The sequence below is a fragment of the Diorhabda sublineata genome, chromosome 10 (genome assembly GCF_026230105.1).
Source record: "Diorhabda sublineata isolate icDioSubl1.1 chromosome 10, icDioSubl1.1, whole genome shotgun sequence".
Taxonomy (NCBI): domain Eukaryota; kingdom Metazoa; phylum Arthropoda; class Insecta; order Coleoptera; family Chrysomelidae; genus Diorhabda; species Diorhabda sublineata.
The window spans coordinates 24,922,523-24,994,611 of NC_079483.1; the positions used below are offsets into that span (position 1 = coordinate 24,922,523).

The window sequence follows — 72,089 nt, forward strand, 5'->3', positions numbered from 1 at the left end:
TCAATCTCCTTGAATTCTTCATTTTCGTAGGATGTCTTGTAGAAGAAGGAGTTTGCGTGCTATTTCTCTATACGAATAATTTTGATGTCATGCCAAGTAACCGTTGATCTTTCGGTGTTCACATTGAAATTGCTTCCGAAACTCTCAGTAAGGACTTTAAGATCGTAAAATGTTTCGTGCTTAAGAACGTGCACTTTGTAGGGAAGGCCTGTTTTCTTCGCCGATTGAATCAGGGTCACATATTGGTCTGGAATGTAGATCGGTGATGCACGTAAATGTCGGGAAATTTGTTTTTCGATTACGCTGTGCACGTTATCTCCTTCATTTTGGGAATGCCCACGAATTAGGAATTTGTGTGTGATGCTGCGGATATCCAATTCATGAGTAGCGTGTATGTACAAACTAACCAAGTACTTATTTTTTTGTTGGCCACAACAATTATCAGAATAGAATATAACATCCAGTTCAACATCAGAGCGTTGTTCCTTGAGGTCCTTGAGGTAGAGGTAGACGCAGCTTCCGATTTCGTTGGCTCCTCGTTTTGCCTCTGTCTCATTCCAAAAATAGCAATTTACGTTTCTAGTATGCAAATCACTGATGATGAAGTTAAAGCAATTGAGTTTGCTTTTATAATAAAAGGATGAGACGAGCCCCCTTGGTGATGGCATGACAGCTTGTAGATCGAAGACTGCGACTATAGCTCCGGATGGGTTATCCTTGTCCCTTCCTTTTTCTGCTCGTGACAGCTCTGTCTCCTTCTTGTGTTTTTCGAATGTAGCTCTCATACTCTCCTTTTCTTCATCATTGGCATTACTGTAAGATTCACAGACATCACATTGATCTTTTTTCGGTTTAAAAAAGGAAATGTTAAATTCTGAATGAAATATTCTATTGAACATGATAGAATTTGCTGAGGGCAACTCTTTTTGCTCCCGACCTACTTTATAGTCCCTGAATAGGTCTGCAAGGCTCTTGCCACCTTCGATCAACTCTCTGGAGGTCTGAGCCCTTAAATAGTGGGATTCGATTCGAGGAATCGAATTTATGAATTGGCGGACACTTTCCTTGATTTCTGGGTCAACTGTTGGATGATTATTGTGTTTCACACGTCGATCTTCGGCAACGAATCCTGTAGAGGATTTTTTTGAGAATGCAGTCTGTATTGTTCGAGCATTTATGTCAAGTGTGGCCATGAAAAATTGTTTGCAAACTCTCGTGCGGACGTTATGCACGTCAAAATAGAACGCTCTGTTCATGGCACGAAAGTTTTGAGTGCTGGAGTATCTGTATTTTGGTTTTATTTCGTCACTGTATGATACGATGAACTCCCTCTGCCGCTGGACATCGCCTAAACTCCAAAATCCAGAAAAAAGCTGTTGGCGAACTTCTTCCTTGATTTTTTCTGAGCATTTCAAACGGCATTTTGATTCACAAGATGGTCGGATTTTCCTGGCGCTGACTGAGCGTTTGGATTTGTAAGAAACGTATCCAAGATCGCTATTTCGAAGGGTTTTTGTTTTCTTCATAACCCAGTTGTCTGGGTTGCATGGCCGTTTTTTTCTTTTTCCTCTCTTCTGCCTCATTTCATCTTCTTCATGACTGAAATTTTCAAGGGGAGCTAAATTAGGCTTTCTGGAAAATTCCAGAGGTGAGGAATGTTTTGAGTCTGAACTTTCAGCACTATTTTCGGATTCATGCCAGTCACTGTCGTCACTGCTGTTCGGGTTTTCATCGTCAACCTGCTCGTCGTCATTGCTACGGGAAGCTGAAGGATCGTTTCCATCTTGATTGTGAATAATTTTAGTGAGGCGAATGATGGTTGGAGTTTCTTCGTCGACTACAACTGAATAAGAAGGTCCTTCTTTAGGGTCATAGTTTTTATAAGCATTATCATGAACAGTCGCACCTGTAGAGTACCCTTCAACTTCGACAAGTTCTGGATCGAATATTCCATCCGTGTTTGTAACGATTTCCGCTTGTGTTATGAGGTCTTCAAATGATGAGTTTACGTTTGAAGCAGTAGTGGTTGGCAGAGTCTGAATTGTTGGGAAGACGTCATCTTCGCTGGAAAAAACAGGAATCTTACCTGAAGGTAAAGACTCTAGAGGTGGTGGGGAAAAGTTGGCTGTATCCACTACATTTCGTTCCCGAACAAGAGGCGTTTTTAGTTCAAGAAGGCCTAATATTTTTGTTCCTCGTGTGTTAAGATTCATTCTGAAAAATCGTCAATAGTGCAACATTTAGACTTGGCTGGATGAAAAGCTGCTTTTTCAATCACCAATAGTGTAACATTTCGACTTACCTGTATGAAAGTCTGCCGTTCCAATCACCAATAGTTACAATAAGAAATAACACACCAAAAATTAATAACTTTACTCATCAAGAACGTTACAACTCAAAATAACACATCAACTGAGCAAATCGTGCACGTTATCTCATCGAAATCTATGTCACAACTGAGGATTTGACTCTATAGACGAGTGGAGGGGGTAGCAAGTGAATCGTCTACACCGATTCAACTGCTACCTGGCGACCACTGAACTCCCACAAGTTGGAACGGTTTTTTGAGATTGATAGAGCTTTTTTTTCTGAATCCAGTGATACCAATAACTCAAAATCGTCATATTTTGAGTTGTAACACTATTGAAGCAAGGGTGCGATTTGTTCCAAAACTTTTGCGGTACCTGCAAAACTGACGCGTCATTACAGAACACATTCAGGCGAAACGCCTTTTAGGTAAGAACATAGGGAAGTTTTTAAAGTGTTAACCAATTTGATAGTTTTTCCTTTGCACTTTTACGTGCTTATTGGTGTCTTTATAGAATAACCTTTTGAATTTTTTTATGATATTTCAAAAGTTTCGTAACTATTCAGCTGGTAAATAGAAGATTTTTTATTACGATCGTAACTAATAAATTTCGACTTTTGCTTTAGTATTTAATAAAATTCTGTTTGTTTCCAGATGCGAGTTCAGCAACAAACTATTCAGTGTAAAAGGAAATCTCACATTACATCGCAGATTCCATACTGGAGAACGACTTCACAAGTGCTCCGTATGTGACAAAACTTTCATACAATCCAGTCAACTTGTCATTCACATGCGCACGCACACTGGATAGAGACCTTAACGTTTGTACAGTTTGTCAAAAAGGCTTCACGTGTGGTAAACAATTGAAAGTATATTACAAAACACATACAGGCGAAAAGCCTTTTAGGTAAGAACATAGGGAAGTTTTTAAAGGGTTAACCAATTTGATAGTTTTTTCTTTGCACTTTGACATGCTTATTGTCGCCTTTATAGAATAACTTTTGAATTTTATTATGATATTTCAAAAGTTTCGTAACTATTCAGCTGGTAAATAGAGGATTTTTTTATCGCGATCGTAACTTATAAATTTCGACTTTTGCTTTAGTTTTTAATAAAATTCTGTTTGTTTCCAGATGTGAGTTCTGCAACAAACTATTCAGTGTAAAAGGAAATCTCACAGTGCATCGAAGAATCCATACGAAGTAACGTCCATATAAATTCAGAATTTGTTCTAGAGCCTTTTGCCTTATATTCATCATGATGCAAAGAAATATTCAGTTCGTTATGAGATTAAGCCCTGTAAACCGTTTTCAACATACATTAAATAATGATAATAATAAAAGAGATGCATACTATCGATTAAACAAAATACCCTAATCAAAATTCCTACAGGTTGTCAAATCAATATGGAAAATTCCACGTTTAGTAATACTCCAGAAACAACCGCTGTAAACCCTCTGATACTTCCAAAATTAGATTGGGAATTCGCTGGAACAGAAAAGTACACAAAACAACCCATTAAACTAGAAACAATCAATCAAGGATTTGAAACTCCAAGCTGAATTAACAGAACCAATACAAAATCAAACAGTACACCCTGCAATATGGAATATTCCCGGACTTCTAGCAATCATAATACCAGCCATAATAATCTGGATATTTTGGAGACGTTTCAAACTGAAGAAGATGAAGAAAGCCAGTCAACAACCCCAACAAAAGAACCCCTTTGACGGTGTCGTTTTAACTTAAGGAGGGAGGAGTTATGTGAAGTTATTTTGCTCACTTTATATAAAAATATCTGTGTCAGCTTTTAACGATAAAAGAACTTTATATTATCATGATCATTCATTTTTCATTTTCTTAATCATTCTGTTTTTAACTCTGAAACTGTAAACTTGTATTAAATGAAGTTTATTTTTAAAAAGATATTTTTCTTACGAAATATCATAACTGGCATTTGACAGGGTAGAGCATATTAAAGTTATTGAACAACTTAAGAATATATAACATTCAGCAGCAGTACGACTTATTTCCCGCGGTGTTATTCTACGCACAGAAAGAGTACGATTCTGCGGACCAGCGAAATTTTCTGGAGGACCACCACTTTGGGAATCGCTGGTCTAGAGGAGTAGCTGATATGGATGTATTTTCTTGTTGTGGGCGATCAGTTGTAGTGGCAGCATCATAAGCTTCCTCAGAGAAAATATAAGGATTGAAGGGGAGGACCCGTGCCTATGTTTATTACCTTTGTAAGTTGTCCGTCTATTCTGGCCTGTATTTTGTTGTCCTTATATATGTCTTCAATTTTTTTGATGATGTCTAACGGTATTTGTCTATTGTATAAAAGGTGAACCACGTCTTTTAATCTCACTGTCAAAAGCTTTTGTCAAGTCAATTAAGCAAATGAACGCCGGTCGACTATATTCTAGAGCTTTCTCTGTGATTTGTCTGCTCTTTAACAACAATTATACATTGAACGAATTTAAATGCATTTTTGAAATATTTTTGTACGATAACTATAAATTATTGTTCTGGTTTTAAAGGTTCCCTAAAATATAGTGCATATAGTTGTTTTGGATCAATATATTCTTTAACAAATTGAAGAATTATGTTATTTTCTAAACCTCTTTTTGATAGAATTACAAATAGACGAATATTGTCTAAATATTTTTCTCTCCTCGTTCTTATGCTATTTACTTCATCTCATGCTAGTAATATTTGATTCTTATAAGTATTTAGAGATCTGTTTGAAATTGGTATTTCTTATATTGTATTTTATAGAGAAGAATGTATGGTTTCTGAATCAGAGTCGTCTTTTGTTGGTGGTTGCACTTGGATATAATATTTATTTGATCATTTTTGTTATTTTCAATATTCCTTATTTCTTTGCCTCTCACAACTTCGTCAAAATTATCTAAATATGATGAGTCTGGTAATAAATTAACATCTATTGGTTCGTTATTATAAGGTACATTTTTGATTTCTCTTTGAATTATAAAATCAAGATCATCGATATTGACATCTAATGATTCTATTTCTAATGCATTCTTATCATTCTTATCATAATCATAATGGTATCTACTTTCTACGTTTTCCTTGTATGTTTTTATAGAAAATTTGTTGATATTTACCTTTATTGTCTGTATTATTTCTGGGATGTGCAAGTCATTTTCAGGTGTTTATTGACAAGTTCAGTGTTCCGGTCTCTCAATGTTCTGGTTTTTCGGTGAGGGTTAGCACACCATAAACATTCTGCTACTTTGTGTATTTTATTTGGACGTATTCCTCTCTACTTATACTTATTATCAAATCAGGATTTTATTCTCCTGTACAGACAAAAAGACAAATAGTCAAGAAACATAAGTGCTAATCCTCCTGACATACCTAGTGCATCGTCCGATCAACTGTCTATGGATAATGTACCTCACAAGCGCACTAATTCGTGATTGCCTCTATACCCTTTCGTTGTACAAGTTTAAGACCAGAGGCAAATTGGGAGACGTATAGCACGTTTGAGGTAACGCAGAGCACGTAATTTTGTAATCTACAAAATTGAATACATTGACAAGCTCACAAAATGGCAGAAGAAAAGTTACTAGAGGCGGTAAGGGAATACGGAGAGCTGTTTATTTCTTATATAAATGTTTTGTTCGATTGTCAAATGTCGCGACTGTCAATCAAATCCAAACCACCACCACTCAGCACGTGTAGCATGTACAAGTCTTTCGTGTCAAGCTACCTCACACGTCCTATACGTGTCTCCCAATTAGCGCCTTGCCTAAAAAGGCCCCCAAAAGAAACCGCAGTTTCTATACAAGAAAGACAAACTGTTCGAGGGAAATTTCTTGTTGACAATGGGAAGCAAATATCATGGTTTGACAGGACACGGATGATTACACGGTCTCAATCGCTGATAACCTCAAAAAACGCATCAACCGCTTCTTCAGGTGTACAAAAACGTTGACCTCTCAAATTATTTTTGATCTGCGAAAATGAGAAGAAATCATTGGGTTCCAACTTTTGTTGGATTTTGTTCGTCTTGAAAGACTCATACAATCAATTATTGTTTAGTTTCTGAATCATATGCATAGATCCTTGATTCGACGCTTTTCACGATCCTATAAACGTAACACGATTTTTCAGCTAATTTTCACTAGTTCTTTTTTGAGCGATTGCCAAATTATGCGGTATCAAACTCGAACGAAACCTTTTTCGACAACCAAATATTCATGCAGTATTGAATGTATACGAATGGAGTGATGCCATATCTCAAAACTTAAGTAGCAATCCTCGTAATGTTGTTGAGCTAATTTAAAAGAACAAATAAGTGAAATTGCTGTAAAGAGATTGAATAAAAAAATGCAAATCTCCAACTTGTAGGATGCTTTATAGTCAATTTAAAAACAACTTATAATTGTATGTCTTCAACTGAAATTTCAATAGGCAAGATACAAATATTCAAACTGTACAATCAATTTCCAAACTTTGTCGCAGTAAGGAGATCTAATAGAGGAAGAAAAGCACCTAACCTAACCTCAACTCTTTATAAAAGATCTAGAAAATTTGAAGAAGCCAGGGAAAACATCCAATTATATATATTATATATATTTTAATGACGTAAGCAATTTTTTAGCATCGACAGAACCTTGGGCACACTGCCAGCTCTGTGACGCCAACACAAGCGTTGGCACAGTAATTTCTTTAACGCATTTCTCAGGAACAAGTTAAGAATAAAACGATAAAAGTATGACACGTAAGAAAATTGTGAGAATTTGAAAGACACGCGAGCTGCATATCAAATATCATTAAGAAAGAGTTTTTAACTAAACGAAATGGAAATATCAGAAATAAAAGGAGAGAACATCTGATTTTGAAATTGAGACCTCCAAGAAAGTTTCAATCAGAAATATGGTCTCGAAACGTTTCCATATTTAGAACACACTCCTGAAAGACTTTCTGATCATTTAGAAATTGATTAATCTTTGCTTGTTGAATTAGCTTATGTAATTCCAGGTAAGTCAAATCATTAAACGAGCTTCTCGGACACTATTATTATTTGAGAGGAGATAGATCATTTATCGGCTGATTGTGGATCCTAACCTAGAACCATATTTTGATGACAGTATTTGAAAGGCGGGCGCGTCCAATATTTGATGGAAATTTCAAATTTAAAACATTTTTTACAAGAACTGTAAATTTTCATTTAGTAGGATCCTATCATATGATTACGACCGACATCATGATCGTATTAAACCGAATAGTTTCCAAAAAATCCTAAAGGGATACAAATTATGGAATTAGAGTTCGACAGTTTCAAAATAAAAACATTTCGATACTTTTTCTGGCATAGCATTGTGCTATTACCCAAAAAGACAAAACCATTTTGTTGAAACCTTCGTTTGAAAGAATTAGATATTCGTTTTCTGGTCAAATATGAGAAAAACTAAGACCACATAAATAGATTTATTTCAAAAATTATTAGCATTCGAATATGAAAAAAGTCCTTACGATCCGACACTACGATACTACACTGATTTCTAGAAGCTTGAAATATTAGAAGGATTTATTATACAAGGCAAGATACTTTAACTACATGTTTTATTGAAGTTGACGGAAAATCATCTATTAATTTTTAAATTTCAAATTAATGCGTAGAGCAGCGATGATTTTTCCATGGTAGATCATGTTAAAATTGAATCAGAAAAATAGATATTGTTCAGTAGATTGACAGAGGAATATTTTCATTTCTTTCTGACTTTGTTTTGTATTTCGTTACTATTAGAATACAATTTCTCACTGATGATTGTGATACTTGAATTCCGTAGACTCTTTTGCTACTTCTATTTTTTGTGATTTACTGACGAGCTAGAATTGTGAGAAAAATAATAGGTGTAATCAAGTGTGGCGAATCATCTATTAACTTATAAATTTCAAGTTAATGCATAGAGCAACGATAATTCTTCTAAAAAGATTACTTTGAAGTGAAACAAATAGTGTAACGTTCTCTCTCCGGGCGCTTCAGTCACTTCTGCGCATCTTTTGCGTGCATGAAGCATGCGCAGTATAGATAAAGTGTGTCGAACGAGAGAGAAAATGAATATTGTCGGCACCGTAACGTAGGGACGTTTTTTCCCATACCAACGGTCCATACAGGAGTATTACATATATAACTGATTCATCAATAACACATTTCAATTGTGGTTAGGTTCAATCGTTTCTCGTCTTTTCAGCTGCTATTTTTTAGTCTATCAACAAATTGGAAGTACTAGATCTATGACAAAGGCATCATATAATGTTTACACAATACTATAATTCAAAATTTTTGGTTTTGTTAGGTTGGGTTAGGTTAAGTTACAATTTATCACAAATGTGCTTGGTACTGCTGCTGCTTCTGTTATTTCTATTATTTATACTTCTGTTCCTTCATGTAGTCTTAACCTTAATAATTGACGAAATATACGCGAACGATTGGAACAAATAACGAAATCAACAATAGTTTTTCTATATTATGGAAGCTGACAACGTTTAGAAAACAAGAAATTTAGGTCAGCTGATTTTATATGTGTTGTCCTTCTTGCTCTTTCAGTTGGTGTTTGGGCTACCTGGCTGGTGATGGCGTTTATTAATACTCATCCTATCTGTTTAGATAATAATACTGAATTTTTAAATAATTTTTGAATGCGTAATTTTAAAATTTTTGTCTTTAGATAGGTCTCACATACACACATTTGCGTCATTAACGTTTCAAAATTTATATTTTTGTCCGCACGTTTTATTATTGAGTATTCCAGTAGATATTAGTAGAACTATTGCGAAAGACGTGAATGAGATCGCATGTAAGGTTGTTTCTTCGGGATTAAATAGTCAAACATCAGGAGATTCTGAACTGAGTTTAAATAGTGAAATAATACCAGAACATGTTGCTTAAAATTCAAATAATCAGTGCATGTCAGGACATCCTAATTATTGTTTCAACAGTGCGGTACTTTCAGAAGATGGTTGCTCCAAGTTTAGATAGTCAGTCAACATTAGATGTTGCTATTAGCTCGACTTGTGATTTAAGTATCAACGAAACTAATGTTTTTCATGATATTTCTGACATAACATTGAAGTTCCACGACTTAATAATGTTTGTTTTTACTGCAATAAAGATCGTAAACAAAATAAAGGTGAACAACAAATTCTTCATTCGTCTAATGATAAAAAACTTTTCCAAAAAATCATTGAGTGAATGGAGAAACTCAATCATGAAGAGTTGTTACAGAAAATTACTCATTTTGAACCCGCAAATTAAAAAATTATTCATCATTTGTTTGAATTAAATTATTCAAATTAGTAGTTTCAGACATTCCACATACTTGTTAACAAAAAAATCGTAATATCAAAAAAAAAATTGAAATAGGAAGGTTTTGAAAAAATTGTGTATTGTTGTTATCTCTATGTGATATATAGAACTATGGGCAGAAACTTCAGCCTCAGACTGAAATTAGTTTAATAACTAATAATTTTCTCGAGAAAAAAATTCAAAAATATTTTAATGAAATAATTTTAAGGTAATATCCAGGCAAAAGAAAAAAATATTATTCCCAAAGTTCAGGGCCGAGCCGTGCCGGTGCACTGTCACGGGGCGGCAAAAGGCAAAATGTGTCTAAAAAAAAATAACGGAACCCTATCATGCAATATTTAGTCGCAAAGCTTAAAGTGTCTTTCTTTGATAGCGGCATTTCTCCGAAATATTGTTTTCATATTATTACAATACCAAAATAGTGAGTTGAGCATTCGGGCGAATCGGGCGGCGTAAGAAAGATAATAAATAGTTGATAATAGGTAAGAATAAGCCGCTTGCCTCAAAAATGACAGAATATATTAGAAGATTACTTGGATAAAGGGATCGCGACTTTTCTTTTGGCTTTTGACACTTAGACTCTTTGCCGACTTTGAGAATGTGGGATTTTTTTATTTTTCTAATGCCGTGTTTTCGTGTTTATCTAAGTAAAGTAAAGATTGCGATATTACGAATTAGGGAAAGAGATCAGTGTCTATTTGATTTATTTTTATTCATTGATTGTGAACGGACAGAACGGTAGGTTTTAATTATTTTATATTAGACAATTTGCCAAAATTTTTAATCATAGTTCAATTATTTAGACGTCTGATGGTCGAAAGAAACTTTCTGATTCACAATACCGAAAAAGGAAGTTAGAAAAAGAGACAAAAAACGATTAGCTGCATTAACAAACGCAACTGCTACTGCTAGCCAGGTAGCCCAGACTCTAACCGAAAGAGTAAGAAGAACGACATAACAAAAAATCAACTGACCTGGAATTCTCTCTCAAAAACTAGCTCCTATACTAACTATTCAACTGAGTATAGGAAAATCATTTTCCTGTCAAATAATGAATACAATAATTTGAAGTGGCATCCTACAAATTTTCTTTCATTATTATTTGTATTTCCATCAATGAATTGTAGTTGACATTCAAAAGATGGAGGAGCATTTCAATATTGGGAAGACCTAAAAAAAAAACACTTTCTTTATTTATGCTCAGCTACTAAGCCTTTTGATGTGTTTAAAAAAATATTTATTTGTCCTGTTCATTAAACAAATACCTCAAAGTTTGTATGGGAAAAAATGTATATAGTAATCACATATTTTATTACCTTCACTTTCTACAATATGCAATAGTTAAATACAGAGTACACACGTAAATATGTTAACCTGTGAAATAGAGTAGCAGCATTTTGGTTATATAATATCGTCGACAGACCAGCAAATGCCAAATGTAGTTCCAAAGAATATAAAAAAATTGTATATTTTAAACGAGATATCCCCTACAATATTTGACAATTTTCAATTATTTTTTATTGCCAGATAAAGGCAAATATATATTGACAATCGATGTGAGGAAAGTAGGAAAATGTTTTTATTACAATCGTTGCGTTGGTATCAATATGCTGAGAAAATAAAATGAGTCACTTTGTTTATACTGGTTTTATAATGATATAATATTGGTTTTATTTCATTAAATTATTCTTTTCTATGATAGGCTAAGAACTCATAGACTACAATATGTAAATACTCATTTTGTTTAGATTTCTTTGTTTCTAACATAATGGAGCGCCTCCTCTTCATCTCAGAGGTGTTCTTTTTCACACATATGTTGTTTTGGAAAAGATCATTTTTTATATTATATTTTTTTCATATTCAAAATTTTGTATTACTCCTCGATATTTGTTACATGACAGTTTTAATAATTCATATGGAATGCAATAATGTATCAATATTTCTGCGCCCACAAGAATGAGGCTTGTGTGAATTAAATAAATCCAAAATATAGTATTAAATTATAGAAAAAATCAGCTTTTCCCCCACAAAAATTCACACAAATACGAATCTAGCATATTCCGATATGTTACTAATTCTTACTTGTACCTTCTCTTTGCTCTTTATGTATGTGCTCCAGTTTCCATATTAACAGTGAACTGATTAACAGTGAAGTGTATAAAATTCATCTTCTACTTTTGTAGTTGTTGGTATTGGAATTCCACACATCAGACATAATAGTAGTTCCGGGTTCTAAGTACTGGCCAATAATACAAAGCCAACACAAATTAAGAAAAAAATGTCTCCAGTTTGCAACAAATCCTTACCTTAAAGTTAAGAGATGCGGCCGCCACCTATGAATCAATTTTTAAAATAGGAATTGAAAGGAAGAGGTTCAAATGAAACAAAATCATTTTATTATATAGTCTTTAATCTCATTTATGTTGAAAACTTCATTTAAATTTCCTTGGATTGAAATGAAGGGAAATAGAATAATATAATTTTATTTATATTTCTTAGTTTCAACTGACAAACACACTAATAATAATATTTTGCTACAATCATTTAATAGGTTTTTCACAGAGCAAATGCAACTGAACTGAGAGATGGAAAATATCGAAATGTCAAAGATGGATTTTATTAGTTTGAAGATGAGATCGCACCGGATATAAAGAATAATTTAAAGGACACAAAACATGAATTTAATCAGAAAATTATGAATTGGTAAAAGTGAAGAGAAAAATTATTCAGCTGAATGTTTGATGGAGAGGAAAGATGTAGTGCAGGTGATGGATGAAAAGCAGGTATAATCGGTAAAACCCCAGGTATTAAGCCTCACAAAACTATCTCATCCATAGAGTTCTTCTGACCAGACTATAAAATGAGTTGTGGGGTGCGTGAAATTTCTATCAACAATCCCTTTCGCTCATATAAATTAACTGCTATTTTTTATTTTACGCTGAATTTCATTTTTAGCCTTTTCAAAAGGCTCTAAGATCAATGAAAGAGAAGTGTAAAGCATAATACCAAGTACCAATTACCCATATTGCTATTGTTACATCAATCTTACACGAATCACCAATCCTTATTCCCGATAGAAACGTTCAACGTAAATATAATGGAGAAAAGTTTGGGCTTTTCGCACTGGAAATTAATTTGACGAGGTGTCCGTAGAAGACTGGAATTTCGAAGTGTCAAAGATGATTTCAGGAGACCCACTAGCAATTGGTTTCAATATTATAGAGAAAAACTTCATTCATATTCAGATGGATTTTTCATATATTGAGCCGCTCTCAATTTTTTTCGAATCTTTCAACAAATTTATCGAAACTAATAACTTTCATAATGCCCTAATTGTTATTTCAAACATATCATCTTCTTTTCTCGTTTCCAAACGAGTGGACATTTAACTTTCAAATTTTAATTTACTCCATCAATGTTTACACAAAATTTCACCAGAATCTAATCAATTTTATCAAAGTTATTTGGATAATATTCTCAAAATAATCTTTGTATTTTAAATGGTTTCTAAAGACATTTTGGAAAATAATGTATTGTATAATTTCTTGATATTTAATATAAATTTTAATAAAATTTTTCGAATTAAGTCAAAAATAAAGTGGCTCTGTTTAATAATAAATAGGTAATTATGTAAACGAATTTGAAACGATATCTCCGTACGTAAACAATCAAAATGTTCCTGGAATCCTGTATGTGTCCTGTCTCCTGTATGACTCCTGAATGTAACCATCAACAAATTATCATGGAAATAATTTTCATAGCACACCCAATAAATAACAAAAAAAACATTCATTTGAAATTAATCTTGAAACTGTTATAAAAATGTTATTTAGACGTGTATGACAAATTTTAGTATTTTCTTTACTATAGGAAAATTGTTTTACATATAATTTGTAAAGAATTTATTACATAAAAAATTTATTTTTCAAACAGGTTAAGTTTTGGAAAGAAGCGTGACACAGAAAAACGATAATAGAAAATAGAATTCTACATGTATTTATATACTCCTGATGCAGCAGCATTTCCATTTTAGAAAAACATATATTTGTAGTTTGAAATACATATTTGTTATAAAAATTGAAGAAATATGTTTTTTCGTTATTTATTCAACAATCACCTACCTTTTGGCATACCGCTTTATCGATTCGCACACTATATATTTTTCGTTTCGTTAACGGGTTAAAATTTCGCGTCCAATCGCGCACAAACACCTGAAACAAAAAAAAATAAATTCAAATCTTCCATTTTTTAAAATTGTTTGAAAAATAACTTGAACCTTAATAAGAAATCAAATAATTATAATACATACATATTTTTTTTTTCAAAATTTCCGTTAAGCAATTTATTTAATCTATTTCGATGGACATTACTTTTTGTCATTAAAGTTTTTGTTGTAATGTCTAGTTGAATTAAGTACAGAGCGGTCTTTCATTTACCTACGATTATCATTTAAATTTACCCACACCTCTCAAAAAACTAAAAAAAAATCTCATCCACATTTTTTTAAAATTATGTTTCGCTTGTTCGAAATAATTTCAAATTATGGACCTCAAAGACATCTAATAAAAAATGTTTTTGATCGTTTTAAAATGAAATATTAAGAATATTCAACTTTTTAGCAGGATTGGCACACCCTGTATATCAATATAATTTTATATCGGATACAAAGAGAAGTAGGCACTTAAGAAAAATGTTTTCTACTGAAATTATTACTTAAAAGTAATGAAATACAACTTTTCAATAAGAGGTGGCACTATTGGGTATTCGACCATCATCGACAGTTCGAAGAGTGTGTTTTTCAATTTTTAGACTTTTCTATTCATATTTTCTTCATAATTAACTCATTAACTCAATAAAAAATATGTTTCTACACTTCGATACAACTTTAGTTTTAATGAAAAAATAAATTAGTGTGAAAATAGCGAACGCCATCTTCCTTTCAGTTTTGTAAATAAGTGACAAAAAGTCGAGAGCCGAGACATACGAAATAGTAGAAATTAATATTAAAATAAGCTCAGTATGAGCTTCTCTGTAAAGATGGCGTTGCTAGTGCTAAAAATCTAAACCAAAAATTATTTCTTTAAACTTCTCATAATAGGTAATTGATTTGTGGTTATTAAATTAAGAAAATCCAAAATTTTGAAAAATAAACCGTCAAAACTTAAAGCTGTGGAAGCTGGAAAGCAAACTTTGTATTCCAAAAGCATAATACGAATAACCTTCCTAGCCTTCAGATCTGGCATCTTTTGAAATTATAATATAATTTCATTTATCATCGTGTAGTTTAAAATAAGCGAAAAATTCGTCCCACTCTTGCTCGCTCGTCGAAAGAAAATTTCCATGATAAATAAAACAAGAAAAATTTCAATAGTTTCATTATTTCTTGACAAATCTCATAATAATTGGTTCTTGGTGATTACAATAAGAAAATTCTGGATACAATATAAACATCATAATCTTTAGAAAATAATAAGTATTCTCAATATACACCTAATAAGTAACACAAATGAAATCATTTCAATGAAAACTACGAAGCTAACTGAACTTTCATTTCCCAAAATTTAACTTTTGTCAAACTGTTAATGGGATGGTTATCTCAAATTTTTATATTGACTTTATAATATATAACAATTTAATTTGGTGAAGAGATTATATAAATATTTAAATCCTTTCTTGGTATTCTATTGCAAATGAATTTTTTTTTACTGTATTTTTCAAATGATAACGCTTTGCAGTAACATTGAAAATATGAAAGCTACTGCAGAAAGTTCGTATGAAAGTTTTACATAAAAGAATGTTGTTGCAATCTAAATAGAGTGATAGAATTAATTGATATTTGAAATTGTCCGAAGGAATCTTGAATATTTGAAATAATTTAACTTCACCATAAGAATTTCTTATAGAATAACCATTGTTTTTTTGAAAATATACCTATTGGCTGAAATTACTAATCAGTGAATAGGATTTCATATTATAATACATCTTGAGTGATTTTTTGAAAAAATTGAGAATATGGAGCACGAAAAGTAACATTGCCGTATATAAAGGATGATTAGCAATTATATTTCAAAACATAAGAGTAAAAGAATGACAGTATAATGTTTATGCTGTGATTTGAAAATTTTTCAAAAATATCATGTGGTCCTCGTCCCTATCTCAGTATCAGAAAAAAAGTTTTCGCATCATTTTTTTTTAATAACTTACAAAAATATGGTAAAATTGTTCGAAAGACATTTATTGGGTCGACACGTATATTGGAAACTATCTGTAACAATTTTCATAAACGGGAATTTTCCGTGAAGCTCGTTTTAGTTGATTACCACTAAGATTACACCAAATTTGTTTTTCTCGCTACTCCGTATGTGAAACATCATAATGTGTTTCAGTTTTTATAAGTGAATTTACATTCAAATTATAGAGAAGAAAATGGTTATTTTCCATATAAAGATACCCCTCCATAATAATTCGGGAAATTTGAGGAAACCTCGCTTTATATCAAACTTTATCGGTATTGTTTGTACTTTCATATATTAGTTTTTAAAGTCTTATTTTCAATTAATGGTTACAAGTAATTTCAAATAAATATATTATTTGCTTGGTGAACGATGAATTTAGACACATTACATATGAATTTATCGAAAAGTTCGAACAAATATAGCTGGGAATTTATGAAAAGAACTAAAAATGTTGTGAAAAACTGAATCAAGTGCCTAATTTTGGGCATTTTTAAAACATATATGACAAAGCAAAAATTTTTTGTCATCTTGTGCAAATTTCGAATGTTTATCGATAATATTAGAAAATAGAAAAAAGACAATGTAATGTTGATACTATGAATTTGAAATTTCCCAACGATCATAAAAGTATCGGGCGGTTATCGTTCTTAAATAACGATTGAGAGGATATAAAATTTTGTAAAATAATAAACATGAAAGGATCAAAAAAGGTTCCATTAAACGTGATGTTCCTCGAAAATAAATAAATTCACATTTCGGCACCAATAAAAGTATAAAAAAGCTGCAATCCCTCAAAATAAGAAAAAGGAAGTCCATCATAAAATATTAAATTCTTTTAACTATATACCGACATCGATAGAAAGAACGAAAATAATTTTGGGTATTTTTGTAAACTCTGAAATGCGTATTTTTAAAAAAAATGTACAAGACTTTTATTAAAGACTATTGAGAAATAGCATTACTTGATCGTAATAAGAATACTTTTATTATTGATTTATTGACAATTAATTTGATGTGATATGGACATTTTGGACAGCAGATCATGTGTATAGGGTGAGTTACATGTTATAATTCAGTTGTTTCTAGTAAACAAAGTGTGCACAAATTCAGAGTTTATTCATAATACGGTGTATACCAAAATTAGTTGAACACATTTTTGAATTTTACACGGAAACTAAAGTCAACTCTGAGAAAAGTTTCATTTACCATCAAGTTTAAAAACAAAGAATTAATAAACTTTTACCAATAGAACAAAAAAATCACGAGAGGACACAGTTAATTACAGAGTTACAGAGTACCTTATATCAGGGACAACGAGAGAAGAGTCCTTAATTGATTCACAAGAAAAATTAAAAGATGGGCTAAATACTTTGTAGGAGTTTTGAATGAAACAGGAAGAACATTGTGGATTTCGTGAAGGAAACAATAATAAAGACATACCAGTGTGTGCAGTAATACAGAAAAAAATAACATTCTAGCAGAAAAATAGCTAAGAGGTGATGGAATATGTCCAATATTAAAGAAGAAAGAAACGAGGTGTGATGAAACCGAATTTTCATTAATAGAAATATTCGAATAGTTGTTTAGCTGATATGCTCCACTCTTTGAATACAGAGTGTCCTTGTATGGACAATAATTAGAAGTTCAATGCTGAAATATACAAGAATTTTTGTTTCGAGATTACTTCTAGTACAAATAACATTCATTATTTTCAACCATTCCAAAGTTTCTCGTCACCCTGTAAATCTAAATAACCGACATCTAATTTATTCTAATATCGTATAACCAAGTTATCCTAGTTGTAAATAAGTCATATCTCTCAATCGATTCTCCCTGTATATCTATATTATCATTGTATGGAAAAAATCATTAATAAAACAATATGAAGCAAAAAATTTCTTAAATAATATTTCAAACGACGTTTTAAATAATTAATGATAATTAATACTTATACTATTAAATTGCTATATATATATATATATATATATATATATATATATATATATATATATATATATATATATATATATATATATTCGCGGTTTTCAAATTAAACAAAATATAACATGAAAATTTCTTACGGAAAATTACTTTTTCACTAAATTTGCGATTCTCAAATCAAAATCCCTACAAAATTATACAAAATCATTCTCACTAAAACGATATTCTGTTCGCTTTCGAATTCCAATTATACAAAAAATTCCTTTTTTGTTTCAAACTTGATTTTATTAGTTGTTTACAACTAAAAGTTTTAAGATTTTTTGATATTTAACAGAAGAGAGGCCCAGTTACATGAAGAAAATTCTTGAAGGACATTTTATGAAACGCAATTGTATTAAATATCGTAAACACTTCAGCAGCATTTATTTTATTATAAATATGATTTATTGTAAACAACTTAGTAATGTTTATAGTTAGTTCGCTTGTGAGATTAATTATATTCATTCAACTTATTGTAATTTTGTGTAAAATAAATTTTTAAAAATAATTTTCGAAAACCGAAAATTATAATTGGCGCAGTCATTCGGATTAGTGCGGTCGTGATTTTTCACGCAAAGTGCGATAAAAAATTCCGACTAGGTACTTCAGTACAGCAGCACTAGATCTACGTGTTCAACGAGGAACTTTAGGACTTCAGATAGCTGTAAGTGCCAAGTTTCCTTATTTTTATTCCTTTTTTTTATCTATCCTTATCAAACTTTGAACAAGGAAGAGATAATCTAATAATTTTGAATATATAATTTTTATAAACGATTTAGATAACTTATTGAATACATTTGGTAATTTAAACTTAAAAGATAGTTCAGATTATACCAAAATGGCAACAGCTAGTCCAAAAACCCTAAATTGGGAATTATTTAAATTAAAATTGGAAAATATAAAATCATACGACGGTAACAGAAATACTTTAAACAAATTTATTAACAGATGTGAGAATTTAATAGAGACGTATTCGGTATATAATGATCAGGATATTAATAATCATGTCTTGGAATGTATCCAAGAAAAATTAATAGATAAAGCAGAAATGATGGTAGGAAATAGGATTGAACTAAATTCCTGGTTTAAACTAAAGGAAGCTTTCATACAATGCTTTGCAGACAGACGTGATTTAGATTGCATATTACAGGAACTAACAAGAACACGACCATTTAAAAATGAGTGTCTGATAGCCTTTGGAAATAGACTTCAATTGCTGAAAAGTCAAACAATCCAAAGAATCAGTAATAATTTAATTTAGGTGAAATTGACAAAAAATGTCAAATAAACCATTGCGAAAAACCAGCCTTGAACACCTTTATAGCAGGATTTTCAGGCATCATACGCAATAACATGTATTTAAAAAAGCCTGTATCCTTAGAGGATGCTATGGCTTATGTTGATGAGTTCGAAAATTTTGAAAAACTCTATGGCCAATTTTATGAGTTCAGAGTCAAATATAATAATAATAACAATGTTCAAACGAACCAAATAAGAAATAATAAAAATAACCAATATAGTAATTACAATTCTTTTTACCGACAATATTATGATAATAATTATAACAGAAATAACTATGAAAACAATAATCAAAGATATAATAACAACAATAATTATAATAATGAAAGATATAATAATAATAATAATAACAATTATAATAATTTTCCTAGTCAACCGATAAATGTAAATCCTATGCCACAAAGAAGGCAAAATTATCCGACAAATGCACAAGTATTTGGCACCAGGAAAAATGATTTCCGTCCAAACCAAATACTTGTAAACCGGTTACCAAGACCAGAACCGATGTCTACGACATCGAGAAATTTTTCCGATAAACCTAATAGACGTGTAAACATTAATAACAATAATAATAATAATAATGCAAACAATACTAGATATTTCCAACCAAATAAATTTTACTCCTAATGATCCATTAAGATTCTTTGAAAATTTCATAGAATCTAACGAATCAGACCCCAGTGAACAAATAATAGAAATAAATTTCACATCTAATAATTCATCACCAAAAATTCAAAAATTCATAAAAATTAAAGAATCGAAATTAAATCATTGTAAAGAAATAAATGAACAAGTAGAACTAGATCTCAGTAAATTATTTGATGAAGAAGAAAAAGATAAATTAAATGTAACAGAAAAAAATTCAGAAGAAAATATTATAATGGTAGGAGAAATGAATAATGATACAAAAGGAAAATTAGAATTATTTGATAAAGTGGAATTAAATGTAAAATTACAATATACAGGATTAGATGAATTAAAAATGAATGAAAATTATAATGAAATTGAAGTAAAAGAAAATGTAATAGAATTAAACAGAGAAATAAATAATGATGAGACAATGGAAGAGAAAGACATAAATGATGTTATAAAAATAGATAATGATATATTAGAAAAAGAATGTTATGTTATAAAACCTGAATTAAATACAAATATACTGGATAAACAAAATCAAAGTAATATCATTGATAAAAGAGAAATAAATAATGAAAATGACGAAGTTGAGATTAATTATGAAACAATTAACAAAGAATTTGATAGAAATAATAATGAAATAAGTTCAAAATATTTCAATAGAAAATTAAATGCTATACTATATGAAAGTTTAATTGAAGAACTATTTTGGAAACGTAGATATTATCATTCATTAAAATGGTACGCAATTCAAGAAATTATAAAATGGATTTTTATACAAAGACCTTTCTTTCTTTTTTATTATTATGTTATAAGAATAGATAAGATTTAGAATGAATAGAAAATAAAATAAGTAAAATATAAAAAAATTAGTAAACTTGTAGAAACTATAATAATAAAAAGTTATTAATTGGAATATATATATATATATATATATATATATATATATATATATATATATATATATATAAGAAATTTAATAATATAATTCATAACTTTGTTTATTTAACTAATGGAAAAAGAAAATAATACAAAAATTTAAATTACAATCAATGTAACACAAATGAAACGTTTAAGACAATTTATAGAATTTTAAATAAGCCTCTTAGTGTTTATCCTTTAGAAACAAACCAATATGAAATGCATAATATTAATTATTTGAAAGTGAACGAAAAAATAATTAGCGAAAAATATTATTGGCCTAAAATGTTACAAGACGTAAAAAACTTTATTAATAATTGTGTTAAATGGATAAATATAATATAAACCCTTCGATTAAATGTTATTAAGATAGTAAATCTTTCATATTCAACAATAACGAGAAAATGTATCTTTCTCTCGTTACGGTCAAGCATATTCAATGTCAAGTGTGAATGGAACCTCAGTTGTTGATAATATATTAAATTATGTCACTCATCACGGTTTACTTTACAAAATTACAGCTGATTGTGGTTCAGAGTTCAAGAACAACGACCTACAAGATTTTTGCAAATTGCACAAAATTGAACTACATTATACAACGTCTAAAAATAGTAATTCCAATTCACCCGTAGAACGTTTTCACTCTAGTCTTATTGAACATTTCAGATGTATAAAAGAAAATAATAAAGATTTAACTCCTAATCAATTAATAAAACATTCAATATTGGCATATAATAATTCGATTCGCTCTGTAACACAATTTACACCATTTGAAATTATTAAAGGTCATATAAATAATCCCGATCGTTTAATAATATCCAATTATATAAAAAATCACAAAGAAACGTCAAAATTATTATATGAAAAAATTTAAGATAGAAATGCTAATATTAAAGAAAAAATAATAAATAAGAGTAACGAAAACAGAAATGATCCACCTTAGAAACAAATGAAGGAACTTATCACAAAAACATAATTAGAAAACCAAAAAGTAAAACAGAAAAATTGTTACAGGATAATGAAGCTGACAATAGTATTAATATATTTATCCGCACTTAAGATTAAAAAGAGGATTAATAAATGCAGTAGGAAAAATAGATAAATGGCTTTTTGGAACTCTAGATTCAGACGACGAAGAAAGATACGATAATGCTATAAATGTTTTACAACAAAATCAAAAACATAATTCATGAAATAAATTTACAAATATCGCTACACAAAAAATTAATTAATCATTATAATAAATCGATAACGACTCTATGGAATAATCAACAAAAACTTTCTGATAATTTAGAGAAATTTCACATTTCGATCGAAAATAAAATAATAACTTTGAATAATTTTATAACATTTCACAGTACAATTTCACAGATTAATCTGGACTGTCAAAGTTTGATTACATTAATCGATAATATTGAAAATGCAATAACATTTTCTAAATTAAATACGATTCACAGTTCTGTTATATCAAGTCAAGAATTTTAGAAATGATGAAATATTTAAGTAATATTTATAATGAAAAACAAATCCCAAAATTTAATAATATTTTAACGTATTATCTCTTTCTTGGTTCACAAGTAACCTTTTCCAAATCTAAAATAATTTTTGCTACCCATGTTCCAATCCTTAAACCTAAAACCTATGAATTTTTCCATTTATACCTTATAATCCAAAATCATACGATATTTATCCCTCCTCAACCTTACTTGGCCAGAAATCAAGAAGAAGTCAATTTTATTAAAGAAGAATGTCCAGCATTAGAAGAAAAATATTGTTGTAAAGAAACATTTAAGTTAAAAGACAATTGTACTATTGAACTTTTAAACGGACACTCTGGTGAAAACTGTGTTGTTAGTGAAATAAATCTTCAAGAAACTATATTGGAACAAGTGACAAATAACGAACTTTTAGCAATTCCAAATTCAGAAACTGAAGTGATTTCTAAATGTGTTTCGGACCGTTATTTGAAAATAAGTTATCCATCAATTGTAAAAATTCCAAAGAACTTTAGCATTCAAATAGAAAGTGAAATTTTCTCAACTAATATATAAATCAAAAAAGGAAAATCGATAATATTAACGAAATTAAACTTCAAATTTTTAAATAATCAAATTTATAAATCTCCTAATTTAACTAATATAGATTTTGACAAATTATACGAAATCAATAAAATTGCTAGAAATATAAAACCAATTCATGAAATTTATAATTCGCCAAACCATGTATCTATTGGACTATTTACTATAATAATAATAATTTGTGTAATTTTCATAACATATTCGTTAATTCGTAAATATAAAAGTAAATTTGTAAGAAAACAGAAATTTGAAGAAAAGAAGAAAGAAACCATCGAATTAGAAGAGAGAAGACAACAGGACATGAAAAATACCTCCGTCATTTTTCATTCTTAGGGATGGAGGAGTTACATGAAGAACATTCTCGAAGGGCATTTTATAAAACGCAATTGTATTAAATATAATAATAATAATAATAATAATAATCTTTATTAATAGCACTTGGCTAGAACATATACATATACAAAATTCCATATTCACACAGAAAGAAGATAAATAAATCAAATACAGTACTTCCAGATAAATAGCTACCACTTATATAAAAATATTCTCTCTTATAAATGTTCTGCACAAATTCTTGAACTGCGACAGACTACCCGAATGCCTGACGCTTTCAGGCAGTTTATTGTATTGCTTTAAACCTTTGTAAAATAAGCTATTCTGGCTGAAATTAGTAGATACCCTATTTATATAAAAATTATTTTGTGACCGTGTATCATATTTATGTATATCTCTTACAAATTTACAGTTTTGGAGTAGGTGTTTAGGTACTAAATCATTCAACATCTTGTAAATAAATATCATAGTGTTATAAGTTATAATTTGCCTTACACTTAAAAGTTTTGTTGTTTTTAGCATATCAGTTATTCTAGCATATCTGTCACAGTTCAAAATCATACGTAATGCCTTATTTTGTTTTTTCTGTAAAATATCTATCTGGGTATTATTCATCAAAAATAACAATGTGGAACAAAAATAAAAATGTGGAGCAATGATAGTTTTATAGATAGTTAACTTAGACCAGCAACTCAAGTTTTGTGACGTACGTCCTAATACATTACTTTTTTTAGCAATTTTATTTGTTATAAATTTATAATGCTCAGAAAACGATAAATTTTCGTCTATTATACAACCTAGGTACTTATACTGTACTACCCTTTCAACCATTTCATTGTCTATTTTAACTACACTGTTTGCATTGAGAGTCAATACCTTATTTTTATTTTTCAGAATCATCAATTTAGTTTTATTTATATTAAGTCTGAGAGAGTTGATATTCAACCATTCAAATAAATTACTGAGTTCTTCATTTAGTGTTTGTATTATTTCATCAACATTATCACCCACAGTATATATCATAGTGTCATCAGCAAACAGCTGGATTCTACACTTTTTTATAGCCTTAACAATGTCATTTATATATAGAATAAATAGAGTAAACACTTCATCAGCATTTATTTTATTATAAATATGAATTATTATAAACAACTTAGTAATGTTTATAGTTAATACGCTTGAGAGATTAATTGTATTCATTCAACTTATTGTAATTTTATGTAAAATAAATTTTTAAAAATAATTTTCGAAAACCGAAAATTATAATTCCCATTATTTTATTTCTGAAATTATTTTTAACAAAAATTTTTTACCAATTATGATATACAGGGTTTTTCTCAACTATTTGTATTTTCTAATATAATATTAGAAAAATATCAATCATATATATGTTTTCCAGTAGTTTTCCAAAAAAAATTCCGTTGTTACAAACATATTTTTTGTAAATGCTTTGCAAAGTAGATTATATATATAAGGTGAGTCTTCTGTATTTGAGATTTAAAAAAATTCATTTTCGTAGCTATTTAAACATCAATCACTGTTACAATCTAAACTTATCTACAGGATGTCCCCAAAATAATCAATCAAACCAAATAGACGATATCTCATGATATCTAAATTAATTTTACCAATTCGTGTATAAAACTAGTTATTTATTTTTGTCTTTTAACCTGATATAGATGTTGAAAGAGTTACACAGAGTGTACCAAATAATAATTGATGTCATTAAAAATCATATTTTGAAATTATCTCGAACTGTACTGAATGTTGCAACTCCTTTACAAACCAAACATATTATTTAGTTGGATGGGAGCTCCTGTATAGTAGGTATACTGGATTGATCACATTTTCTGAAGAAATGGTAATAATTACACACACACATTGTTACAGGATAATGAAGCTGACGATAGTATTAATTTTACACACACACACTCTAACGAGACATTTTAGCACGCTACAAAATCAAATAAAAATAATTCCCTCACTCTGTACTAATAAACTAGACTGAAGCAACCTGTCTACACTCGTTTAGTCGGCGTTTTAGTTGCCGGTAAGCAGTGGTGGGAGAAACTACTTACTCAAATAAATAGAAATTGTTTCTATTCAATTGACTAAACAGTTTACTAAATTAGGTATTTGCGCAAATACTATTTCAAGTTGTTTTCACCATACAAGTAACTAAATTTAGCTACTTGATTTGGTAACTTGCTTTAGTTACTTGATACGTTTAAAATCGGCTATATTTTTAAGTTTTATGCATTTTTAGTTATTTAGTTTTGATCCTGTCAAAAGATAAAAAAGAAGAAGAGGGGACAGTGATAAAAACATAGTAGCTAGTAAATCTGATAATGAAAGTACTAATAAATAAAACTACTAGTAAATAAATATAGTTTTAATAAAAGAAGAAATTGAACAATAAACAACGAAACATAGTGTCAGAAGCGTAGTCGAAATTCGCCGACAGCTTAAAAAGAATAAAAAATAAAAGAAGCCATTTTCCCTCCAATAAATATAATAAAAAACGAGAAGTTAAAAATAAGAAAATCGTACGGATGTATCAAATGTGTAGTGAAAAATGGAATGCTTCAAGTCCCCGGAAGCGTTTAACGTACAGGAACCACATGGATGGTCCAAATGGAAGCAAAGATTTGAAATATTTTTGTTAGCTTCGGAAAAAAGCACTACTGAGGAAAATATAAAAGTAGCTGTTGAATATTCTTGTATATCTATAATACATTTGAAATAACCAAAAGTTCAAAACTAGATGATGTGTTATATTATAAGAAATGTAAGTATGAAAACAATTAAATTTAACAGCATACAGCAAAAAAAAGGTCAAAATATAGATTCAAGCAGCAAACTGTTTGTTTGTGTTTGTGTGTGAAAAGGGTCAGTGTAAAAGCAGCTATGCAGAGAGGATGATAAAAGACAGAATAGCACTGGGTGTTCTGGATAAATAGGTTCAAAGACACTTATTAAGAGAACCATCAATGTCATTAGGCAAGATGCTTCAATATTGTAGGAGTATTGAAGTTACAATGAAACATGTTGAGTTATTAAAAAGTGGTACAGAAAAAACACAAGAAGCTGATGCTCTTAAGTTTTTACGCAAATGTGGAAGATGTGTTTTCAGTCATCAACCTAGACAATGCCCCTCTTATAATCAAACTTGTGCAATTTGTCAACGTAAAGGCCATTTTGCTAAGGTTTGTTTTTTCAAGGACAAACAGCACCAAAACAAGTAGTAAGAACGAGGTAATTATTCTAATTCCAAATAGCCAGAAAACAGGAGGCAGGAAGAATATCGGTCAAATGAACAAGATGAAGCTGAGGTTAAGAAACTAACATCAGAAGTACAGGTTTTGGGCACTGTAAACTCAGAATTCAGATATTATAAGTAGGAACAATGCAGGTATTGAGAATTCTATTTTTATTAATGAGCATAAGCCAAATATTAAAAACAATAGTTGGTATGAACCTATTACTGTTAACAATATTGACAATTGACATTATGTTTAAGCTTGAAACAGGAGCTGAATCTAGCGTTGTACCTTTGAAATATTCTAATGATCTAAATGTTGATAAATCTAAAATTATTTCAACATCCATGACAATAATTTCCTATTGAAATTTTAAATCGAAACCTCTAGGTCACATAACACTTGAGTGTTTTTATATAATTTAAAAATGTTGAATTTTTTATAGTTGATTTAGAGTCAGAGCCTTCACTGGAGTTAGGTGATTGTTTACATTTTAACATGATATCTAGAGTGAGTATAGTATAGAGTTTTTTTCGACTCCCCACCCTCCTGATGAGATTTCGTAAGATTTTTCTTTACTACCTCCCCCCCTCCCCCATTCTCACGTGAGATTTTTTATAATGTGTTTTTGGCTGTTAAATTCATTGGATTTGACAAAAATACAAAAAAAACCAATTTGCTCTATCACTTTTATTAAAGACTAGTATACAATTCTGATTTGAGAATATTGCCTTAGTTAAAAATCACTGTGATGAAATTAAATAATAAATACTTCAACGTAAATTAATAAGAGATTATTCTAATTCAGTCCATGGAGACTCGTGCACTCTCAAGAGTGACTACTAGAACCAGGGTATTCAAATAATTTTCAATGAAATCATCTGCTCCTTCAACTTCGTTCTGATTGAGCCACTCCAAACCGTTGTCGCTTGCACCCAGTCGCTTGTCTTGTAACAATACGCTATGGTCGCAATTTAAGTGTTTGCACATCTCGTGCATGATGAGCCGCACATCGATGTTCCGTAACTTTTGTGATGGATGCGAATTAGATACCACATGTATTGCAGCATCTCTTTTCTATATCGTGACCTAAATTTGGACAATAGAGGTCATAAGGCATGCTTGTGAAGGTGTGTAATGGTTGAATAGGTAGGCAGTGGCGAATTAAGAATGGTGCAAATGTTTTTCCATCATGCTGTTCAGGATCCGGAATCGCCGGATGTCCATTAACTTGAATGGAATATGGAGGTAATAAAAAAAGATCATGTAGAAGTACATGTAAAGAACTCCGACGCGGACTGCAGCACTGCTGATCATCGCATTTTACAACCTAAAATAATAATTATTTTTGATTATTTATAAAGATGCATTTGTCGGCATGGATGCTTGTTAAAAAAATATTTTTGAAAAATGGTAATTTTGTTTACCTGAAGTAAATATTGACTCTCTCTAAAATGCTCGGTGTACCATTCTTCAGCTGGAAAATCTGGAACATTAGAAATGTCGTTTCCGCTTTTTTGAAGTTATCTTTTTTTAAATCATCATTAATTGTTTTACCGTGGAGTCAAGATGTGACTCAAAAGAGTCATGGGGAAGAACAACACCTGATAGTTCTCGGCTAAGTGGAGCCATACGTCTCTCTACTCTATTGAAAGCACTTCTGCCGGGGGCATTAGTCCCAATGAATATTGCGTCAAATTCATATTTTTTAAAATGCTGTATTGAATGTACAATTACTTTCTGATATCGCGGGTTCTCATCGGGACCGCCATCGTTCGAAATAATAAGGACAGGCTTGACTTTATCGTCTTCGTTTTTCATTAATTTACCAAAAGGCTGAAGAGTTAAGAGAGTGTCCAAGTCTTCAGCTTGACTAGTTGCAGTCGAAGACGAGTGCTTACCACTTTGGATTGCTATATATGTTATTCCACTATATGAGACGGCTTCTGGCCGCCCCATGTCATTCGGTTTTACTTCACACAAAGCATAGACACTCGGGATCAATTTATGTCTTGCAGCAATTATAAAGTCATGATCTGGTAACGACACTTTATACTCAACGTGCATTAGCAAAGGCGCCTGCTTGTTTGCTGTTGTCAATCCTATGGGGACCCATGCTTTGTCATCTTGGGATAAAAAAGATATAGAATCAGAGCCAAGTATTGAGGCTACAGTTTCTAGTGACCTTATGGAAGCTACAAAAAAGTATTGGTCTTGGTGCGCTTTATGATGGTCTGCTTCAGGACGACTCAACTTCACCGTTACAGTCACTACGTGGTGCTTAGCCTACCGCGTATCTGCCCGTCTAGGCAACAGTCGAATGTAAGCGGCGCTTCGAGAAATATTAAATCCCAGCTCGATAAGTTTTTGAGTGAGCTCTGAAAGACTATGGACACTAGGAACAATTTCACAGCGACGCCGTTCCTCAGCTGATGCACCAAACATAGCTAAATCACTAATAGTTTTCAGCAATTCAGACTGCTCTTCCTCGAAGCGCGGAAGTCTAGAGCTTACTCGAGGTATCAACGATTTTGCTGCTCCAGGATTTTTAGAACACAATTCGATAATTTTTATTTTATCTATGCTTCATCGAGTATACTCTTTGGTTCTCCTTAGGTTTGAGCTGTTTTTCAAAATTATCAATTTCTTGCCGCAACTTCTCATCTCTCATCGTCGCTGAATTTTCCGTTTTGTAGCACCTGTAGGGGAAGAAAAAATAAAGAAAATATCGCACATACAAAAAAAAGGTAAACACTAACCTGCCAGTTGAGGTTCATTATCGTAATCTTGATCCATGAGCCGCTGATTATAGTGAGAAATCTCATTTCGAGTCACTGATTCCTCATGTTGAATAATCCGGATGTTAATTTCAGTTTGACTCGTGAATTCTAAGTTTGACGTACCTTGAGCGCTTGTATCAACTTGTGTTGAAACATTATCAGAGCTCCGAGTGTTTCCCTTGAATAAATGTATCATTATAAAAACTCAAGATTCACAAATTAGAGACGTTTAAAACAAAATTATGCATTTTTTAACTTTCCCCTAAGAAGATCTATATTTTTTTCTCCTCAGCACAATCTTGAAATATATTGTACATAAAATTAAATTTCTCCTATTTCTTATTTCTTAGACCTTTTGATATATCAATGCATCTAAATTTTCTTGATTTTAGGTCTCTAAAATAGCTAAAGAACCTAAAATAACTAAAATCAAGAATATTTAGATGAATTAATATTAAAGTTATAGCATAAATAGCATATAGAAAACAGAGGTATCTAACCTACCTTAGAGAGAGACCTTTTTTCCGCTGCTTCTCTTAGAAGCTGATCAATCTCATGCTGAATATGTTTCACCAAATCTTCTTTCTTTGGATACTTTTGTTTTGCTGTGTTCCATAACTTTACCACTTCTTCTTGACAGCATTTCTTTGTCTTGTAGATGTGTCTTTTAACGTTTTAATGTTTAATCGTTAAAATAGTATCAAAAAAGTTGTTAAATAAAATATTTGCGGGCATCAACAAAGCAGGTTATAGCACCTGTACTTGCGTCGCTGTTACTCGGTTCTTTACGCTGCGACATTCATCGAGTAGCGCGTATCGATACGGCTGGTCGAAAGCACATAAACAATCGGAGAGCTATTGTGCTACTCTGCGGAGTTCGGGGTAGTACAACAAACACCATTGTGTCAAATTTCGCATATATTTTTATTCTAGAAAAATTTCTTACTTCAATTTAACTTTACTTTCACACAATTTTACATGGTTTTCTATTGAAAAAAAAATACGTGATATTTGTTGAAACCTACCTCTCCCCAAGTGAGATCTGGAAAGATTTAACTTGACCCCCTCCCCCCTTCGAACACCTCACGTAATTTATGGACGACACCAAAGACCGTGGCAAATATTTTTTTCCGACTTTTTTGATTACCAGTTCAAAAGCTATTTGTTAATTGTTGACAGCTACTCTCATTGGTTGAAAGTTTTTCCTACCCAAATAAAACAGCTTTTACTATGATCAAGCATTGTAAGGATTTGTTTTCTAAATTTGGTGTTCCTGATATCTTCTATGCTGATAATGTTCCCTATAACAGTATAGAATTTTGATTTGGAGTTTTCTATCCTTTTTTATCACCAGTCAAATAGTTTTGCAGAGATGTATGAGAATGAAACATGCTTAAAAAAATGTATAACGTTTTCGATGCATCAATTTATATCGAATATTCCTAGTCCTGTCAAGAGATAGAAAAAAGAAGAAGATAGCATAGTGATAAAAAACATGGTAGCTTGAAAACCTGATAATGAAAGTGCTAATAAATAAAACTACTAGTAAATAAATATAGTTTTAATAAAACATATAAAAAAAAAGAAATTGAACAATAAAAAACGAAACAACATGAAACAGTTGATTGACTTGTATGCACAATACAGGAGTGAAGTTGGTACTTTCAAAGTAAAAATGGTTAAAATTATGAAGCTGAAGAAAGCCACAGAGTTTAAAAATATTAGCATCCAAATAACACCATTATGAATTAGTAAAAGGTAGTAGGAAGAAGCTTCAGAACATATGCGGAGAACCAGAATAAAACAGGTAAACCTTCGTATATTTAGTTTGTTATTTATTGTGATACAACTTGAAGGTGTATGGTAAATCAGTTTCTTTTGTTTAACAAATTAATACCAAACATTCATTTATTGTGAACCTTCAAATAACTCCTAATAAATAAAATGAAAAATTGAGGAATAAAAACATTTTTTTCTGGAGTTGTATTAGATTAGCCCATATTGTATTATCAATTTAAATCTGTTTATATAACTGATGGAAAATAATCTACATCCAATTGATTTATGAAATGAAAAAGGTTCTATTAGCAGCTGTTTTCAGTATGGCTGGGGATTTGGATATTTTTGCTGGTTTTTACTCTTGTTCTACTGTCTGTTGCTAAGGCAATCAGGAAAGTGAGTGGCATAGTCTATGTAACAGAAGATGTATGTAACAGAAGAAAACTTTATAGTTCAATATAATTATCAACTTATTTTCAACTAATTTTATATTATATTTAATGTCCACCAAAATGGATAAATGGGGAAATATAAAAAAACACAAAAGAGAAGGGCAATATAAAGGTGGCTATTTATTTATTCAGTATAGTGATGACATATGAGGGTAGTATATATATATATATATATATATATATATATATATATATATATATATATATATATATATATATATATATATATATATATATATATATTGTTGTATTCACAATAGTTACGTTGTACTCTATAATATTATTCTTTAGCTTGGTTAATAAATTATAACATACATATATCACTTACATTGTCAGTAAGGTGATTGATAGTAATGGTATATAGATCTCATTAAGCTGATGTTCTCTTTTCTGTTTTTGTTGATTTAAAATTACATTTGAAATCTTTTCGAGTATTGAATATTTCTTGTAGAAAATTGTGGGAAAGGGCGAAAATTGTAGAATGATTTAATGAATATGAGAGATTTTGGAATTCCTTAATAGATGTGGTATTAGCTTAATTTATCAATTGTATTTATTTAGGCTTTCCTTATTACATGTTGTTGTAGCTGATGTTTATTGTGTGAATCTATTAGGTGACGTGTGTGATTGGATGTTGAAATGGTATTTTATCCGTTATCGACTAATATCTCTCAGTATTATCATAGAGTGGTTCTGATAGTCAATTTGAAAATATTAGTTATGCACTTTTTCATTGAAAAATGCAGTGTCGAAAAAATGCAGTAGAATTTTTTAAAAAAGTGTATTATTCCAAAAGGAAATAGCAGAAACAAGTGATGCATACTATTTATAGTAATAATTAAGTTCGGTGGGTGTACAAGAAGAGAAGTTGCCAATTCGAGAAACTTATGAGAATGGGGACTTGGTCATTATTATGAAACCCTAGCATTATTGATACATGCATGGCCACAAGAGAAATAGGGTACGAAAGTTGCCCGAGAAGAATTGGGGTCGAGTAATGATGAGGTAACCGACTGCAAAAATTATTTTAGGGAATTGCAAGAACCCAAAAAAACCATATAAATTGATGAGTCCTGTTTATTCACAAATGATATACAATTGAGGACGCATCACTAGGTGTTTTTGGGAATTTGTCAAGAGGTTGGGAAATGTTTTTGTTTGCTGTGCCTTTCAGGAGAAAAAAAGTGTAGCTTTATATTATTGGCCAGTACTTAGAACCCGGAACTACTATTATGTCTGATGTGTGGAATTCCAATACCAAAACTACAAAAGTAGAAGATGAATTTTATACACTTCACTGTTAATCAGTTCACTGTTAATACGGAAACTGGAGCACATACATAAAGAGCAAAGAGAAGGTACAAGTACAAATTAGTAACATATCGGAATATGCTAGATACGTATTTGTGTGAATTTTTGTGGGGGAATAGCTGATTTTTTGTATAATTTAACACTATATTTTGCATTTATTTAAATCACACAAGCCTTATTCTTGTAGGCGCAGAAATATTGTTACATTATTGCATTCCATATGAATTATTAAAACTGTCATGTAATAAATGTTGAGGAGTAATACAAAATTTTGAAAAATATATAATATATATTATATATAATAGAAAAAGTGATCTTTTCCAAAAAAACATATGTGTGAAAATGTTTTTCTGATTAAATGTAATGTATAATTCTTTTTATTTTTGGGAAAGAAAGAGAACAGAAAAAGGCCTCTAACTTCAACTGAATGCTGACAGGAGTGGAAATTAAATTATTACTAAAGAAAAAAAATTTCTTGCTTTATCACAATACCCAGTAATAAGCAAACTATACATTTTGTGTCGCTCAACTGAAGAAGATTAATCACAATGAGTATTTGCTCTTTGGATGGATCGATATGACTTGATAATCTTACTAATCTCCTTTTATTCAATATGTAGTAAGAAAGCTACAAATAATTATTTGTATTGCTTCAGTACAAATGGTGAGTGTAATACATTTTATTATTTTCACCAAGTATTCTTCGATTTTTTGGGGAGTATTTTCATGAAAATTTGGAATGTCCAGAAACTTTTCTGTCAATTGCTAATAACAGATATTAGATGTTATTTTACCTTTGCTTTAATCCAAAACTCCATTTTAAGCAACTAAAGTTCTCATTTAAGATGAAATTGTCGAGTCGGTTTTTTAAGTATGGCACAAAAAACAAATTAGTTGAATTTTACCATAAATTTGTAAACTAGAAAATATTTTCAAAAATTGGTTCTGTTATTATATTCAAATTCATGTTATGACCCATTTTTGGGAAACATCAATTCAAGTTTTTGACCATTCTAATATAATTTTTGGAAAAAAACATTTCAACAATTTTTTTTAATTTATAAATCAAAACAAACACTTGAAATATTCAAAGTAGATAAATATAATAAAAAGCTTGAACTATTCACAAAAGATTATAGTGATATAATAATTAAATTGATATATAATTGAAAAAATTGAAGATACATATGAAGATACATAAATGTAATATACTTCTTTATACAAGAATGTATTGAGCATTCACCCTTCTATCTAATTATTATAATAAATATTAGCTGACCTGACAAACGTTGTTTTGCCATAAACATTATTTCTTAGGCATTATTTTGGTGTGAGCGACCCTTAACATATAGAGATATGAAAAATAGATGTTGGCCGATTCTTGGACTTACACTATATTCACATAAAAAATCACGAAAAAATATTTTCAGTGATCCCAGAGGTGATATGTTCAAATCAGTATTAAATATCTCTCAACTGAGCTTTGTATGGTATATCTAATGTTGTGGGCTGAAAGAAAAATCAGAACAATTATTACGAAACTCTTAAAATCGAAGGAAAATGATACTTTTTCATAGAAAATAAAGTAGCAGACCTATCAGTCTAAAACTAATACTCATTCTTATTATAATCTTCATAAAAACAAAATTAGAGTGTATTGAAAGTTCTTACATTGGCTTACCTGCAATCATTTAAACTGTTCTTTTAATAATCTTAGAATTGCCGATGAATGGCGCTATCTAAAAGTGAAGCTAATATTATTAACAATGAAAACGTATCATTAAATAAACTAGGTAATAAATCTAACAATTAACAACACTACTGGTTCAAAACTAATCCCCGTTGGAGGCGGGAAATCCAACATCAGGTTCGTTGGTCTGTAAATGAGTGGCGTGGGTTTCTAGGCGGACAAATAATTGGGCCAGTTTTTTGAATGAGATAGTTAATCAAGAAAAATATTTAAACTGAAAAAACGAATTGTGTCTTTTCTTTTAGAAAATATGCCCTTACTTAGTCATTTGTAGTGATATGTTCTTACAATCTGATGATTGCCCGGCATATTATTCCATATATGTTGTGCATTTTTTAGATCAAACTTTCCCTGATAGGTGGATAGGACAAGTTTATTTATTTGGCCATCCAGATCTTCAGACCTAACTTGCCTAGATTTTTATTTGTGGGGCCAAATAAAGGATCTTTTTTACACCAGGAACCTAACCAAAACCGAGCATTTGTGATCATCTTGTCTCTTGTAAAGATGTGAGTTTTTATTTTCATGTTATGTTTGGTTTCTATTTGAAATGCTTGAGAGGTGAGTGTGAAGAAATTTGAAGTTTCTCCCAAAAACAAGCTTGAAGCGTGGTTGAATGATAATTGATTGTATTTTTAGATTTAATGTATAAATCAGAATGTTTAGTATTTTCCCTCAAATTCTGCTTTTTTTTTCTGCCATCTCGTTTGATTTTAGATAACTTCGTCTGAACACCTCATGCTCAAAGATCCATAATTTTTGGTTTTTTATTGATAAAATGATTTATAAACTCAGCTTCATAGATTGAACGGAGATACTCAGGCTTTCGGAAATTTTATAATAATATGTTCTTTTATTTCATGAGCCAGGTCTCTCAATATATTTTGAAATAAATAACTTCTCTATATTACTTAATCCTTTGGTGTTATCAGCATTACTTTTACATTTTTCTGATGTACCAATATTAAATAATTTAAGTCTGTGTTAAACGATATCGATAGTGCATCTGTAAGAAAAAATTTATTACCCAATTTTCAATTCAATAAAGATATCATGATATCGTACTGTTCCAAATTTAACCTAATATTTGAAGTTTTAGATGGGTTTATTCTTATGATTCTTAGAAAAATTGTTACAGTCTTTTCATTACTTTCAAAAATCACAGTTCCTCTAAAAATATATTTATGAAAGTGCTCACATCTTTGTGAAATAGGAAGTAGCTTCGTCTGCATTTGACATAAAAATAGTTCCTTTGGTAATATTTGACTTCAAATAGGCATCAAATAAAAAAAATTAAATGTTCTTACTAATCATACAAATTAAATCGTTTTATTATCATAACAATGATGGCGTATTAACTATTATCTAATTTATCACTTAATTTTCAATAATGGGTAATTTCTATAATAATATTTCTCATATGATTAGACATTAGCTGAATCAAGTTCGATATGGTTTCTTTTGTGATGTTGAGCCAATTTTCTTCTAGTGCGCTCTGAGGTCGAGAATTGGTTTCCTTCAATTAATTTCCTTCCAGACTCCAAAATACAAGATTAATGAAAAGGAATTGACCGGCTGACTTAAGAAATGGTTAAAATGGACTGGAAAAGTCATTAACACGATATATAGGAGCAAAAAATGGATTCACTATGTAAATTTGGTGATAACCTTTGTACCGTTTGAGGGTGTTTTGGAGGTTAGTATATTTCCTGTGATCTCATATTTTTATTCTTATTTCTTTCATTAGCTCTATTCACCTTAGTTTTTTCTCAGTTTTCAATGGTGTAGTGTACATGTCTTCATTCTTATAATATATACATATCAATTCAGATGTATCTTGTCTCAATTTTTATTGATTTTTGTTTTAATTGTTTTTCAATTTCTATATTCATTGTTTTATCCTAATTAATTTTCTTTCGAATAATTAAGTATCATTGGGTTAAGATATGTTTTCTCTTTATTGTCATATATTCTGCTGTGTAGGTTATAGTTGGTACTGTTGTAAATTTATTTGTTCTTTTAGCTGCAAATATCAGCATTTTTATAGGTTATGTTTTTATATTCAATTCTATTCAGATATTCACATTTTTTTAATATATTTGAATCTATCTCTTCTAGGAGTGACCATCCCATGATCTTGCGGGCCACGTATGTTTTTAAAGAAAATAGAAAAAAAAGCCAATCTGTATACAAATAATACAATAAGTTATTGTGTTGATATTTCGGCGAGCCACACATAAAATTATATTAGTATTAATATAAATAAATACCAAAAACTTGGGAGGTAACATTTTAAACAGAATTAATTATTATTATAAAATAACTTGTAGTATTTAATAATTTCCCTACAAAGAAATGTAAACAAAATGAGTATTTACATATTGTAGTCTATGAGTTCTTAGCCTAACATAGAAAAGAATAATTTAATAAAATAAAACCAATATTATATCATTATAAAACCATTATAAACAAAGTGACTCATTTTATTTTCTCAGCATGTTGATACCAACGCAACGGTTGTAATAAAAACATTTTCCTACTTTCCTCACATCGATGGTCAATATATATTTGCCTCTATCTGGCAATAGAAAATAATTGAAAATTGTCAAATATTGTAGGGGATATCTCGTTTAAAATATACAATTTTTTTATATTCTTTGGAACTACATTTGGCATTTGCTGGTCTGTCGACGATATTATATAACCAAAATGCTGCTACTCTATTTCACAGGTTAACATATTTACGTGTGTACTCTGTATTTAACTATTGCATATTGTAGAAAGTGCAGGTAATAAAATATATGATTACTATACAGTGCTTTTCAGATAAAAGTATTCACCTTTAATAACTTTTGTAATACTGGTATTTAGAAAAAATCCAAAAACACGTCAATTTATGTTGGAAGGGGCAAGCATTATGGCTTATTTAAACTTACTGGAAAAGCCACCCCCTCACCCCTAGCAGCATCCCCTTTATTTTTTTAAATTACTTTTCATATTTTTTATGTAAAATTTGGATACTCCTCTTTGAGCTGATTTCAAAAATGTATAATACTTGTAGGTTAAAGTGGTTAGTTTATGAGATAAACAATTTTTCTTTTAAGAGCACAAATTTTACTTATTATTTACTTTCACCTTATTTGCCTGTACTAAAATGGGTTGTACAACAGTTCAAACTCTTTAATCTTTTCAACTGTGCTATTTATTCTACTTAAAAAATCCAAACAACAAAAAACTCTACTTTTTATTAAAGTTTGATATTGTCAACTAGAATTTGTAGTCACTATTGATAGTGTAATTTGATACATTATTTATTTTGTTTCTCTGAAATGGTTTACTCTTTGCAAGAAAGAATTGAAATTGTAGGTTTATACTACCAAAATAATAATTGTGCAAGAGCTGCTGCTAGAATATTTAACGAATTACATGACGGAAGACATGCAACTCATAAGTATGTAATTCAACTGATGGAGAAATTTACCACAACAGGGTCTGTTTGCAATAAAGTGCATAAGCGAGAGGGACTCGTAAATAACGAAGCAATCCAAGTGGCAATTTTAGGGCAAGTCAGCTTAGAGGCTTAACAACCCCAATCGTTGTCAACAATAAGTAGAGCGATCGGTGTTTCATCTTCTACAGTTTTCCGAGTTCTACATAAATTCAAGTACCACCCATACAAAGTTAAGTTGGTGCACGAGTTGAATGAAGATGATTTTGATCGTCGTCTAGAGTTTTGCGAATCAATGACGCAAATTATCAATAACAATCCACAATTGTTAAACAATATTTGCTTTTCTGATGAATGCTCATGGTCATTAAATGGCTTAGTAAGTAGGCATAATTGTAGATATTGGGCTGAAAGTGATCCACATATTATGCGTGAATTCCATACACAACATCCCCAAAAGTTAAACGTTTGGTGTGGTATCCTAGGTGACCACATTGTCGGACCTTTCTTCATCAACGGAAATTTAAATGGTGAATCATATCTTGAGTTACTCAGGGAAGGGGTTGACCCACGTATTACAACAATAATAGAAAATGATGATAACCTTTCCGAAGATTTACTGGTATTTCAACAAGACGGAGCTTCCCCACACTATGCTATGCCTGTCCGACAATTTTTAAACGAAACATTCCCCGCTCGTTGGATAGGTAGAAGGGGGCAGATGATGGAGTGGCCACCTAGGTCACTGGATTTAACACCCCTAGACTTCTTTTTATGGGGGTATTTAAAAACAAAAGTTTATGCTACCCAACCAGAATCTCTGGATGATTTACGAGAGAGAATAGAAAATGAATGTCGACAATTAAATCCAGCCGTATTAAGCAATGTCAGAGAGGCATTTCAAAATAGATTATACCATTGTATGGAAGTGAATGGTACTCATTTTGAACACTTATTGTAACTTCATAATAAATAGCACAGTTAAAAAGATTAAAGAGTTTGAACTGTTGTACAACCCATTTTAGTACAGGCAAATAAGGTGAAAGCAAATATTAAGTAAAATTTGTGCTCTTAAAAGGAAAATTGTTTATCTCATAAACTAACCACTTTAACCTACAAGTATTATACATTTTTGAAATCAGCTCAAAGTGGAGTATCCAAATTTTACATAAAAAATATGAAAAGTAATTTAAAAAAATAAAGGGGATGCTGCTAGGGGTGAGGGGGTGGCTTTTCCAGTAAGTTCAAATAAGACATAATGCTTGCCCCTTCCAACATAAATTGACGTGTTTTTGGATTTTTTCTAAATACCAGTATTACAAAAGTTATTAAAGGTGGATACTTTTATCTGAAAAGCACTGTATACATTTTTCTTCCAATACAAACTTAAAGGTATTTGTTTAATGAACAGGACAAAATTTTTAAATAAATATTTTTTTAAACACATCAAAAGGCTTAGTAGCTGAGCATAATTAAAGAAAGTATTTTTTTAGGTCTTTCCAATATTGAAATGCTCCTCCATCTTTTGGATGTCAACTACAATTCATTGATGGAAACACAAATAATAATGAAAGAAAATTTGTAGGATGCCACTTGAAATTATTGTATGCATTATTTGACAGGAAAATGATTTTTCTATACTCAGTTGAAGAGTAGTAGTATAGGAGCTAGTAACGTTTTTGAGAGAGAATTCCAGGTCAGTTGATTTTTTGATATGTCGTTCTTCTTACTCTTTCGGTTAGAGTCTGGGCTACCTAGCTAGCAGTAGCAGTTGTGTTTGTTAATGCGCATCCTACCTGTACAAGTAATAATCCTGAATTTTTTATTAATTATTGAACGCGTAATTTTAAAAGTTTTGTCTTTAGATAGGTCTCACAGACATACATTTTTTATTGCCAGGCATTTTCAGTGTGCGAATTTTTTATTCCTTAGAATCAAAAATTCAAAACATTTCAGAATGTCCGTATTTTTTATATTGTATTCTTTGAAGATAAAATAGTCTAAAGATAATTTGCCAAAAAAATTAAAAACTCATGTAAAGTATTGCCCTATGATGCTAGTAGTCAAAGAGAAAGAGAGAGAGTTGTAGAATATGATCAAGAATGAAACAGAAAATAATTTCAAAATTACGTTACTTACATTCCTTCTATTCAGAACAAATTTATATATAAGAAATTCAAACATTGGAACAGAAATAAAATTGGAATAAAGTTCAATTAGAGAGAAGAAAATTGAAAAATGCGTCATTAACGTTTTAAAATTTATTGAATTTATTGAAAATAAAATTTGATTTATAAGGCCTAACTTTACCTTTTCTAAAAAATGCTGGCGTGTACTTACATCCAGTAAGCACCTGGAAAAATGGTATAGCTTTCTATAAAGAGACACCAAGGATTCGGTACAGTTCATTTACGTTGATGTATCGCTGATGATTGCCTACACCCATATTTTTCCAAATTTTTGAAAGATGCGTTTGAATGATCCATATTTCCCAGAAGTATAATTTAAATATCAGAGTCTGAATAGTATATAACAAATTCTGCGTCTAAATCAATTTGACAAATGTGGAAAATAATTCTAGAATCAGCTTCTTCTTGTTTTTCACATGATAATGATTCTTCAGTAATTTTAATATAACTATGTTATTTACAATTTTTTAAGAATGACATTTATTAGAACTTCCGTAAATTGTTTTATTAACAATAAAAGTTATAACATTTCTTCAGTATCCCAGTGATTAATGAAAAAGTTAACAAGAGCTTCTTTGAATTGGATATTTTTGAGTTCTGCTCCAAAATTATGTGGCCGAACTTGATTTGGACCAATATATACCGGACAAGTTGATTATTCTCGGCGTGAACGCTCACAATCTTTGATAGACGGCAAAAAATGTTGGTCGAAGATAATGTCAATCCGAATAGATTTCTTATGGGAGATTGTACTCAGAAATTTTTTAGATATACCGTCATATGTACATCTTTCATTAGATGCAACAAAAAGAAAACATCAACAAGACAAACATCAAAAGATGACATTTGTTGCTCAACAGTGTCTATGAGCTTAGCTAACTGTGATGTGTTAGTTTTACAGATTGAACCATCCGGATGACACATTGATGTTGGCATTGGAGTAAGTGGGAATGTCAAAACTTTCTCGATATGAACCTTATGAGTGAAGGAAATCCCCAACATTCTACTGAATAGAATCACAACTCAACAATTTTATTCCCTAAATCAATTTATTTTTCTTTGGCGATTTAGCAAAATTGAAGACTTTAGTTTTTTTATTGGCTTCACAAAACTACTTTCATCTTCAACTCATTCATTGACAAATTGGTTCCTTAAATCATTAGAATTTTCTCATTATTTAGTAGAAAATCCGCAACCTCAGGAGAAGCAGGTCTTGAACTAGCAATCTTGTACAAATTCTCCTTATATAATGTTTGATCAAATCGATTTTTTTCGATTATTTCAATGAAATCAGCAATTTGTTTTCCATAGATTTTTATTCTATTGGGTTGTAATTTTGCTGTAACATCTTACCTTAAGACAAACATCCAAGACATGTGCGTTGACGTGCAGCTATAAAATTAGTAAAGTGAGCAATTCCACTCAGTCATTTTGCCACATCGGCATTTATAGTTGGTTCTAAAGTGAGAATGGCTTATCAGTTCTCTGGACTCCAAAATATCCTTTATTAAAATCATCTTTTAGTCCGGGATAGGTTTTACTGACATTATTCAAATTATCTGAATATTTTACTCAATATCGAGCGTAATTAGGTTGATTAATCAATTGATTGGGATAATCAATATTCGTGTTGATGAATAACAATTCCCATCATCTTAGTTCAATTCGCTATGGGAATTATTATCGATGTTTTGGTAAATCTCCACAGTATCATGTCAAGTTTCTTTTCCGTCCAAGGTGTCAATGTATCTTATCAAAATTGTCAAAGGCAACACCAGGGCACGGTGAGGAATTTATAATGATGTCTGGCGGACAAACTTGATACCTTTATAACGATGCAATTGTTGCTTCTGTTTCCAATTCTTCTAGAGTAGTGTAGTTACAGCAATCTCCTAATCTATTTGAAATATTTATTTTTTTTACTGCTTGTTGGACTTTTCATCGTCGTACCAAAAGTAATACGTTACCCAAAAAAAATGCATCAGCAGCAATGGAGGAACTCAATCCATAGCAATTTAAACCGTCTTTGCATTTAATATATTCACCCCCAATAAAAAATTTGAGGAATCGATCTAATTTATCTGGAATCTCACATTCGCTAGGAATTAAATCGCCAGTTTTATTTTTTGGTAGTTTTGATTTTTCAATTTTTAAAATAGTTTCTCGCAAGATTAATACGACTTTGTCAATAAGGTCGTTTTCTTTGAGTTTACTAATATCATCTTCTAATAAACTAGAATCTTTAGCAGCGCCGAGCCTAGGATATCCGTCGCCCGGGTGCAAGAATAAAATATGCCGCCTTATTAGTCGACATTTGATTAGTGAGGCGAGATATGAGGTAAATTTCTAGTCTAGTAGGATAGAAAAGTACCTACCTACGCCGGAAAAATATTCATTAGTAAAAATCGTTCTAGTTTGTGCTCTTCTGATGGCTAATATGTGAGAGTTATATATATATATATATATATATATATATATATATATATATATATATATATATATATTTATATATATATATATATATATATATATATATATATATATATATATTAATTAACTGGAACCGTGTTTTGATCATGAAATTTGAAAACGCATACACACACACACACACAAAAACACTCACACACACACAAAAACACTCACACACACACACACACACACACACACTCAAAAACACTCACACACACACACACCAGCTGCGATTAGTGTCTTTGTCGATTCGGATGTGACGTTTGTCATTATTGATTCTATTGCCGCCTCTGTCATGTATTTTTGCGCCAAGTTCTCCGGCATACCTTCGGATATGTACGCTGCTTGCTGTCAACTTTTCAAGTTCTGTGGCTTTTCTGTAAGTCTTGTTTTAACAATTGCTACAGCATTTGGTTCGTTTCCCTGTATGTTCAATTGCAGAAGCTCCAATGCGTCTAAAAATGATTGCAACTTGCGAGCTTCTCCGCTGAATTCTGAATTGACATTCTAATATTATCTGCTAATACCTGCGGCCAACAGGCTGGATCATTTAATAATTTCTTATTTACCTTAAGAATATCTTCACTAACTTCAGTTTGTGTATTTGCTGGCGTGGGAGTGTTCGTTGTAGCCTGATCCAGCGTGTCCTTTTCCCCTACTTCGGGCGCTTCGGCGTACGATTTATTTTCTTACAATTTTTCCAGTCGTTCTTCTTTGTCCTCAATATATTGAACATGTGGGTCTTGGCTACATGGAGGTTGTGGTTCTTTATTGCTCCTGGACACAAAAAACTTTTTTAATGATCCAGCTAATCGTTTTTTGTCTCTTTTTCTAACTTCCTTTTTCGGTATTGTGAACCAGAAAGATTCTTTCGACCATCAGACATCTAAATAATTGAACTATGATTAAAAATTTTGGCAAATTGTCTAATATAAAATAATTAAAACCTACCGTTCTGTCCGTTCACGATCAATGAATAAAAATAAATCAAATAGACACTGATCTCTTTCCCTAATTCGTAATATCGCAATCTTTACTCTTTGCTCTTTGGTTTTCAACTAATCAACTTAAATTAAAAAAGTTAAAAAAAGGCTACGCAAACTTAGATAAACACGAAAACACGGCATTAGAAAAATAAAAAAATCCCATATTCTCAAAGTCTGCAAAGAGTCTAAGAGTCAAAAGCCAAAAGAAAAGCCGCGATCCCTTTATTCAAGTAATCTATTAATATATTCTGTCATTGTTGAGGCAAGCGGCTTATTCTTACCTATTATCAACTATTTATTATCTTTCTTACGCCGCCCGATTTACCCGAACGCTCAACTCACTATTTTGGTATTGTAATAATAAGAAAACAATATTTCGGAGAAATGCCCCTACCAAAGAAAGACACTTTGCGCTTTGCGACTAAATATTGCATGATAGGGTTCTGTTATTTTTTAGACACATTTTGCCTTTTGCCGCCCCGTGTCAGTGCCGTCCGGGTGCCATGCATCCCCGGCACGGCTCGGCCCTGATCTTTGGGAATAATATTTTTTTCTTTTTCCTGGATATTACCTTAAAATTATTTTATTAAAATATTTTTGAATTTTTTTCTCGAGAAAATTATTAGTTATTAAACTAAATTCAGTCTGAGGCTGAAGTTTCTGCTCATCACATAGAGATGACAAAAATACTTCTACTTTTGTTAACAAGTATGTGGAATGTCTGAAACTAATTTATTATACTAATTTGAATAATTTAATTCACACAAATTATGAATTTTTTTTTATTTGCGGGTTCAAAATGAGTAATTTTCTGTAACAACTCTTCATGATTGAGTTTCTCCATTCACTCAATGATTTTTTGGAAAAGTTTTTTATCATTAGACAAATGAAGAATTTGTTGTTCACCTTTATTCGGTTTACGATCTTTATTGCAGTAAAAACAAACATTATTAAGTCGTGGAACTTCAATGTTATGTCAGAAATATCATGAAAAACATTAGTTTCGTTGATACTTAAATCACAAGTCGAGCTAATAGCAACATCTAATGTTGACTGACTATCTAAACTTGGAGCAACCATCTTCTGAAAGTACCGCACTGTTGAAACAATAATTAGGATGTCCTGACATGCACTGATTATTTGAATTTTAAGCAACATGTTCTGGTATTATTTCACTATTTAAACTCAGTTCAGAATCTCCTGATGTTTGACTATTTAATCCCGAAGAAACAACCTTACATGCGATCTCATTCACGTCTTTCGCAATAGTTCTACTAATATCTACTGGAATACTCAATAATAAAACGTGCGGACAAAAATATAAATTTTGAAACGTTAATGACGCAAATGTGTGTATGTGAGACCTATCTAAAGACAAAAATTTTAAAATTACGCATTCAAAAATTATTTAAAAATTCAGTATTATTATCTAAACAGATAGGATGAGTATTAATAAACGCCATCACCAGCCAGGTAGCCCAAACACCAACTGAAAGAGCAAGAAGGACAACACATATAAAATCAGCTGACCTAAATTTCTTGTTTTCTAAACGTTGTCAGCTTCCATAATATAGAAAAACTATTGTTGATTTCGTTATTTGTTCCAATCGTTCGCGTATATTTCGTCAATTATTAAGGTTAAGACTACATGAAGGAACAGAAGTATAAATAATAGAAATAACAGAAGCAGCAGCAGTACCAAGCACATTTGTGATAAATTGTAACTTAACCTAACCCAACCTAACAAAACCAAAAATTTTGAATTATAGCATTGTGTAAACATTATATGATGCCTTTGTCATAGATCTAGTACTTCCAATTTGTTGATAGACTAAAAAATAGCAGCTGAAAAGACGAGAAACGATTGAACCTAACCACAATTGAAATGTGTTATTGATGAATCAGTTATATATGTAATACTCCTGTATGGACCGTTGGTATGGGAAAAAACGTCCCTACGTTACGGTGCCGACAATATTCATTTTCTCTCTCGTTCGACACACTTTATCTATACTGCGCATGCTTCATGCACGCAAAAGATGCGCAGAAGTGACTGAAGCGCCCGGAGAGAGAACGTTACACTATTTGTTTCACTTCAAAGTAATCTTTTTAGAAGAATTATCGTTGCTCTATGCATTAACTTGAAATTTATAAGTTAATAGATGATTCGCCACACTTGATTACACCTATTATTTTTCTCACAATTCTAGCTCGTCAGTAAATCACAAAAAATAGAAGTAGCAAAAGAGTCTACGGAATTCAAGTATCACAATCATCAGTGAGAAATTGTATTCTAATAGTAACGAAATACAAAACAAAGTCAGAAAGACATGAAAATATTCCTCTGTCAATCTACTGAACAATATCTATTTTTCTGATTCAATTTTAACATGATCTACCATGGAAAAATCATCGCTGCTCTACGCATTAATTTGAAATTTAAAAATTAATAGATGATTTTCCGTTAACTTCAATAAAACATGTAGTTAAAGTATCTTGCCTTGTATAATAAATCCTTCTAATATTTCAAGCTTCTAGAAATCAGTGTAGTATCGTAGTGTCGGATCGTAAGGACTTTTTTCATATTCGAATGCTAATAATTTTTGAAATAAATCTATTTGTGTGGTCTTAGTTTTTCTCATATTTGACCAGAAAACGAATATCTTATTCTTTCAAACGAAGGTTTCAACAAAATGGTTTGGTCTTTTTGGGGAATAGCACAATTTACTATGCCAGAAAAAGTATCGAAATGTTTTTATTTTGAAACTGTCGAACTCTAATTCCATAATTTGTATCCCTTTAGGATTTTTGGGAAACTATTCGGTTTAATACGATCATGATGTCGGTCGTAATCATATGATAGGATCCTACTAAATGAAAATTTAAAGTTCTTCTAAAAAATGTTTTAAATTTGAAATTTCCACCAAATATTGGACGCGCCCGCCATTCAAATACTGTCATCAAAATCTGGTTCTAGGTTAGGATCCACAATCAGCCGATAAATTATTTATCTTTCAGGTCTTTCAGGAGTGTGTTCTAAATATGGAAACGTTTCGAGACCATATTGAAACTGATTGAAACTTTCTCGGAGGTCTCAATTTCAAAATCAGATGTTCTCTCCTTTTATTTCTGATATTTCCGCTTAGTTTAGTTAAAAACTCTTAATGATATTTGATATGCAGCTCGCGTGTCCTTCAAATTCTCACAATTTTCTTACGTGTCATACTTTTATCGTTTTATTCTTAACTTGTTCCTGAGAAATGCGTTAAAGAAATTACTGTTTTTTTTTCAAAACTTCTTAATATGATTTGATTTCCATGAAATGAAATCTCAATTGGTTGTGAGCCCAACGCTTGTGTTGGCGTCACAGAGCTGGCAGTCTGCCCAAGGTTCTGTCGATGCTAAAAAATTGCTTACGTCATTAAAATATAAGAAAATGGCATCTCTGAGACCAGGAACATTAGAATTGGATGTTTTCCCTGGCTTCTTCAAATTTTCCAGATCTTTTATAAAGAGTTGAGGTTAGGTTAGGTGCTTTTCTTCCTCTATTAGATCTCCTTACTGCGAGAAAGTTTGGAAGTTGATTGTACAGTTTGAATATTTGTATCTTGTCTGGGTATTTAAGACTATGAAGGCTATTTAGTGCACGTTTAAGACGATAAACATGGCAGAGGACGACAGCTGCAGATTCTAAGAGCAAGCTATAGAGACGGTAGAATATTTTGCGAAGGTCCTGCTTCCTAATAATCTAAATCTGAGCATGGAAATTTCAGTTGAAGACATACAATTATAAGTTGTTTTTAAATTGACTATAAAGCATCCTACAAGTTGGAGATTTGCATTTTTTTATTCAATCTCTTTACAGCAATTTCACTTATTTGTTCTTTTAAATTAGCTCAACAACATTACGAGGGTTGCTACTTAAGTTTTGAAATATGGCATCACTCCATTCGTATACATTCCATATTGCATGAATATTTGGTTGTCGAAAAAGATTTCGTTCGAGTTTGATACCGCATAATTTGGCAATCGCTCAAAAAAGAACTAGTGAAAATTAGCTGAAAAAGTTTGATACGTTTATAGGATCGTGAAAAGCGTCGAATCAAGGATCTATGCATATGATTCAGAAACTAAACAATAATTGATTGTATGAGACTTTCAAGACGAACCAAATCCAACAAAAGTTGGAACCCAATGATTTCTTCTTATTTTCGCAGATCAAAAATAAATTGGGAGGTCAACGTTTTTGTACACCTGAAGAAGCGGTTGATGCGTTTTTTGAGGTTATCAGCGATTGAGACCGTGTAATCATCGTCAAACCATGATATTTGCTTCCCATTGTCAACAAGAAATTTCCCTCGAACAGTTTTTCTTTCTTGTATAAAAACTGCGGTTTCTTTTGGGGGCCTTTTTAGTCAAGGCGCTAATTGGGAGACACGTATAGGACGTGTGAGGTAGCTTTGACACGAAAGACGTGTATATGTTCACGTGCTGAGTGGTGGAGGTTTGGATTTGATTGACAGTCGCGACATTTGACAATCGAACAAAACATTTATATCTATATAACCTAATAAATTTATTCTACCGAAGAAGAAATAAACAGCTCTCCGTATTACCTTACCGCCTCTAGTAACTTTTCTTCTGTCATTTTGTGATCTCGTCAATGTATTCAATTTTGTAGATTACAAAATTACGTGTTCTGCGTTACCTCAAACGTGCTATACGTCTCCCAATTTGCCTCTGGTCTTAAACTTGTACAACGAAAGGGTATAGAGGCAATCACGAATTAGTGCGTTGGTTAGGTTAGGTAAGAGGCAATCATTAATTAGTGCGCTTGTGAGGTTAGGTACATTTTCGGTAGAGTTGATCGGACGATGTACTAGGTATGTCAGCAGGATTAGCACTTATGTTTCTTGACACTCTGTCTTTTTGTCTGTACAGGAGAATAAGATGAATCAGAAGACTCAGAATAAATTGTGCTTGCCTTGTAACTTTCCGACGAATATTCAAACGGCTCTTCATCTGATAAAATATCGTCCATCATTGCTTGTAAACGTAACTGTTCATTCTCACTAACAGAGACCTTTGCTCGTATTGCGGGTCATATACAACTTTGTGTTGAGCAAGAAAACAGGATTACAAAACATAGAAGCTGAGACAATAAGAGAGTCACAAAAAATCCTGATTTGATAATAAGTATAAGTAGAGAGGAATACGTCCAAATAAAATACACAAAAGAGCAGAATGTTTATGGTTATACATTGAGAGACTGGAACACTGAACTTGTCAATAAACACCTGAAAATGACTTGCACATCCCAGAAACAATACAGACAATAAAGATCAATATCAACAAATTTTCTATAAAAACATACAAGGAAAACGTAGAATGTAGATCCCATTTCATGGTGAATTACTTCTCACTTAAGGCCATGATAAAAGTAATGTTGTGCTGGGAGCATGCGTACAGGTCCCCACTTATGATTTTTACGAGATAACGAATGAAGCCAGAACTTTTAGATCACACATAAGGTTAACGTGGAATTTTCCGTATTGATTTGACAACCTGTAGGAATTTTGATTAGGGTATTTTGTTTAGATCAATAGTATGCGTTTCTTGTCGCAGTTTGATTCGATTTTGACTGGGACGATGGTCGGTAATGCTAGTATGAATTTTTCGTCAATCCTTTCAATGACTGGATGGGTCAAAACTGCTGGGCTTGTTTGACAGGTGGTTTTTTCGGCTTTTAATAATGGAATAATACAGGAGTCTGCATGGATGTCTTCATTATTTTGGCACAAGTAGAGAGTGCTCAGCTTTGGACACAGGGTGTCTTCATACTGGTGGCTGCTTGTACCGAGTATTAAAAAGGATTTTTCGGGAATATATGGAATTATGGTAGGGGAGGTTGATAAGATGGAAGGTTTGGTAATTATCGTTTTTTAAGATAGGTAAGTGTATTGCAAAGATTATATTAGTTTCTCGGATTACAGTTTGTATACCAGTTAATACATAATAATAAAATGGATTATTGAATCTAAATGATCTACTAACTTTAGTAGTTCGCTAATTGGTATTATTGATGTATGTAGAACTCCTGAGTGAGCAAACATAATGGCGTTTTCTAAATTGTCTAAAAAGTTAATAAGATTTTGACAGTTTAATGTTATTTGATCTAAAGCGTTGGAAAATCTTACATAGTTATATACAGTGCTTTTCATATAAAAGTATCCACCTTTAATAACTTTTGTAATACTGGTATTTAGAAAAAATCCAAAAACACGTCAATTTATGTTGGAAGGGGCAAGCATTATGGCTTATTTAAACTTACTGGAAAAGCCACCCCCTCACCCCTAGCAGCATCCCCTTTATTTTTTTAAATTACTTTCCATATTTTTTATGTAAAATTTGGATACTACTCTTTGAGCTGATTTCAAAAATGTATAATACTTGTAGGTTAAAGTGGTTAGTTTATGAGATAAACAATTTTTCTTTTAAGAGCACAAATTTTACTTATTATTTACTTTCACCTTATTTGCCTGTACTAAAATGGGTTGTACAACAAGTAGAGCGATCGGTGTTTCATCTTCTACAGTTTTCCGAGTTCTACATAAATTCAAGTACCACCCATACAAAGTTAAGTTGGTGCACGAGTTGAATGAAGATGATTTTGATCGTCGTCTAGAGTTTTGCGAATCAATGACGCAAATTATCAATAACAATCCACAATTTTTAAACAATATTTGCTTTTCTGATGAATGCTCATGGTCATTAAATGGCTTAGTAAGTAGGCATAATTGTAGATATTGGGCTGAAAGTGATCCACATATTATGCGTGAATTCCATACACAACATCCCCAAAAGTTAAACGTTTGGTGTGGTATCCTAGGTGACCACATTGTCGGACCTTTCTTCATCAACGGAAATTTAAATGGTGAATCATATCTTGAGTTACTCAGGGAAGGGGTTGACCCACGTATTACAACAATAATAGAAAATGATGATAACCTTTCCGAAGATTTACTGGTATTTCAACAAGACGGAGCTCCCCCACACTATGCTATGCCTGTCCGACAATTTTTAAACGAAACATTCCCCGCTCGTTGGATAGGTAGAAGGGGGCAGATGATGGAGTGGAAAAGTGAAAAGTAATTTAAAAAAATAAAGGGGATGCTGCTAGGGGTGAGGGGGTGGCTTTTCCAGTAAGTTTAAATAAGCCATAATGCTTGCCACTTCCAACATAAATTGACGTGTTTTTGGATTTTTTCTAAATACCAGTATTACAAAAGTTATTAAAGGTGGATACTTTTATCTGAAAAGCACTGTATATCTTCGGTAAAACTACTTAATTCTGTAGAGAGTTCTTTTAGTTTGACTTTTATTGAGAGTTGATTTTTGTTCGCTATACGGTATATCTAGTATTGGATTTTCTTGTGCTGAGTGTACTGTTTCGTCATCATCTTTATCGATAGGAGTTTTATCATTTGAATTCAAAAGTTTTTCCAATTCGTCCCTTATTTCTTGTTCCGTTAGGATTTGATTGTTAGTGGTATTTTCGTCCGCTTATATTCCTATTGTTTCGTCTATGTCTCCTGGGTTTCCTAATAAAGATTCGTTCTCGATGTCCATTGCGTTGATTTCTATTCGGGGCATCGGCATTAGAGTTTTGCGAACCGGGCTTATATTGTATTTCGAAATCGTTTTCCTCTAGTAGAAGTCTCCATCGTATTAGTTTCGAATTGGGTTCTTTTAGATTGAAGAGCCATTTAAGGGGTTTGTGGTCAGTGATTAGTTTCACTTTGCGCCCATAAATGTATGGTCGGAAATGCTTTACAGCCCAAGTGATTGCTAGAAGTTCTTTTTCTATAGCACTATAATTGATTTCGGCGGGATTGAGTGTGCGCGACGCGTAAACAATCGGTAGGTCACTACCAATCGGTCCTTGGCTTAACACGGCACCTAATGCGAAATTGAAGGCATCGGTTGTTACGTTAAAGGGTTTTTCAAAGTCAGGAAATTGTAGGATAGGGTCATTTGTTAACAAATTTTTACAAACTGAAATGGAAGAAGATACATTAAACGTCTCAAAAGATCCCCAGTTTGTAAATCCTCGAAACTTAATTATTTTATATTATATCTATCTCTCTCTCTCTCTCTCTCTCTCTCTATATATATATATATATATATATATATATATATATATATATATATATATATATATATATATATATATTGTTATGGTATGAATATATTCAAAACAAATTATTAAATAATAATAAGATATAAATAAAGCGATAAGTTCAGTTCTGTTATTCGGTTATTTAGAGCAGTTTATCACAATAAAATAAATAACATTCTTTATATTAAGTTTTGGCCAACACTATATTCTAAATTATTATTTAATTTTGACAAATCCTATATAATCAAAGAATTTAATCCATAAATTGACAGATAAAAACAGGAGCACCAACTTCAAAAATTTGTGTGACATACCAACATAAATTTTAAGGTTATAAATGATAAAATATAAAAATTTTGACAACTGCAATGATAAAATTAATAACATAGGAATGAAATAAATACAACAAAGAAATTATAGAATAATATTATTTGAATAAAGTCACAATAATTTAAAAATTTAGAAATGACAATTTAGTAACTAACTTTTAAAATAAATATCATTGGTTAAAAGAAAAAAAAAGTTTGTTTAAAAAAAAAAGGAATGAAGAAAAAAATCAACAACGAAAAAAAAAAATTTTTTTTGGTAAGAAAAAAGAGTATAATAATTTTAATTGAAATTTAAAAAAATTAAAATCTTGATAAAAAAGGCATAAAATATTCAAAGGATTGATAATTAATAATTGTATAAGTGTAGTAATAAGAAATTAGTGAAAACAATTAAATAAAGTGAAATAAGTGAGAATACTCACAAAGGGACAATTTCCAAGATAAAGAAGTTGTGAAAAGGAAAAGAACAGGAGTGGAACTACAGCGGAGTATCTGTTTATTCTGCAAGGCCGTAACAATTTCCAATTAAAAAAAAAAAATTAAAAATACAACATAACAAACACTTAAGGTACTGTTCTATTAAGTTTAAGTATTTCCTTTAGTATATAATATTTGAGTTCACATTTCCACATAATTTAGTTTTATGAGTGTAATTATGAGTATGAATGAATGAATGAATGTTTGTAAAATAAAATAATTGTAATAGCTAGTTAAGAAATTGTATATTTTGGATATTTTATTATTATAAAGAACAGACCCGGTCTTAAAACTATTATAATCTGACCTTATAACCATAACAATTTATCGCAATAAAATTTTTTAATTTGACCTCACAATATAATACCCTGAGAATAAAAAAAAAATAATAACATAATAGAATAAAGAAATTCAAATAATTATTAATGGCGCCCAAATTAAAAACTGATTTTATTTAAAAAAAAAACATTACACATTATCATTCCATAACATAAATGGCGCCCAACGTGGGGATATATAAAAATTGGACATAACAAAATTTGGCATTGAAGAGTTTACAGTAATAACAAATTTAAACAAGAAAAATGGAAAAAGGAATGACACTCAGAGATGGGAAACAAATAAGAGCAGAAGGAGAATCAGATGAAGAAGAAAGGAGACATGGAATGGGTGATTTCCAAGTACATTATATGGAACAAGACCATAATGAAGAAACAGAGAGAACTGAAACTGAAGAAATGATAGAAAATCAAACAGCAGAAAATTCACAGAAAAAGAAAGAGAGGATGGATATAATGAGTATGTTCCAGATTATGATAAAAAAAATGGATGAATCTAAAGAAGAAATAAAACGAGAAATGAATACAAATAGTCAAAGAATGGAAGAGAAAATAGAAGATATGAGAAAACAATTGGAAGAAGTAAGAAGCTATGCTGAAAACAAAATACAAGAGACAAAACAAGAAATTCGAGATGAAATGTTAGGAAGATTAATGGAAGTGGAAGAAATACAATCTAGAGAAATGGAAAATATTAAGAAAAATGAAAATGAATTAAAAATGGAAATAGGTGGGAATAGTAAGAAAATAGAAATAAATACTGAGAAGATAAAGAAATTAGATAGAGAAATAATGAAAATGAATAAAAATATACAAGATATGGAGGAAGAGATGAACAAAGAAATAAAAATGAATTTTAAGATAGCAGAAGAAGAGAATTATAAAACAAAAAGGGAATTTAAAATGGAAATAAAGAACATACAAGGAAAAATAGAACAAATTGAGAAAAAAGGAATGAGTATGGAATATGTTGGAGGAGTAAAAACAATTTATGGAGCAACTAGTCAAAAATTTGACGGAAATATTAAAAAAATACATCCAAAAATATTCATAAGAATTTTGAAAAATCGAATAAGAGGAATAAATAATATTGAAGACATAAAGGAAATAATAAGAGATCATTTAGAAAATCATGCGTTAATATGGTTTTCTGCCAGGGAAAAAGATATGTCGGATTTTCAAGATTTTGAAACGGCATTTTTACAATATTTCTGGGGGGAAAATACTCAATCAACCATCAGGGAATAATTATATTTCGGAAAGTTTGATGAAAATAGAAGCCATAGTTTGAACAATTATGCAATCCAACTACATGCGATGACACAATATCTGGAGCCACCAATCCCTGAGGAGGAAATCGTTATGTTCATAGCAAGGCATTTCAAGGCAGAATTGGCTGAGACCATTGCAATACAAAATATAAGAAAATTGGATCAATTATCTATGTATCTACAAAGAGTAGAGAGAAATTTGATCAGACATGAAAATTCACAACAAAATATAAGAACAAATTATAGAAACAATGAAAATAATCAGAGAAACAACAATCAAAATAACAATTGGACAAATAATAGATTTAATAATAATAGAAATTATAATAATAATGCACAAATTAATAATAACAATAATTACAATAACAGAAACTACAATACTAATACTAACAATAGAAACAACAATGATTCATACAGACAAAATAATTATAATGACAGGAACAATAGACAATATAGAGGACTGGAGAGTAGAAATTCTGAAGGAAATATGCAAAGAGGAAATGGAGATCAAGAGACAAGAAGAGTAAATTTTCAAAGAATCAATCAAGATAGAAGAAATAGATCAGAAAGCAGAGATGATGATGTAACAAATATAAATGAGACAAGATTACATACAGCACAAATATATAGGGAAAATACAAGACAGACAACTGAACAAATAAATGACAATGAAAATTTTTAAATACGCACACATCAAATAAACAAAATCTATATATTTGTAAATATGAAAATCCAAATGAATTTATAAAAATAAATGAAAATATAGACACAGATGGGAATAATAGTTTAATTATTATAAATGGGCTAATTAACAATTTAGAAGCTAAATTACTTATTGATACTGGATCAGAAGCATCAATGATTAATAAAAATTTTGTTGATAAATTAAATATTCCTACAAATAAAATTATTAAAATCCCAAAAATAAATTTAATAGGTGCTAATTCAAAGAAAATATGTGAAATTAATAGATTAATAAATATAAACGCTAATATTAAGGGAAAAGAATTTAATTTACAAGTATTAATTGCTCCAGATATTGAGACAGAAATAATAATAGGATATGATGAGCTAGAAAGACATAAAGCCATAATAGATATTGAAGAAAGAAGATTAAAATTGGATGGAACATGGATTAACTTTGAAATAATAGCTTTGAAGGAAGAAGGTAAAGTAGTTAATAATATGTACAAGGAAGAATTGAATAAAAATTATGATGATGAAGAAGAAGGGGAAGATGAAGTTATAATGGAACAACTTATAAAGAAGAATTAAAATTTGGTTTTCTTATTTCTTTTATAAATAAAATAAATCAAGAAAACAAATTTTGGGAATGTTGTTATGGTATGAATATATTCAAAATAAATTATTAAATAATAATAAGATATAAATAAAGCAATAAGTTCAGTTCTGTTATTCGGTTATTTAGAGCAGTTTATCACAATAAAATAAATAACATTCTTTATATTAAGTTTTGGCCAACACTATATTCTAAATTATTATTTAATTTTGACAAATCCTGTATAATCAAAGAATTTAATCCATAAATTGACAGATAAAAACAGGAGCACCAACTTCAAAAATTTGTGTGACATACCAACATAAATTTTAAGGTTATAAATGATAAAATATAAAAATTTTGACAACTGCAATGATAAAATTAATAACATAGGAATGAAATAAATACAACAAAGAAATTATAGAATAATATTATTTGAATAAAGTCACAATAATTTAAAAATTTAGAAATGACAATTTAGTAACTAACTTTTAAAATAAATATCATTGGTTAAAAGAAAAAAAAAAGTTTGTTTAAAAAAAAAGGAATGAAGAAAAAAATCAACAACGAAAAAAAAAATTTTTTTTTGGTAAGAGAAAAAAGAGTAAAATAATTTTAATTGAAATTTAAAAAAATTAAAATCTTGATAAAAAAGGCATAAAATATTCAAAGGATTGATAATTAATAATTGTATAAGTGTAGTAATAAGAAATTAGTGAAAACAATTAAATAAAGTGAAATAAGTGAGAATACTCACAAAGGGACAATTTCCAAGATAAAGAAGTTGTGAAAAGGAAAAGAACAGGAGTGGAACTACAGCGGAGTATCTGTTTATTCTGCAAGGCCGTAACAATTTCCAATTAAAAAAAAAAATTAAAAATACAACATAACAAACACTTAAGGTACTGTTCTATTAAGTTTAAGTATTTCCTTTAGTATATAATATTTGAGTTCACATTTCCATATAATTTAGTTTTATGAGTGTAATTATGAGTATGAATGAATGAATGAATGTTTGTAAAATAAAATAATTGTAATAGCTAGTTAAGAAATTGTATATTTTGGATATTTTATTATTATAAAGAACAGACCCGGTCTTAAAACTATTATAATCTGACCTTATAACCATAACAATTTATCCCAATAAAATTTTTTAATTTGACCTCACAATATAATACCCTGAGAATAAAAAAAATAATAACATAATAAAATAAAGAAATTCAAATAATTATTAATGGCGCCCAAATCAAAATCTGATTTTATTTAAAATAAAATTTATAAAAATAAACATTACACACTATTAATTACCATAACAATATGGCGCCCAACGTGGGGCATATATAAAAATTGGACATAACAAAATTTGGCATTGAAGAGTTTACAGTAATAACAAATTTAAACAAGAAAAATGGAAAAAGGAATGACACTCAGAGATGGGAAACAAATAAGAGCAGAAGGAGAATCAGATGAAGAAGAAAGGAGACATGGAATGGGTGATTTCCAAGTACATTATATGGAACAAGACCATAATGAAGAAACAGAGAACTGAAACAGAAGAAATGATAGAAAATCAAACAGCAGAAAATTCACAATATAATACCCTGAGAATAAAAAAAATAATAATAACATAATAAAATAAAGAAATTCAAATAATTATTAATATTTAATATTAAATTAAAATCTGATTTTATTTAAAATAAAATTTATAAAAATAAACATTACACACTATTAATACCATAACAATATATATATATATATATATATATATATATATATATATATATATATATATATATATATATATATAATAAAAAAAATAAAAGAAATTGAATTGATATTTGCAAGTTAATTAATTATAGTTATTTTATATATAAGGAATTATTTATTAAAAATGATATATTCTAAAGATATATTCTAAGAACTGACAAGTGTTTGAAAAGTGAAGGACATTGTGAGGAGACAAGAGCAAAAGTCTAGTCAGTCATATTATACGGTTGCTAAGGGAAAAAAAAGAAAAGGGAGGATCATTATTTGGAAAAAGAGTATCAGCAGAAAAGAGAATGGGGAGTTCAAAGTTATAAGAAATAGAAGTTAAATTTGAATCAAAATACAAAATAATTGCGAATTATTAAAGATGAATGGAAGATAAATATCTGGACTGAAGAAAATCCAATGAGTTGAAGATTTGTTACTAATCCAATGAGTTGAAGATTTGTTACTGACAATTCACAGAAGTAAATGCAAGTTTTAGATCTGATATTGCAAGATATTATCATCTCAGGTCAGTTCCTTCACGTATTATTGGCCAATAATAATAATAGTAACAATATAAAATAATTTTTAAAAAAAAGGAATATTACCTATACTTACGTTGACAATGGATAAAATTCCTTATTTGTGAGGTTAAGATTCCTTTTCCGTAGAAATAATATGAATTGTGTAGTATAATTAAATTTTGTTCAATGTATCTTATGTAATCCTTCCACAGAAATAGAACTTCTTGATTATATCATATAAAATTGACATAATTTTTTTTTAGTATTTTCCTTATATTGTACATCTAAATAATAGAATATTCATCTGAGTCGATTTATAACAGAGAACTGCGTAGAATTATCAAATTAGAGGAACGGCTAACTTCAGGTTAGACTCATAGGCGTACTCAACTACATTTTATTAAACTTTATTTGAATTAAAAATAATACAATTAACTTTTAACATAAAACTTTTATTGATTTGTTAAAAGGAAAAACATCCATAAGTTATTTATTTATGCCAGAACTCAAAGAAAGAATGAGTTTCATGCCCGGCAAATAACGTGCTAGCGACAACAATAGAAAAATAAAAACAATAATAGAGGTAGAAATAAATAATTACAAATTGGCGCCCAACGTGGGGCTCACATAAAACGAAAAACGTGGGCTCTTAAATAATAATAACACATCACTAAAAATAAAAATAAACAAAGAAATCATGGAAAGGAAAATGAACTTAAGAAATGGAAAACAGGTAGGTACAGAAGAAAGATCAGAAGAGGAAAAGGAAGAACGAAGGCATAGAAGTGGTGATTTTGAGGTGCAGTATTTAGAACAAGGAAGAGAACAATCAGATGGAAATGTGACAGGCGATGAATTGGAAGAACAGGAGGATAGGAGACAACAAAGAAACAATTTTTGATTAGTATGAGGGAGAAATTAAACAAGATATGAATAATATGAGTAGAGATTTTAATGAAAAGATGGATAATATTAATGGAAATATGAATAGATTGGAGAGGAAAATTGAAGAGGTTAAAATTGAAGGTTTGAAGGAAATTAAGAAACTTAGACAAGAAAATGAAGATTTTAAAAAAAGAATTGATAAGGTGCAAGAAAATATGGAACATCAAAATAAGAATCTAAGAATGGAGATCCAAGAAAATGGGATCGGAGAAGAAATTGAAAAAAAGGTAGTGGAAGAGGTTCAAGCATTAGGAAAATGCATAGAAGAAAATTTACCAGAAACAATACTAATGGAAGTTACAAGACAAAATGAAGAAGTAATGCAGGAATATCAAGAAAATTTCAATAAAAAAATTAAAGACTTAGATGTTAGAGTAGAAGAAAAAACAGGGACATGCGCTAAAAGAAATGAGACTATAGGCAAGCAATTTAATAGGGAATTTGAGGAGGTGAGTAAGAAATTGCGGGAAACTGTGGAAGATATAGAAGATAAAATAAGACAAAATGGAGGAGGCATAATGTGTACAGGAAATGTGGAAATAGGGGTAAAATTTGATGGAAATATAAATACAATTCACCCTAAGGTTTTTATGAAAATAGTGAAGAGTAAAATGAAAGGAATAAAGGATTTAATGGAGATGAAAATAATAATTAGGGGAATGTTATCAGGACATGCACTAATGTGGTTTTGCAATAAAGAAGAGCAGATTATAGATATGGAAGGTTTTGAAACACAATTTTTAATGTATTTCTGGGGGGAAATTCAACAGGCCAATTTTCGAGAATGGTTGTATTTCGGAAAATTTGACTACAATAAAAATAAAAATTTAAATTCTTATGCTATGCAACTTTATAATATAGCACAATATCTAGAACCAGCAATGAAGGAGGAAGAATTAGTTTTATATGTAGGAAGACATTTTAATGCTGAGATGTCTGAAACGATAGTTCTACATAATATAAAGACTATGGATAATATGTCAAGTTATTTACAAAGAGTTGAAAGGAGTATACAAAATGGAAACGGAATTAATAGATATCAAAGTGAAAATAGATATGAAGATATACGAAATGATAGACAGGGTGAAAATGGAAATGGATTTTTTAGAAAAGATCATTACGATAGATATGGAAATACAAATTATGGAAACAGGAATTTCGAAAACAGAAGATGTCAAGGAAATGTGGACAGGAATTTTGGAAATGGAGACAGAGTAAGATATAATGGACAGAATAATTTCAGGAATAGTAGTCACAGAAACAGGGATGATTTCAATAGACAATATGACAGGGGAGTTTATAATGGAAATAGAGGTAGGAATTTGCAGCAACAGGATAGGGGTAATTTCAGAAGAGATGAGTACAATTTTGATAGGGATCAAAGATCTGATAATAACAGGGATTATAATGCCAACAGTTCAAATGAAAGGGAAAGTGTGAGACAAGTAAATGTTATGATACATAAGGAAAGAGATGAGGAACTTGTTCAACAAGATGAGGATAGAAATTTTGCATAAATCGCTCCCATATACATAATGTTATCTATTCTAGATATGAACATCCACGCGAATTCATAAATAATGGGAAATTTTTTGAAAACCATAATAAATTCAATTTAATTTTTATAGAGGGTAAAATTGGGAATATTGAATGCAAAGTTTTAATAGATACAGGATCTGAAGTAACTTTAATTAGTAACAAAATTGTCACAATTATCTAAAAATGATATTATGATGATTTTATTTAACATACTGTGATAATTAATGAGATATTATGAAAAGTAAATGAAGAAACTGACGAAATATGATATAGGTTAATTGTAGGATGATTGAGTTATATTGTTATTAATGATATAATATTATAATAAAGAAAATAAAGATATATGAATAATTATAGAATTGAAAAGAGAGAAATAAGAATATGATGATAATATTGAAAAATGCGAATTATTAAATAAAAGGGGAAATTATAGAAATGGGGGGAGAAATATGAAGATTATTATTATAATAATATGACGAAATAAACGATAATTATAGGAATAGAGAGAATAGTATAAAGTAGGAAAAAGATAATCACAGTATTTTAAATAAGAATGTTGATTAATTGAAATTGGATTGATGGATAAAAGATTGGAAATAGAAACTACAGATATATTAAAGAAATTGAGTTTGAAGACTTCATACAATTATTAGTGATAGGGAGTTTTATACATTATTAAATAGATAATTTAATTGGAATTCATAAAGAATTGATTATGGATAGTGAAATTATAAATTTTAATTATGGGGGGAATTGAAATGATCAGAAATCTAAAAGCAAGTAGGTACATAATGAAAATTTATAATTTATTGAGATTAGTTTTACTAAAGATAATAATTAAACTAAAGGCAGAAAATCGATAAAAAAATAGAAGAAATTGAATTGATATTTGCAAGTTAATTAATTATAGTTATTTTATATATAAGGAATTATTTTGTTTTAATAAAAATATTGTCAATGCACGTTCCACCTTCGCTATTCACATCAAAAGGTCTCGTTACGCTTGTGAAGCCCGGGAGCAAATCATGATCTACAAAATTATTCAAAAATTCTTCGCTTATATTATCACATTTCAATATATTAATGTTAAAATCACCAATTATAAAATGATTTTTAACATTCTTTTGAATTCTTAAATAATTTTTCAGATTTAATATAAATTCTGTACAGCTAAGATCGTGAGATCTGTACAAAGATGATATTTCTAATATGCTGTTGCTACTTAGGTTAATTATTGTGTTCAGAATTTTTAATCTTCCTACTTCTTTAATTTCATTTCTCGTGATCCGTTGCTTCATGGTTTGCTTGATAGTTTGTATTATATCTGTTGTTGCTATACTCACAGTTCATGCACTTAACCTCTTCACTTCTGCACTCTTTGGTTATATGATTTTCAGCACATCTTAGACACGTGGCTTTGTTTTTGCACTTTTGTCCTTTCCATTCATTCATAACACAATTTTTCGGTTAAACTTTTTATACAAGTTTTGTTAGTCATTCCTAAGCTCATTTGTCGGACCGATGACTCCTATTTCCATTACACATTCATAGACCATTTTTCCGTTAAGGTTATTTTTCGGTGGGCACCTACTTTTCCCTTATTGTTACTATTTTCACAACACTTGTATATAAAACACCTCGGACGGCTTCTACATCCAAAACATCTCCATTCAATTTTCACAATTCCTATTTTTCGATTTCCCTATATCGAGAGCAATCTAATTTCATAATACTATATACTATTTCATAATACATCATTATTACTATTTTCATAAAATTTATAGAAATCATATCCTTTCAATTTCCACAATTTATCTTTTTCAAGAAGTTCCTATTTCCTAACGGCCAGAAGACAAACTGAACACGATTCTATAAACACTAGCGCCCCCTTCCGGCCAGACGCCAAACTTAACACGATTTTATAGGCACTAGCGCCCCCTGCCGGCCAGACACCAAACTTAACTCGGTTTTATAGATACTAGCGCCCTCTGCCGGCCAGACGACAAACTAAACACGAACTTTTTCTAATCCAATTTTCACAATACATCTATCTCGTCAAGTTTATATATCGAGAAGAATCTACTTCCATAATAAATTTTTTTTCGTTATTATTACTATTTCATACAACTTTCATATGTTACACCTCGAACGGTTTCTATTTTCATAAAACTTTAACCTAACCTAACCTAACCTTTTTTTTGTTGTGGGTGGGAAAATCTTCGAAAGACGCCTGGGAAGATGCCCAGGTGTGCTGGATTCGCCCGTTAGCCGGACGCCTACCAGCTAAAAATCCACCCTCTTCTCCACTGATGCGTGCGGTACCGCTCTCAACGAGCATCGTTTCACACGCGTCAGCTTTGCCATTTTCTCCTTTTTACCTATAAAAAAGAAAAAAAATATAAACCTAAATAAATAAAATAAATAGATGAATAAATAAAATGAATAAAACTTAACCAAACCTAGTTGTATAAATAACATTTTAAAATTGTTGTATAAATAAAATTTATATTAATATACCATAAGAAAGATAAAATGCGAGATAAAACAGTAAGGCTGAGTAAGGACATATAAAACCTCTATAGATAAAATAATAAGTATAGATAATAAAAACCCTAAATCTAAGTTGTGTATAAACCATAAAACTTAGTAATAAACAACAAATAAGCATAGTAGAAATAAGAAATATAAAAACTAGTAAGTCTAAATAAATAAATAAATAAATAATAGCTTAACCTGACTGTATAAATAAAATTTAAATAAAATAAATAACTTAATAATCTTAACCTAACTGTATAAATAAAACTCTCTAAAACTAGATGTATAAATAGAATGTTAAAATTGTTGTATAAATAAAATAGACTAATAATATAAATAATATTGTATAAATAAGAAGAACAAATGCATGGAATGAATAAATAAATATATAAGTAATTAAAATTTTGAATAAATTAGAACCAACACATTTAAAATTCTTCTAATCATAATTCAATCGTTACGTTCTCTATCCTCTTTCTCTTTAGCCTTCATTAATCCCGTCACAATTTCAATTATCTGGTCGTAGACTTTTTTTGCTCAATGGCAGCCTTCATAACAGCCGTACAGTCAAAGTCGCCTCCCTCCTCCTTGCTTAGGATTTTTTTTATTTTTTCTTGAACATTTCTGTGGACTCGGCACTCCAATACGACGTGTCGCGGGTCCTCCGTCACACCGCTTCTGGGACATAGGTTGTCTCTAGTTTTTTTTATTCCATACGTGTGTGTACTTTTTGAACGACCCATGCCCCGTTAGAAATTGTGTAAAATAATAGTTGGTTCTGCGGTGTGCACATTTGAACCAACTTTTGACGTCCGGTATTAAAGTCCTCGTCCACGCGGCTTTGACCTCTTCCTCCTGCCATTCTTGCTGCCATTTGTCCTAACTGACTTCCCTTTCCAATTCCTTTAATTTTTCTATATTTTCATTGTCAGTTTGGACCCTTTCGTATATCCTGACCCTCTCCTCCACTAATATGTGAATAGGGATAGCACCCGCTATCACCTGCAGCGCGATAGCCGATACATTTCTATACGCGCTGCATATCCGAAGCAGCGGTTTCCTTTGGGCCTTTATATATTGTTGCTTGAACCCCATATAGGAGGATTGAGTGTATTGCCTCTAATGTAACCCTCCTCCTTACCGCTGCTTCTACGTGCTTCGAGAAGGTCATTTTATCGTCAAAAGTCACTCCCAGATACTTAATTGCTTTTTTAGGAGCAATGATTTGGCCTCCGAGATCAAATTGTATTTGATCCCGGGTCCCTCTAGGTCCCCTTAACACAATAATCTCCGTCTTATCTACTGCTTTATTTTGAGTACCCCGTCGTAAAGTATGTTCCATAGGGTCGGTCCCAACACCGACCCTTGGGGTACCCCTGCGGTTAACTGTATGTATTGCCTTCTCGATACGCATACTCTTCTTTCCGTTTGGTAGTCCTTCACTATGTTGATTAAATATACTGGGGTCTCTATTTTATTTAGTTCCTGTATTATGAGACCCCAGTTTCCCGAATTAAATGCGTTATGTATATCTAGCATTACTAGGACTACCCACCTTTTTTTGGAAGCTTTCGCCGCGTCGTGTACCCACTTTGCGGCGTCAAGTGCTGATCGACCTCTGCGGAAGCCGTATTGCTGTTTGGAAAGAGCTGTTTTCCTGTCCAGGAAATTCTCTAATCGCTTTTTTATTAAGATTTCGTAGTATTTTTCCAGACAGTCTAACAAACATACCGGCCTGTAAGAGGCCGCCGAATCGGGGGGTTTCTCGGGTTTGAGTAGCAAAACCAAGTTCGCTATTTTCAATTCTTTGGGAAACTCTTGCCTACACAGTAGTTCGTTAAAGACGGTTTTTATTAGGTCCGGCTGCGTAGTAATCAGGGTTTTGACTACCTCTGGTGGCAGGCCATCAGGGCCGGGGGCTTTACCCTGTTTAATTTCCTTTGCAGAGGCTAAGATTTCCTCCGTTGTGAATAATGGTATATCCGCGTCGCTCTCTTTTTGAAAATTCTTTCTTTTTTGTTGGAAAGAGTAGCTACGCGGCCTCTAGCCGCTGCTCTTCACTCAGATTATATGGGGCGATGACTTTTAATTTTTTCATTATTATTTTATATGCTTCGCCCCATATATCTTTTTCCAGTTCTTCGCATATGGCCTGCCATCTTTTCTTTTTTTCATTTTTGATCAATATGGCACGTGCCGGTTCTTATTATTATTATCATTGATTTTTTTATTATTATTCTTTCTTTGCATTATTATTGACTTGACAACTGACTGAAGTATGTCATAGTTCATCACCTTACCTTCCTGAATTTTCTTATTTATGTCTTGTAATACTTCTCTGGTATCGATTTTGTTTTTGTTATTCATAAAGTTAATTTTTTTAGTTTTAATTTTTATTTCGAAGGTGATGAACCTATGGTGGGTAAATACCTGATCATCGAGGACATCCCAGTTTACGATTTTCCTGGACGACCCCTCACTAGCAAGAGTCACGTCAATGTGACTCCTGCTAGCGCCTCTTATGAATGTTGGCTTTCCATTATTTACACTTATTATATTAAGTTGGGTCATCCAGTCATCCCACAAGGTCACCCTTCCCATCATTGATTGGGGAACCCCACTGGGACGACTTCGCGTTGATGTCCCCAACGATCAAGTAATTTCTTTGTTTGATGGCGGCGTTCACTATGTTTTTCACTTTTTTCCTTTATTCTATAACAGGGATATTGGGGGATATATAACAGGCCACTATCGCGATTTCGCTGTTAAGCTCCACCACGATGTAGCCCGATTCTCGAATGATATTCTGTACCCCAACATCCCTGTTTCTGAAGAACACCGCCACATCCTTTCTTTTGTCCTGTACCCACCTGCATACTTCAGTCAGTTTCTTGTTTGGTTCGGCGACAACGAGAAGATCCGCTTCGAGCTCCACAGCTTTCACGTGGGTTAGGTCATGCGCTAGCCTGGCCCTCCCCACGTTAATCTGCAAAACCCTGATGCCGTCCTTGTAGTTGTTAAGGGCCATATTTTTTATCCTAACATGACGACTGTATACCTAACCTAACCTAACCTGCCTATTTTAACCCTAACTCTTTCCAAACACGGCTCCCCTATATTTTGGACAGCTCATTGTGTCTGTCCGATGTCTTTTCTCCTCACACGAGACACAGTATGCCTCGTTTTTACAATCTTGGGCCCTGTGCCCTTCCTTAAGGCAGTTGAAACAGTTCCCACTCCTGTCCTTGCCCTTACAGGAGTAGGTGCTGTGCCCGTATTCTAGGCACCTATAGCATCTCAGTGGGGTAAATCTTTCCTTTATAGTACAGAGTTGCCAATGTACCCTTACTTTATTTGTTGCCCTTACCACAGCCGCTCTTTCTTCCCTCACCGCAACTGTGGCTGTTTGGCCACCCCCTTGCTGTCCCTCATACTTCCAATGCTGATGTCGTCATCTTTGAGACCAGTTCATTCGCAGATAGCAGTCTTGAGCTCTTGTGAGCTTACTGACGGGTCTACCTCCATAACCGTAAAGGCGACCTCCCTCCTCTTTACCGTCATAGTCATATCGCCCATTTTTTCGGTTAGAGCGCCTTTCGGCTGCCCCCTATCCCTTAAGTTTAACCAGGAGGTCCCTCCCCGGTTTTCTTCACCGCCTCTACATTGATGCCCAATTCGTCCATGTTTATTTGGGACTTCATGTTCCTCAAGACCTCTGCGTATTTAAGGGAGCCGGTTTTGATATATAGCGATTCCCCCTCCCCCCGTACCCCCATTATTTACTGTATCACCAACTACTCTAGATATTATTTTATACTTGATTTCGTGTTTCCTATTTAGGAATTCTATCATTTTTCTAATTTCTAGTTTATCTAACCCCTCCCCTATCACAATCGTTATTTCCTTTTCAGCCCTACTGTCTATCTCATCAGATATTTCTCTACAAACGCTGAAGGTTTCTCCCCTCCCCTCTTCTTCGCCACTCACCTTGGCTATATGGTTATACCATTTTTTTCTTTTTTTTTGTTCTAATTTTGTTTTCTATCGTTTCCCATTCCCCCTTACCCAGATCTTCCCAGACAGTCCAGATTTCCTCCTTCGTCCTTCTTATAATGTCTGCTGTCATTCCGTTTTCTAACTTACCTTAAATAATACATGTTTCCCAACGCCTCTACGCTGCTCGCATGCCACGTTGTATTGAAGTAGGCTTGCTCCTCCCATTCTTCTTCTACCAGGCTGGCCCATTCCTCGTATTTTCCCTCCGCGTTGTTTAGGGCTTCCTTTAATTTCTCTGTCCTCCTTTTTCTTCTTATTTTTTCTTCCTCTTCCTGACATTCTTTACATTTTGATTTTGTTTTACCTTCTATAATTTCCTTAAGCTCTTTTATTTTTTTAGTACATTTTCCTCCGCCATCATGTTTTCTATTTCCACTAATTTTTCTATCAACTTCTCCCATATCTCCCCATCCCTCTTCTTTTCCTTTTCCTCTTCCTTCTTCTCTTCTTCCTCTTTTTTTTTCTTTCTTTGTTTCACTTTCTTCTATCCTGCTTTCTTCCCTTACCCTTTTTTTATCTGATCTTTTCCCCTTTACCTCCTCGAACATAATTTTCCTCAGGATATTTCCCTCGCTGTCTGTGTCGGACATCTCCGTTTTTTCTTCCTCTTCTTCCCTTTCCTCTTCAATTATGGTCGATTGTGTTTCCAGGTCCTTGCTCCTGTTAACTTTTTTATTTTTTTTGCCTTTGTATTAGTTCCTCCTCGAACTTCCGTCTTTCCTCTTCCTCCTCCTCCTCCTTCCTTCTTACCTCTTCCTCCATTGTTCTCCTCTTCTCCGCTTCCTTATATCCAAGATTTGGAGTTTTTAAAAATTCCATCTAGATCCCACGAGTCGGGACGAAAGAATGTCCGGCGGGGCAGTGCGCCCTTACCCCGATAAGGCTAAAATACCCTGGGGAGGTCGCCAGGTATCCCCAGAGGCACACGTTCAAGACTGACTCCGCGCAGCCATTCATCCCATAGCCACGGGAGCTAACAGCGTAGGATTATGGATTCTTTTCTCGAGGTTTACTCCTGTATGTCTTTTTGGTCCGTGAGCAATTATTGGGGAACGCATTTGTTCCTTATTCATCACCTATCCGAGAAGGTTGGTCGGTCATGTTTTCTCTTACAAAAAGTTGAGCGACTCAGGACCGACCACTCCTTTCGGAGACACCCTATGAGCCATTGGGACGCGTCGTGTCGGGTAGACTAAACCCCATCCCAGGGAACTCGTGTCGAGGATTTGGGCTGACTCACTTCCTACCTCCTCAACCCGACCTTCCTGAGCACGAAACCTAACCTAACCTTTTTTTTTAGTGTTGATGTGAAAATCTTCATGATACCCATCAGAAGGTGTCCCAGGTGTGCATCGCTTCACACAACCTAACCTAACAAACATCTATTTCTTTATTTTTGGACAAGTACCTATATCGAGCGGAATATAATTTCAGAATACTCTTTTCCCTTACTATTACTATTTTCATACAACTTTTATATGTTACACCCCGAACGGCTTCTACATACAAAACACCTCCATTCAATTTTCACAATTCATCTTTTTGGACAAGTTCCTATATCGAGCGGAATCTAATTTCATAATACTTGTTTTTCATTATTATTACGATTTTCGTAACACTTTTATATAATACAACTCGGACGGCTTCTACATACAAAACATCTCCATTCAATTTACACAATTCATCTTTTTCATGATATTCCTATATCCTACCGGCCATAAGACAAACTAAACACGGTTTTATAGACACTAGCGCCCTCTGCCGGTCAGACCCCAAACTTAACACGGTTTTATCGACACTAGCGCCCCCTACCGGCCAGACGACAAACTCAACACGGTTCAATACACACTAGCGCCCTCTGCCGGCCAGACGACAAACTTAACACGGTTTAATAGACACTAGCGCCCTCTCCGGCCAGGCGCCTAACTAAACACGGTTTAATAGACACTAGCGCCCTCTGACGGTCAGACGCCAAACTTAACACGATTCTATAGACACTAGCGCCCCCTGCCGGCCAGACGACAAACTAAACACGAACTTTTTCCAATCCAATTTTCACAATACATCTCTCTCGACAAGTTTATATATCGAGCAGAATCTACTTTCATGATAAATTTTTTTCCTTATTATTACTATTTCATACAACTTTTATATGTTGCACCTCGAACGGTTTCTATTTTCATAAAACTTTAACCTAACCTAACCTTTTTTTCCCTTACTATTACTTTCTCCATATTTTCATACAACTTCTATATGTTATACCCCGAACGGCTTCTACATACAAAACACATCCATTCAATTTTCACAATTTATCTTTTTCGACAAGGTCATATATAGGGGGGAATCTCATTTCATAATACTTGTTTTTCATTATTATTACTATTTTCATACAACTTTTATATAATACACCTCAGGCGTTCAAACATCGAGCGGCATCTAATTTCATAATACTTTTTTCCTTATTGTTACTATTTTCATAGCACTTTAATGTGATACACCTCGGACGGCTTCTACATACAAAACATCTCCATTCAATTTTCACAATTCATCTTTTTCGACAAGTTCATATATATAGGGGAATCTAATTTCACAATACTTGTTTTTTATTATTATCACTAATTTCATACAACTTTTATATAATACACCTCAGACGTTCATACATCGAGCGGCATCTAATTTCATAATAGTTTTTTCGTTATTGTTACTATTTTCATAACACTTTTATGTGATACACATCGGACGGCTTCTACATACGAAACATCTCCATTCAATTTTCACAATACATCTTTTTCGTCAAGTTCATATATATAGAGGAATCTCATTTCATAATACTTGTTTTTTATTATCATTACTATTTTCATACAACTTTTATATAACACACCTCGGACGGCTGCTACATACAAAACATCTCCATTCAATTTTCACAATTCATCTTTTTCGACAAGTTCTTATATCCTAACGGCTAGAAGACAAACTAAACACGATTCTATATACACTAGCGCCCTTTGCCGGCCAAACGTCAAACTTAACACGATTCTATAGACACTAGCGCCTTCTGCCGGCCAGATACCAAACTTAACACGGTTTTATAGACACTAGCGCCCTCTGCCGGCCAGACGACAAACTAAATACGAACTTTTTCTAATCCAATTTTCACAATACATCTATATCGTCAAGTTTATATATCGAGCAGAATCTACTTTGATGATAAATTTTTTTTTCGTTATTATTACTATTTCATACAACTTTCATATGTTACACTTCGAACGGTTTCTATTTTCATAAAACTTTGAACTAACCTAATCTAACCTAACCTTTTTTTTAGTATGGATGGAAAAATCTTCATAATACCCATCAGAAGGTGTCCCAGGTGTGAATCGCTTCACACAACCTAACCTAACATACATATATTTCTTTATTTTTGGACCTATATCGAGCGGCCATCTAATTTTATAATACTTTTTTCCCTTTGTATTACTATTTTCATACAACTTTTATATGTTACACCCCGATCGGCTTCTACATACAAAACACCTCCATTCAATTTTCACAATTCATCTTTTTCGACAATGTCATACATCGAGCGACCATCTAATTTCATAATACTTTGGTTTCATAATTATTACTATTTTCATACAACTTTTATATAATACACCTCGGACGGCTTCTACATAAGTAGATGAGCAACGTATGTCTGACTACAGAAATAGGGAAAACCGTGTGTTAGAGAGAGAGCAGCGAGACAATGTGTAAGAGAGAGAGCGACTTCGTTTTTGCGCATGCGTAAAGTTATATATTCGTTGCGATGATAACAGCGGGAGCGCTGATATACCAGGTCGGTTAAAAGTCTTTGGGTTTTAAAAAATTATATATACCATTATTATTCGCTAATCTTGTAACATAAAAGTATAACGTATAAATAAAAAGAGATTTTTTGTCAATGTAAGGTATCACGCACGTAATCGAGACAGATTCGTTGCGATGATAACAGCGGGAGCGCTAATCTTGTAATATAAAAATCCGCGGTTAACTGATAGCGTCTTATTACTGAAATACAGTTAAAAGTAACGTATACCGGGTGACTTAAAAGTAACATAAAAAAAAATAACAATACAATAATAATTATTTATTTAAATCATTGATAACTTTAACTTTATAAAAATATACAAATTCTCTAAGAGCATTGTGTAACATATCGTTTGGTGTAATAGAACAAAATGCGTATAAAATTTGGAAAGGACTTTCGGAGAAGGTATTTTTACAGAAATCCAAAACATTATAATAATATTCACAAAAATTCAAATTTTCTAACACAGATATACGTTGTATAATTAAATTATTTAATTCTAAAATTTGCGATACTTCTTCTTCATCCATGTAATACTCAACACCATGTTTCTTGACTAAAATTACCTTACTGTCATCGTAATTCAATGGGGTGATGGTACAGTAATCTCCACATGGTAATGAATCAGATTTGAACTCGTCTCCCGTATGAAAGATCTGTTGTGACATAATTGAGATAAAGGTATTCCATTCATAAGTACTGAAAGATATTTTGCTGAACTTAAGATGTTGAGATAAGATAACAGCAGGTGTGAATGATCTTGCAGGACTTATTCCACATTTTACTTCATACCCCGAAATTGGATACTGTGTTGAAAGCAGGTAAATGTTTTCAGACTTGACAGCAGTCTCATAGTTTTCCAATATTCTATCTAACTCTGAACTGTAGTTACTCGAATCAGATTCGATGTCGACAATACCACTATCTTGGGTACTCATGTTGCTAACTGGGTTTGATATCCAAAGCTCACTCCAATTTATAGAGCTCTTTCAAGGTTTTTAGCGCGGCGAACCGAAAAAAAAATCTATACAATATCAATATTTTCTATCCAACTGTTGTGTTTGCTATCCAAACCAAGCCACTTGACGTACATTTTGTTACCCTTTCTTCTGAGCACCTTTTCAACTAAGTAAATGTCTGGATTCGATGTTTTCTGTAGTTCTTCATGATAGAAGCAGCCGCTGATTGGTGTACCTTGCATGTCTTCAAGTAAATACGTAGCATGATTGGTAATTTTAACTTTGGTGATTTTGAATAGTTCTGTAGTCCAATTGGGTGTATATCCTTTTTCAAAGACATGCTTTGCCTTGGATATGCGCACAATGTTGCCAACTTTAAATTTTCGTGGACCGGCTATCTTTAAATGACTATAGGTGTTATTCAAAATAGATTTTTTGTTGGATTTGTTGACTTGAGAAGGTTTATATTTTGATGTGGAATGTTTTGTATTGTTATAGTTTT

The 72,089-nt window shown here is 31.5% G+C and overlaps 1 protein-coding gene and 2 long non-coding RNA genes across 7 annotated transcripts; 2 read left to right on the forward strand and 1 right to left on the reverse strand.

Moving 5' to 3' along the window:
• The first annotated feature begins 2,918 nt into the window (after window positions 1–2,918).
• LOC130449528 (uncharacterized) lies at window positions 2,919–4,232 on the forward strand. Its single transcript, XR_008910452.1, has 2 exons — window positions 2,919–3,215; window positions 3,442–4,232. It is a non-coding gene; the product is annotated as an uncharacterized LOC130449528 (long non-coding RNA).
• A 20,956-nt stretch (window positions 4,233–25,188) lies between these two features.
• LOC130449755 (uncharacterized) lies at window positions 25,189–40,917 on the forward strand. 2 transcript variants are annotated; one of them, XR_008910496.1, is made up of 7 exons: window positions 25,189–25,265; window positions 25,400–26,545; window positions 30,620–30,980; window positions 33,108–33,379; window positions 34,805–34,974; window positions 35,955–36,161; window positions 36,584–36,938. It is a non-coding gene; the product is annotated as an uncharacterized LOC130449755 (long non-coding RNA). The 2 variants fall into 2 exon arrangements; XR_008910495.1 differs by lacking the exons at window positions 25,189–25,265; window positions 25,400–26,545 and adding an exon at window positions 39,407–40,917 and having other exon boundaries at window positions 30,845–30,980; window positions 36,584–36,749.
• LOC130449754 (uncharacterized) lies at window positions 27,067–30,102 on the reverse strand. Of its 4 annotated transcripts, XR_008910494.1 has the most exons (4): window positions 29,678–30,010; window positions 29,153–29,351; window positions 27,821–29,092; window positions 27,067–27,723 (listed from the first exon to the last, which is right to left on the reverse strand). XR_008910494.1 is itself a non-coding variant. In XM_056787744.1 (3 exons), exons 1-3 carry the CDS (start codon window positions 27,980–27,982, stop codon window positions 27,439–27,441), a joined length of 402 nt encoding a protein of 133 aa, XP_056643722.1. In that variant the 5' UTR covers window positions 27,983–27,994. The 4 variants fall into 4 exon arrangements, 1 of the variants encoding a protein (XP_056643722.1); XR_008910493.1 differs by having other exon boundaries at window positions 29,153–30,102; XR_008910492.1 differs by having other exon boundaries at window positions 27,821–29,351; window positions 29,678–29,960.
• Window positions 40,918–72,089: the final 31,172 nt, after the last annotated feature.

What these genes read in the sequence shown, in the direction of transcription:
- LOC130449754 (XM_056787744.1), bottom strand. Translation starts at nt 27,982, where the DNA reads ATGACTCTTTTGAGTCACATCTTGACTCCACG. An exon ending in AGTCACATCTTGACTCCACG is followed by an intron (nt 27,906 to 27,950) that starts GTAAAACAATTA and finishes ACTTCAAAAAAG; the next exon opens with CGGAAACGACATTTCTAATG. An exon ending in AGAGTCAATATTTACTTCAG is followed by an intron (nt 27,724 to 27,820) that starts GTAAACAAAATT and finishes TTATTATTTTAG; the next exon opens with GTTGTAAAATGCGATGATCA.